Below are 71,689 nucleotides of genomic sequence, written 5' to 3'. Positions count from 1 at the left end.
ATGAATTTCAATTAAAGAAAAATTTAATGATTCAACATAGAATTAATTCTATAAAGAATTAATTTCCAAATGAAAAAATTCCCTACTTTTGAATTACTAAGGAGTGCCTAGGAACTAATTCGTAACGAAGCCAATTTTGTTAAAATTTTAAACATTTCTTTTTTTAGTCATAAAGAAATACAAAAATCGTGAGCAAGGTGAATATAGTTTCAAATTCGGTACTTTTTGTTTAACATAAAGTGCCCCTTATGGCACTTTTTTATTCTTTTTAATGGTACTTTTTGAAAATTTTATAATAATGGACTTGAATAAAAAATATGCACGTTAATTTAGTGATAACCAGGGAAACCAAAATATGCAAATGCATGTTTTTTCTGGTGAGTCTAATGGGCACATGGATAAGATATTTACACGTTTCAGAACTATTTAAGAATTTTGGCATCGATTTGTTAGTGCATATTTTTGCATATTTTACCCTTAAATGCATGTTTTTGCATATATTTGTTTTAAGAGCATATTTATGTCCTATTTTTGCGTTTTTAGAGCATATTTTACTGTTTAATAGCTTATTTTGACTTATCAAAAACAAATTTTGTTTTACTTATTTTTCGTTTTTGTGTTACAGGTTTTTACTTCTTTTGTTTAAAATTCAAAATTGAAAAATATATGGCTTTTTTTTAATATAAAATAAGCACTATTTGAATAATAGCGCCATCTAAATATCAAATTTTAGTTCTAATTCAAACTTAACCGTTATAAGTATTAAAGAAATATTATCTTTTAAATTTGCTCCTATAACATCAATTGATGTCGAAAGAACATTTTCTATGTATAAAAATGTTTTCAGATCCAATAGACAACGATTTTTATTTGAAAATTTAAGTCGACATTTTGTAATTGCAATAATAACCTTAAATGAAGAAGTGACTTTATATTTATATAAAATATCATCAAAAAATACCTATCGAGGACTTTTCATAACTTAACTTCCTATTGTTTTTATGTTGTATATATTTTTTGTTATACTTTTTAGTTCTTGTTATTTTTGTTTATTTTATGTTACTTTACCTTTTTAGAAATGAATTGTATTGATTTTTTTAAATAAAAGTATATTTTTTGGTTAAAAATTATGTAAAAATTTGTTTTTGAAGAGCATATTTTTTAAATTTTAGGAGCATATTTTAAAGTTTTTACTGCATATTTAAAGCGCTTAAAACGCTTTTTGTAGAGCATATTTCCGGTTTCGTGGTGATAACGCACAAAAAAGGACTAAGTGATAACTTTTTATTTTAAATAATGAACCCAGAAACATGAAATTAAAATCATACGATTCTGAGTGATGTGGGACTTATGTGGAAATGGGCAGGTTAAAAATGTATGTTTATGGTAGATTTAGTCTTTAGTGTTGTTGTATTGGAATACATTAAAAATATGTCCAAAAAATAGTTAAACAATTAAAACTAAATAAGTAAGAGTTAGGCATAAAGAATAACGAAGTTATCATAAGAATACAATTAAATGCTTTAAGGATTGACAGCCCAGCAAATGCATTTACTCTATGAAATAAATGTATATTTATAAATGTATCGTAAAAGACATTAACACTGGGTATGATGTGTTTGTGTGTAATTTTTGTTAGTAATTTTTTCTCCACTGTTTTCATTTCTTATCACAGAAGTCATAAAATTGGCAAACTCTGTTCATCAAACGTATGGTTGATATTAACTTTTCTTTAGTATTTACATTGAATTTATATTATTTTATGATGTTAAATAAAAACAAAAAATGTATAACAAATAAAAAAAAAACTAAATAAAACACAAGAAGAAAGAAATAAAATCACAATAACGAATTCAAAACCACAAAGAAAAATTAAACACAATTTCCTTTAAATTTATTTTACTTGTGGTTACATTTCCACCACCCAGCAGTACTGCATAGACTACAGATGTATCCCTTTTAGACAGTAATTTCTCAAATGTCTAATTACTAGGCTGACACCAATTTATATATTTTTAGGTAATATGACACGTATTTGCTCTTTGTAATGCAGAGAGAAGTCAATTGGATAATATATACATCCCAAGTAAACTAGCGCGCTGACAATCGTCACTTTAGTATCTTAAAGTAATCTAGGGTGTGGTCGCTTTATTTTATCCACCAGATGTAGTCCATTGGATAGTCAAAAGTTTCCTTTTGTGATGCGGTGTTTACTTTTCGTAGTTCATGTATGGACTATTGAATTTCGCCTAGGTCACATGCTAACTAGTCGCTTATATACTAATCTGTTGATTTACAAAATAACAATAATTTTTATATGACTAAAACTAATATAGAATGTGGAGTTGGCCAAGTAACTAGACATTACTGAAAAATACAGTATAAAAGGCATTCACTGTCGCTATCAAAACTGTAGGGTATTGAATTATACGAATACAAACGAGTACATTTGTCCATTTCTATTTGATTTTATTCGCAACAAAAATAATGGAATTGTTTTCTTTTTGTACAATATCAATTTCCATTAAATGCTAAAATGCTTCATCATGTGACAGTTGGACTCGTTTATAAATTTGAAATTGAACACTTTATTGATGGGTTAAATTTGTGACAAGACAAGTTGGTTTATTGTTTCAATTAAATACGAACATAAATACATTTACTCTCATACACATGTATGAATGGATTTTAATTAGTCAGTCCGTGGGTCACAAGGAAGTTGTCGAGAGTAAAATATTTTACATTAATAGTAAAAATGTCAGAAATTAAAGAAAAAGTTCTATATCATATGATAAATATAAAGTCACTTGATGAAATGTTTACTTAAAAAAAAGGTAAAATAGAACAAAAATAAAACTTTAAATTGTATCTATGAGTAATAATATACATATGTTCCAATATCAAGATGCGTTTCATGTAATTGGGATGTACACAGAATATTTATTATATTCGGTATAGTGTATTTTCCTATTATAATTTGTTTATCTTCGATACAATTTTGAAATTTCTTTGTACCAATAAGAAGACATTCAAGCACAGAGTCAATATTTTTCCAAACATCTGTAAGGATTCGGAAAAATATAAGTGCTATGGACCAAAATGTGATGCAACTTCCAAAGCAGTTGATATAAGTATTTGAAAAATGATTTCACCCAGTACTTATACAAATTTTTTCGTACCTAATTCTATGAAGATCGGTTCATAATTGGTTATTACTCCCATATATTGAACACTTTCGGAAAACATATTTATATAGATTTCGTAACTGGGTATTGTGAATATCGCTCCATATTTGATCAGAGTCCCCATATTAGGTCTACTTCCGAAAATCGTAATATCGTTATCATTTTCAAATTCGACATCAATAATTCTCGGCTACATCAAAATCGCAGAACCTAATTTTATGAAGATCGGGCCATAATTGGCTATAGGTCCTACATAAGGATCCCTTGCGAATAACATATTATAAATATCGATATCAAACCAAAATTTTACTCATTTCGGGTGGAAAAAAGTTGAACAGGTGACTGTGAGATCGCTACTTGACAAGGTCTATCGGCTCATCTGTTACTACGTTTATACGTAGCCTATTCGCAAATAAAAATTATTTGCAATTAACTAACTCACTGTTTATAAGTCGGAAAATTTATGTTTTTATGTGATGCCGGATGGTAAACTTTAATAAATAAAAGTAAAGTTTTTGAACAAAATATGATACATTTTTTATTTTTTAAATGCAAAAATGATAGAATCTAAAATTCATATTTGTCTCGTAATCCAATTAATGCAAAAACACAATGAAATATTTAAAAAAAGTCTTAATAAACTAAAAATGTTAAAACATATGGCAATGCTTAAAATCTTATTTGCAAATAGTGTCGTTAATCAGGAATTGTTTTCGTGAGTTAGCTATTCGCAAATAAAAAATTAATTCACTGTTTATGCGGCAAATTTTTCTAAATGCAATATTTTTATTTGCCAATAAGCGGTGCGTATAAACGTAGTATGTATTTCCTACACATCCCACCCTTACATTTATTGGTAATTGAGGAGGCCTATAGGAGTGCATCCAGATTACCGGAGATATCCCGCTTAATGCCGGGTGATCTGGTTGGGCACATGAGCATACTAGGTATCTTTGGGAATGATCCTAGTATTGCAGTATCAGATTATATGTCAACGACTCTGGTGTTAAATAGGAAGTTTAAGGTCCTTATACATGAAAGGGATGAGTGATTAAATCAGACATGGTGGCAGAATAATGCCGATAAAGTGTGGTTAACCGATGGTTCCAAACAGGCTAATGGTGACACATTCCCATCTATATTTCAGGCGGAAATTTACGACATCCTTATATGCTCTAACGAATGTCTGAGACGGAGAGTTAGGAATAATATGATATTTGTTATGTCGGATAGCCAAGCTACTCTTAGAGCCTTATCTTCATATGAAATAAGGTCTGGTGTTGTTATGGACTGCTGAACATCATTGAATGAACTCGGCACACACAATGAACTTACCTTGTGATGGGTACCTGGTCATGAAGGCCATGCTGGCAATGAACGTGCTGTTTGCTTGGCCAATAGAGGTGCCCGACGCCCATTCATACGCCCTGAACCGTTCTTTGGCATCCCACGTGGATGAATCGGGAATTTTCCCGATATAAATATCATGTAAATATCATTACTGAGACGAAATTTAACCAAAATATGCATCAAATACATTGATATCAAACCACAATATTTTTTGACCATCGCCTCTAAATAGGTCATAGCTAGAGTATTCAAATCCCGTAACTGGAAACCGTTTAACCATTTTTTTCTTTTTGAAACAACCGGTTTCGTATAATATATATTTTAGAATAATTCGAATTTTTATTGCCTCTATTACACTTTTTAACAATATTTTCTTATTTTCGCATCAAAATTAGCTCACACTGATTAAACAATGTTGTAGAATGTTGAAAATAACCGATCAGATTCTGTTTGTGAAAAAATAAAGTTTTTGGTTTCAGTATCGAACATTCAGATATCGTGGTGTCCTAAAATTCAGCTTTTTAATAATATTTTGTGTTTGAAAATACTTTTTGATTTTTTCTTGATACTTTAATTGCTCATTAAAAAGAGAATGTTGATTAACATAATTTTGTTAAATGTATTTTTAGTTGTAAAAATATATCACGATATATCTTTTTTATATTTCTAGCTATATCTGTCTATCTATCTGTTAAAGTCCTGATAGGTCCCAGACGGGCAGACTTAGAGAGTGAAATTTTTACGAAACTATGCTATCCAACTATTAGATTCCTTGGTTTTGAAAATCGGTTCAACCAAACATATTATAGAACAAAATCCGTCCGTCCCATGTTAAAAACAGTTAAAATACGAGGAGACCTAGGCACAAATACATAGTTATTGGTAATAGCTAACTTATGTATCCAAAAATAGGTTGAATCGTTAAATTTTGTTGGATCAAAATATATGAAAAACTTTGTTCGGAGCACTATACATTTGATCCCGATAACATTTGAATGCATAAATCTAGCAAAGTTAAATTTACCACGGATATTTTCTAGTAGTTGAGAAATAAAAAGCAGGGCAATCAATTCTAATTTGGATAATGGTAGAACATAAGACTTAGAGTTAGGCGAATGGAAGCATGACCGCATTATTAACGACACCATTCTACAAAAAGTATTCAGGTCAATCCTGGGGCAGCATACGGATTATGAAGTTAATTTTGTTGGTTGAAACTAGAAAAATTGGTTATTGGAGGAAGAATAGAGGAAGTAGTGTTTGTGGCCATTTGATTTGAATTTATCTACATTGGAAGCTACACAAAAAAACTCCTGCAGGAAGTTTATTTCATAAAGCCGAGAGATAAATCCGAGAATTAAAGATCGAGAACTCGAAATATCTCAACTCCAATGTATTCCCTGGCGCATAGATGATTTAGTATGAGTTCCGGGACATGAGGGCTCCAGGGAAATAGAATTTTCAACAATGAGTCATTGTTGGAGGGAAATTTGGCGCAAAGGGAAATTCATGTCCCCTTTGTTGATGAAGAATATCCAGAATTCTCTGGCGCATATGATCTGAACTGTCGTCGTTGGCACATCAAGTCAAATACCGATTGATTCTTAAAGAGACCACAAATACACAAAGTCGTTCTGATTAGGAGGGCGATATTTACTACTCATGTATAACTCACATGCAAATATTTAAGGATATACATACATGGAGCATAAGCTCCTACAATCATATTGCGTGCCTAACTCCAACTGCAGTTCCTTAACTAAATTCTATAGGCTACTTTTAACTAACCTATGATAATAAGAATCGATCAAAAATTCTTGATTTTATTTAGTGCTACAGATGAGAATCTGAAACATTTGAATTGTGCAACAGAAATTACGTAAATACAAAATTACAAAAGCAAAAAGAAGATAGTAAATTCAATCACCACAGCCACAGATTAAGGAACCTTTTAAGAGGATTAACATTAATTTCTGTTGTTGTTTTTAAAAATTCACTGTCGCATTCTACTTAAAACAAGCAGTTTATGGAAACACAATGGTTTGCAAAGTGACAGTAAAAAAGTACTCGTAAAACTCCACCGGTACACAAGAGACACACGCCAATATTTGCTTAAACGACCAGCAACATTGCCATTGATGCTGATGACAATTGTTTGTGTTTCGTGACATAAAAGGAAACAAAAATTAAAAAAAAACTGAATGAGTGAATGAATGAATTACTTAATTGAAGGAAATAACAACAGGATCAAAATGAAAACGACAACAAACATATTGTATGTACATTAGAGTGCTCCAAAAAAATAAAATTGCGAATTTTGACCGTCCCCCCCTCTAGAATTGTTCTATGTATTGTAGAAACACATTGTGTAAAATATTAGGATGATAGGATAACGTTAACTGCTGGCGCAACGACGTTGAAGTTTTGAGGTGCATTTACAAAGGGAAAATATGCCATTTTTTCAGTTTTTGTAAAAATTTTGCCATTAAATAATGACTTTTACAATTTAATTTAAAAGAATCGAAATGTGTACGTAATTGTCGTTATAATAAGATATAAAAGACAAAAATTGGTGAAAAAATGTTAAAGTTATTAAAAAATCGCCAGGCCATTAACGTGTCTCAGGCCACTAGAACAAGAAATTTATTAACAAAATTAACATATTTTGAGAAATATTAAAATAAAAGCTTATTTTTACTTAAAATATATCCATATTTACTTGTGTATGAGTTTTTGTCCTCGTAGGATACCGTTAACCTATTCGCAGGTATGACCAAAAAAATTTAATTTTTTTAACGGCAGTTTCAAAACTCCAATTTCAAATTTTTAAAAATTTTGTTAAACAAATTTCAGAATTTTTTGATCATCACATGGGGATTTATTGACAACATAATAGGGAATAAAAATATGAAAAAAGTATGACAATACCTCCTACAGTTTTTCCGTACCTGCGATTTAAATTTTGCGATTTTCGAGAAAAACAAATTTTTTGGCCATATTTTGGCGAATGAGCCGAATTTCCTTACTGTTATGATTTTTAAGTAAAAGCTATTCAGAATATTATAGTCCAGGTAGTTTTAAATATAGTATGAAAGTTGTACTAAAATCAGAAAACGTTAACTCTTAAATCGTGAAGGTCAAAGGTAAATTTTTTCAATATTTGGAATTTCTCATGGAAAGATAGCGAAATATTATATATTTTTGGGCCGATTTTGATGAAACTTAAGAAAAATATAAAATGAAGTCTAGTATTCACAATAACAGTACAAAAATGGAAATTAACCCTTAATAGCACTTGGGGTCCAAATGACCCTCAACTTTTAAAATCACGAAAAACACATTCATTTTGACCCCAAGTACTCTTAAGGGTTAATTTCCATTTTTGTACTGTTATTGCGAATACTAGACTTCATTTTATATTTTTCTTAAGTTTCATCAAAATCGGCCCAAAAATATATAATATTTCGCTATCTTTCCATGAGAAATTCCAAATATTGAAAAAATTTACCTTGACCTTCACGATTTAAGGGTTAAAGTTTTCCGATTTTAGTAAGACTTTCAGACTATATTTAAAATTACCTGGACTATATTATACTGAATAGCTTTTACTTAATAATCATTACAGTAAGGAAATTCTGGTCATTCCCCAAAATATGGCCAAAAAATTAGTTTTTCTCGAAAATCGCAAAATTTATATCGCAGGTACGGAAAAACTATAGGAGGTATTGACTACTTTTTTTTACATTTTTATTCCCTATTATGTTGTCAATAAATCCCCATGTGATGATAAAAAATTCTGAAATTTGTTTAACAACATTTTTAAAAATTTGAAATTGGAGTTTTGAAACTGCCGTTAAAAAAATTTAATTTTTTTGGTCATTCCTGCGAATAGGTTAACGGTATCCTACGAGGACAAAAACTCATATACAAGTAAATATGGATATATTTTAAGTAAAAATAAGCTTTTATTTTAATATTTCTCAAAATATGTTAATTTTGTTCATAAATTTCTTGTTCTAGTGGCCTGAGACACGTTAATGGCCTGGCGATTTTTTAATAACTTTAACATTTTTTCACCAATTTTTGTCTTTTATATCTTATTATAACGACAATTACGTACACATTTCGATTCTTTTAAATTAAATTGTAAAAGTCATTATTTAATGGCAAAATTTTTACAAAAACTGAAAAAATTGCATATTTTCCCCTTGTAAATGCACCTCAAAACTTCAGCGTCGTTGCGCCACCAGTTAACGTTATCCTATCATCCTAATATTTTACACAATGTGTTTCTACAATACATAGAACAATTCTAGAGGGGGGGACGGTCAAAATTCGCAATTTTATTTTCTTGGAGCACTCTAATGTACATACATACGTATTTATCATATTTACTTCACATGATTCCCAAATTCCCAACACTGCTAATTACACAACTTTGCCTTTATCACTCCATTCATGTATTCTTTGAAATGCACAGCATTTTTGAAACGTTCTAAATGAAGTTTGTTGATTTTGATTCATCCGCAGGGAAATTGCTTCCTCTATTTTTTATTCATTTCTAAATACACTTGTTACTAGTCCATAGCAGGCAAACAAACATCATGGAGAAGTGCGGAAGGAAGCAAACTCTACTCCATTCTATTTCAATTTTCCGTCTTATTAAACCAATACTGACATTTCACTGCCGATTACATGATTGAATCACTGAAACATCATCGCTGTGGTCACGTGGCCACTCTTTTTTTCATTCTCATTTGTTAGGCATGCAAGTACTTGATTTTTTGTGTGCAGTTTGTTCGTTTGAAAACTGAAATACTTCTTTACCAAAACTCATCACTCCTCCTCATTTGTGCCGAAAGACACGTGTTATCTGTCGCTTTTTTCTGTTGGTGTTGCTTCTTTGCTTTTTTGTTATCATCATTCTGTTCCTTTGGTTGTCTTCAAATCATTCGATTAAACAAATACAGACTCTGTGTCGAAATATATGAGTGTATTTTGTGCTTCGCAAGGATTCAGAAAAGGGGCGCGAGTGGTGTGTATTGATGTGCAAATATTTTCATTTCATGTTAGTTTCGCTGATGAATGAGAAAGAGAAATGTGTTGGTTTCGAAGGTTTTTCATTGCATGGCATCGTTTGAGAGTGTGCATATACAGTGGTTGTTGTTTGAGAAATCAATTTCGAATAGAATGTAGTAGTAGCAAATCATCTAAGTGTATGCCATCACAAAAACGTTAAATGGAAACGAATGTGACAGGAATCAACCCGCGTAGAACTGGTATATTTGAATGAATTTGAGCAAGTACTCACAGAAAAATGTTAGTAAATTAAAAAAGGAAGTGGCACAAAAAATTTATTTTATTCGCTATACCTTCGCCATTTTTACTTTTAGTGCCTCGTGGGACCATATTTAATTTTAAATCAAATTATAGTAATCGAAGACGAGCTGTAATCGATTCTCTCTTGGTTTGAGACCCATAAATTAGAATTTAAATAAAACCGACAAAATTATGTCTTCAAAAAACGTTAATTCTAAATCTAATTAAATACTAGAGTCAACTAAAGAATATTGTGGATGAATTTCCATATCTGAATTCACGTTATTGACTGTTAGGCCTGATTTTCACATACAGACTTTACCTCTCGATTTTGACCCCAAATACAGAAATAGTGTGGAGAATTTGCGTAGGTTTCTGCAAAGAAACCGTTTACACAACTTTAGTGCTATCGTAAAACATGACGGTAGGGGGCTATATATCAGCTGCAGCACCTGGCAATCTTGTATTTAGGGAAAGTACAATGAACAGCCAAGACTACTGTAACATTTTAAAGTAAGTGCTGAAAGTTTAGGTCTTGTAACTCCATGAGTCTTACAGCAAGACAATGACCCAAAGCACACTGACAGAATTGTTAAGGAGTGGCTATTGTACAACGTGCCTAAGCAATTAAATTCACCTTCGCAGTCTCCAGACCATAATCCAATAGAGCACCTGTGGATAATTTTAGACCGAAATATTAGAAAACGATGTATTTCATCTAAGAACGAACTCCGAACCCTCTTAAAAGGAAGAGGGGGAGTGGAATTACTAAAGATATAACGGAACATCTTGTCAACTCCATGAAAAGGCGACCAGATGCAGTAATTAAGCTGAATGGAGGACCAACAAAATATTAACTTTTTATTTTCGGATTTTGGTAATATAAAATAGACCGTTATCCATCAACTGTATACTAATTTTTGACTTTTGTTTTTAGCTAATTTTCGTTTTTCCCATAAATTTTCCACAAAATCAATTTTAATTTTCAAATTTTTTTAAAATTATAAAAGATTAAAATCTAAATTTAATTTTAAGTTTATTCAAACTTATATATTTCATTCTCTAAAGGCCTCTCTTGACTCTGAATGTATATCTCCTAGTACAGGACAATAGCATAGTCACTGTAAGATAATCCGAGATTGACAGCAGAAGTGCAAAATTTATATAGGCCGCCACCATTTTGCCCAAATGTGAGTGTTGCAGTTTCATGAAATAGACTGTCAGTATATATACGAATATCTCTATTTGATTGATTATAACTGATGCAGTTTTTGGTCTTTTTTGTCCGATATCTCATGCTGAGGGCCACTACATCCATTTCGGATCCTAAAATATACATTTACCTCCAATTCCTCATCGTAGAAACTTCCGATTTCTTACTAAAGGTTCTCAGCGTCGGAAAGCGAAGTTTCTTGACAAGTCTGATCCTAAAGATTGTGTTTAATCCCACTTAAATTGGAATGGCAGTACGATCAATGTTTGCATAGTCTAGTTTGCATGGTAATTAAACAAGGATAGCTCCATTAATAAGGATTTCCTTCTCCTTAATACACTTTTAGTTTTTTCCAGAATTAATTTATAGACAATTTTAACACATTTGCGTTACTCGAAACTGTGTTAAAATTCAGTAAACAACTGTTACAACAATAACATTTTCTCCTGCACTCACAAAAAATATCTCCTCTATTTCTCATATTTGAGAGCATAGAAAATACTATACTCTATCCAAAGCCGGATGGCATATTAACACTAGAAGCAGTGCACTTCAATGTCATCTCCTCCATCGTAAATATTCTAAGCGCTAAAGTTTGCAACAGTTCTATCAAAGGAATAGGCTTCGACCCTGAACAATTATTTAGGAACTGTGAACATTCGGAAATAACTTATATGGATCTCTAATAAAGGTAGAACTATACATGTTGTTGTTTATCCAGGTGAAACGAAAGTATCCGTCATATGGCCATTTTTATCTAAATCTCATTCTGTGTCGAACTTTCAACCGATCTATTTTTTGCAGATGCCATTGGTATTCTTTCAATTAATTAGTAAATCAGTCGGTGATTTTAGTTATAAGCTAAACATTAATGAAACGCTTAATCTGACCGCCTGTTCCACTGTTATATCGTTATTATGATGAAATTTGAGTATTTCATCCGCTGAAAGTAAAGTAAACTACTTAGTCCACCGATAACATCAGTAACATGAAAATCTATATTACACAGAGTTCCGACGGAACTGTAGAACTTTCAACCGATCTATTTTTTGCAGATGCCATTGGTATTCTTTCAATTAATTAGTAAATCAGTCGGTGATTTTAGTTATAAGCTAAACATTAATGAAACGCTTAATCGGACCGCCTATGTAGCAATTTGTGTTGAGTTTTACTGTTTTATCGTCATTATGATGAAATATGAGTATTTCATCCGCTGAGACCTAAGTAAACTATTTAGTCCACCGATAACATCAGTAACATGAAAATCTATATTACACAGAGTTCCGACGGATTTTGCGCGATTTATGTGATGAAGTAGTAATAGGTTTAGATTGGCCCGAGTTTTATCACATAGGATGTCGCGTAATTATCAATTTCAGCCAAAGCAAACATATTTAAGCGGATCACTAAAACACTTCGAAAATTAGTTGAATAAATATTTTATTTTATCATGTTGTGCTGATAACACATAAACAATTTTTCATTAATCTGGGGTTTCTGCATGTGCTACTTCGACAGCATGAGCCCATTATTTCGCTGGATAGTCGAATATGTGGAGGGTGTCATGAGGACCCAGACCACATACTGGGCATAAGTTGGGCACGGTCTATGCGGGACCAGAAAGCAATAAGCCTGTTGCTCCATCGTGATCTTAGTTGTTCCATAACGACTCTTTGTTTACGCTGCAGAATCTTCTCGGTGTCTGTTATAGGCGTTGGGTCTCTATGCTACGGTCTCTATGAATGTCGTTAGCTGTCATATACGAGCTGTGATCTAATGGATCCTTCACATGCCTCTATATACTCTCCTCGTAAATACGTAGGTCCTGTTTCGGGGGAGACTACTACTGAGTGATGTTGAATTTTGAATGACTTCTCCGGTGAAATTTCAGAAGCAACTGTTGCGTCAATATAATGTTATGTTCCTTGACCGGTAGAACCTTAGTCTCCTCCTAAAGTTGGTTATTTGAAGACAGCCTGTGACCTATTCCTACACTGTGTAACACTCAACGAATGTGAGCACTCTGGAGCAGCATAATTTACCACTCATATAGGTAGCTAGCAAGGTTTCTTTATCCATACACCAAGTGATGGCGGGGTAACTTGAGGATATTAATCCTATTTCGCAATTTGTGCGTTATTGCAGTGTCAAGTTGCTGAGAAGGTGGAAAGGCTATCAAAAATGACACCGAAGCTTTTCGTTTTTTAGTTTTAACTTCTTCATCAAAGAGTGTTGTTGATGACTTCGTTGGAGATAACTGAAGGTTACGCGCAGTGAAGATTTCATTAAAATAACCATTTACCATACCGCAAAGCTCATCAACGTTGTCGCCTGATGCCATGATGTCCACATAGGTGATAACCCCCACACCTTGTGCGAGCGGTGGGAGTTTGGAAAGGCATTTATCTCTAAACTTCACCTGCCATTTATAATTCACTATCCATCTCTTCGTATTGTTAGGCATTGTGGACTACTGAATGTCCTGGAATAGTGGGGTGTGACTGTCAGTGTCGAAGGCCTTCTACAAGTCAAATGGTGATGTGCATCTTTCGGAACCCATGCACATCCACAATACAATTCGGTCATATATTGTGGCTATAATTTCCACCAGCTATGAGCAATGATCTGATTATTTTCGCTGAGTTTAAAATCAAATGTTGATATGCCACGACTGATGCTCACTTTGTTTCTTTTGTGAATTTGTTTTAGGTCACGTGTCGTTAGAATATGTGTGTGCCTTTTTCGTTTACGTTACTAATCTATCAAAAGTGTTGCTTGCCACACTCAAACGCACACACACACATATACACCAGCTTCCACACGGCACATCAACAGCCACACAAAAGGAAACCACCAGTTTTTACTTATAGTTTAACACACATACATAAATACTTGCTTCCTTTAGCCACCACTCGCTCTTCTCCTACTTCCTTCCTTTCGATTTCCTTTATTTTTGTTATTTTGATTGTTTATGCAGCAAATTTTGTTTAATTTTGATTTGTTTTTCTTGTTCATTGTTTTGCTTTTTTTGTTTGTTTCAATTTCGGATTTTTGCCACTTTAGGTGGCATTATCCGCTTGTTTTTACAGACTTTTGTTTGTGTTTTTGTGTTGTCTTTTGTTCTGAATTGTTAAGTAAATATTGGAAGAGATTTCGTTTTTATTTGGTTTAAAGAAACACTTGTAATGGTGATTGGTAATTAAGTGACACGTTTTGCATACATTATTCACGCAAGGAAAAATACTTGCTAGTCCTGGGAATTTATTAAAAACTTTAAATTGAATTTCGTTCCATTTTTTAAATACTCACTTGAATATTTAATTAGTTATTGCAATATAATTAAGTAATTTAGTAAATAAATCATAAATATTAAACAAAAACCTACCGTTTAGGTTTTTGATTAATATTTGTGTTTTAATATTGAATTATAGACTGGGGCAATGAGGCAAAACATGAATGATTCGCTTAATCAGGATCTTGAGATAAACTCCTAATGGGGTCGCACAGTGCATCAGAATCGTTTTTCATATACCAAAATTATGTATCTTTTGAATCGATTAAGAATTTTTTTTTAAGAATTTTTTTATGGGGAGATATCTGTTTTTTCCAGTTTTAATTTCATTAAAATCGGTTCAGCAAATGAGATTTTAAATTTTTATTTTTTTATAGCATTTAGTATAAAAATGCGGATGAAATGAGTTTTATCAACAACAAAATACATTGACTAATTTTCTTGTTGCAAGAGTTAGGTTTTTGACAACAGACTTCAGTTTTTGACAATTACATCTCGTCTCTATGACTAAAAGTTTTTTTAATGTTTATTACATTTTTTTACTTAAATAACAACAAAAGAAAATTATAATTACACTGTGCTAGTTGAAAAAACTGTCAAGCGGGGCACCCGGCGGGTTTATCTATTCGAGTACGCTTAATCCAGTGGTGCTAGCCGTTTTTTTTAGGTTAGCTCTTTTTTCGAAATATACCGTTATTTCGAAAATGGAAGTGGTTTTTAAAACGAAATTTTATTTCGAGTTATGCGATTATATGCTGTGCAACCTCCTCTATTTTCGGAATAACGGTACATCTCGAAAACATGAGCTAACCTAAAAAAAGGTTAGCACCACTGGATTCAGGGTACTCGAATTTGTTTAACCCGCCAGGTGCCCCGCTGACAGAAAAAAAGTGTAAATTTTGTGCATAGTGTTATTATTCATTCGGTTGGAAAATAGTCTGCAAATATTTCATATTCAGTCTTATATAATTTCTGACCTATAGCTGTCTTTTTGTTTTTCATCTAAGTCCCGATGTTCTACATTCCATTGAATTCACCAAATGTTAATCGGACCTTCAGAATCAGAATAAAGGAATGGCTGGGACGCAAACTAATTCCTTCAGGTCGACCCGATCTCAATCTACACTGACAGATCGAAGACGGAAACGGGCGCTGATTCAGGAATTTTCTCTGGAGAACTTGGTCTCTCACCGAATGACCGATACCGAAACTGTCTTCCAGGTAGAGAAGATTTCGGAAATTAAAACTAGAACATTTAACCGCAAATATTTACGTGAACAGCCTCGTATCAATCAAGGCTCTCAACTGTTCCAGGCAAAGGTATAGACTTAATTCAATTTTCAGAATCAAATGGTTTCAAAAGGAAAGGTTAAATTTTATCTTTTAACCATTTCTTAATTCCTTAAACATATAGAATTAATTCCCTTGAAAATTCATTCTTTATAGAGTTTTCATCATTTCAAATCTATTAAAAACTGAATGAAGAAAAAAATATTTTCATTCAATTTGTATTCGTCTTGAATTGACAAAAAAAATAATATTTTTAATTTAAAATGTTTGCGAATTAATCTTAAACTGAATTAATTAGTTCGAAGCTTTTGTCCCAGGTGATTATGGAATCCGAGGAAATGAATTCGTTGATAAGTGTGAAACAAACGTTTCGTGCGGCGAAAAGTGACATTCAAATCACTGCGATAGAATGATAGATGAATTGTCGTTGGAAGATCCGGAACTCGGGCGGTCTATTATTACAACGTGTAGAATATAATTTTCGGAAATGAGTTTTATATAGGGTACTCATTCGATTAATGGTCGTTTGATTAATCGAATAATTTCTTACGAATAATTATTCGAACAATTTAAATATGACCATTTTCGAATAACGAATAATTCGAACAATTTTATGTAGAATAATCGAATAAAACGTATAAATGTACATATACATATATTTAAATTTATTAAATTGCTTAAAATTTTTCACAATTCCAAATTTAAATAATTAATAATGTCTTTCAGAAATTGTATTGTTTCTGAAATTCGATAATTAACTAAAAATAAAGGGAGTCTTTCTATAAATACATAAATATTACTGCAAGAAGTTACAATTCTAAAAACAAGTCTTTCAAAATGTTTAATTTAGGACTTGAACCAATTAAAATAAAAGGTACGTAATAAAATATTTGTTATTTAGTAAAAAAAAGGCTGAATGATTTTAGAATTAATTTTGAAACAGAAATTTTAGAGTCTAAACATGAATCGGAATTAATAATCAAAATATTAACTTAGATTAAAGTGGTGTTGAAAATGATGGTGAATGTGATTTTGAAACGGTCGTCGAATGTGATATTGAGGATGACATTTATAATGATTACGTTGAAATAGACAATGGTCATGATCTTAAAATATATATAAGTGATGTTATTAACCACGTACGTAAATGTTGCAAAATATTTAATAAATCTAATGATAAACATCGTTGGACATCTTTGTCTAATATGGTAATACACTTTTTGCGTATTTATAATTATTTGAATCATGCACTGTTTGACTTCAAATTAACCATGTTCACTAACAATGATATCATACTTTGGACAGATTTGTGCAATTCCCTAAGACCACTTGATTAAGCAAAGATACGATACATATTTTGGAAGGGGTAACTAAAGTTTCTTTGCCTCAACTGAAATTCTTCTTTATCAACTGACTTTTTGTTGTTAGAACTGAAAAATTCTATGTCTGCAACCGAATCATTCGATTGGAAACAAATTCGGTTGCTATCACGAATCTGTTTTCTCTGTGTGTACTTGAATTCAGGATCATGTCCAACTAGCGCAAATTTTTTAAAGCATAGCTCCAAAACGGAAACTGAAATGTGTGCTAGTCAATTGTTTTGATCAGAATATTTCTGATGGAAATTTTTTTCTTAACAATAAAATATTAAAAAACCGACATCAAAGCTTCATTCTTTACTTTTTTGAAAAAATTTAATTATTCGAATAATTCGATTAATTTTAAACGTGTGATCAAATTATTCGAACATGTTAAAATCTCTTATTCGAAAATTATGCAGCGATCGCTATGAAATTGGGTAGCGTAATTTCTTTCTATATGAAACTTATTTTTGTTAAATTTTATTTGGATTCCAACATTTTAATGAGATTTATGCTGGCTTTTCTTTTTGTTAACGTTTATTTATTTATTGAATCTGCCTATTTTCTTATGTCTAACAATAAGTATTGAAATCTTATAACTAAAATTAAAACTACGAAGTCTTGACCGCGTTTGGCTCTGTGCGAGAAGTCTCGCAAGCGTGTTCGAGTGGTTTTGTAATAATATAAAAAATTGAGACCCACTGTGAATATACTTAATACATTTTTAAAACTTCATTACTGTATGTATTTCTTTGTCACTAATGTTCCAATTATTATTGTATCATTGTTTTTGTTTTGTGCACGCAATATAAATCATACATGCAGTGCAAATTAAATGAAACTTATAAATTTATCAAAACCATTTATTAGTTTACATTAAAACTTTTACAATCAGTATTATTGGCAAAAATGCCATTTAACAATTGAGTAAATATGTTTTTGACAACGATTGATTGAGTTTAAATATCACCAATAAAACTGAACTAATCATGGGGTTGTAAAACTCAAAACAAACTGCAATAAATTTCAAATTTCTATTTATTTGTATTTGCACGTTGAAATTATTTGTTTATACCTACTAAATGAACTCAATTGCAGTTTTCCTCTTCAAAATGCAATTTACTGGTGCAGACAAATTCGAAAAACCAAGTGTGGAATTTGTTTACGATTCGTCTGCTCTAGTATCAAGTGTCACCAATTGTCAACTTTAACAAATTAGTGGAATTGTGGCAAATGTACATATATGGTAAGTAGGCACTCGATAAGTCGCCATCTCAAGGACAGTTGGAAAACTAGTAGCGATTTCAATTGGGTTTCACACGACTCAAAATGAGACTATTTATGGGGAAGTGAAGCAGGGTGGTTAGTGCTATATTTATAATCTAGAGACAATTGTGCAACTAATTTTAGATCTTAGATAAATTAAATTGATCTTATTATAAATCCAAAAATGTATCTTTAACTAAAATTTAAAATAAAAATCCTAAAGCTTTTTTTGAATCAAAAATATTTCCTATTTCCTTAAACAATTTGACATCCCTGACCGTTATTTAGAGACCATCATTCATGATCAAATATTCACATGTGTCCAAAGCCTTTAATTCTTGTGGTGGTATTAATTTTAAGTCATTTTGCCATTTTAGAGGGATTTAAAATGCATTTGATTCATTTGATTTGTTTTTTCTTTTTTTATTTTTTGCTTAATTGATTGTTTATATTTGTTGCATTTTGAGACAGCAACTACGAGTATGAAATACATTGTGATTTGCGGAAAATAAAAATGTTATAAATATTGTATTCATTTGGTTCGTCTATTGGCTGATATGCGCACTTAAAATTAATTTTTTTTTCTCGTTCATTTGATTCGTAATCACTTAAAGCACACTTAAGCTGTGGCGCCAAATTTTTACATACGCGCAATATTTCTTTTTTTTCAAATTTCGCTTAGATAAATCAATTGTTCTCATTTACGTGCGCCAATAATTGTATGCGTTTTGAAGTGCATTCTGATGTGTTTCTTTCTTGCATTATGGTTTGTGATATTAAACATAGACACCTGCATTTATATCACTCTTATAGCTAAAGTATTTGTCCTAGTTGTGTGGAGTATTTTATTGCCAAACATAAACTATTAATTTAAGTATTCATATCTGAATAAATATATTTTAATTAAGGACAAACTAATAAAATGAAGAATTTTGTAACATATCCAGATCTTAAATTTAATGATTTTCTAATTATTTATTCGTAATTCTCTAAAACTACTTCTTCATGAAAATGACAAAGCTTTCGCCAAAAGAAACTGCATGCCGCACTTTAATAAACTGGATTTGGCTGGAATTCAGGTCCATCTGAAAAAAATACCCCAAAAAACAGACTGATTCTACAAAATGCGATGCCAACGAAAGGGTTAGGGTCCTAGTAGAAACAATCCCAAGAAAACAACTGCAAGCCGAAAAACAATCTTGCTACTGCAGTAGGGTTCCTAATTTCCCGGACTTTTTTCATTCTCGGGAGGAAATTTAAAAATCGTTTCATTCCCGGGAAATTTTTAATACTAAATTAAAAATCAAAAACAAGAAATTTTTGTTTGCAATAAATTGACTAATTTTCCAGGGTTTTAAAAGAAGTATGAAATAACTATATGTATTTGATTGTACAGTGTTGGTCCAGCCTTTATAATGATTTCTAATTTAATAGTGGTATTTGATCGGTATTGTCACAGTCGTAGATTTAATCAGTATAAAATCAATAAATTCTTTGTTTAATTAAAAAACTTAAGAATTTCGAGTATGTTAAATCTGTAAAAGAAATCTAATTTTGAATAAACAAATTTAAACCACTATTATAGTTATTATTTTCTCTAAATATGAATAATATTTATTGAATATCCCTAAAAGTTGTAATGTTTACTTGATTCATTCTTAATAACCGAATTTTTCTGCTGTGGCTTGAGTTGAGTGAAAAAAATATGGGTTTTCAACCGTAATATTTCTTTGCCAACTGACTATCTGTTGCTAGAACCAAAAAAATCTATGGATATAATAGAATAATTCAATTAGCAACAAATTAGACCATCGCCAAGAATCTGAATGTTGTAATTTTTAGAAGAAAACTTATGAAGGTATTCCCGAAAATTCCCGGGAATTTTTCCTGCGTTGGAACCCTATTCTGCAGATCAACTTCACAGCAGAACGAAAACACAAGCTCTGATTGAACAGCAATGAAAATAATATGGTGAAAGGACTAAACGATGAAAATTACCAAATTTTAATGCAATGACTGGGTCCTGACCCAGATTTTGTATCATTCTTCACAAAAAATTGGTTTGTTTCTACCACAGATGCCACCGTAGTGCTAAATAGCAAATTTATCGCTGGCTCCAACACAATAAAATTCGAAGGTTTGTTCAAAATTGAGACAAATCTTAAGAACATACCGACGGTATGCAGCCCATATATAAGGAGGTAGAATTTCTCAGTCTCGACTTAATTAAAACTTTTGAAGAGTGTTGTCCGCTTCGAAATAGAAGATACCCGATAGAAAAACCCTGGTTGACAGGGAATTTAATGAATTAGAGGCGGGAAGTAATTATACGTTTTAATAGAACCTACATTAAAAAACAACAATGAAATTCGTGCAGCTAATGTACAATTGTGAAGTAAGTTATGAGTTTCGGAAATACCCTATATATAGTTGATTAGATCAACTGTTTAAAATTGCGCTCAAGCGCGATTCTGGAAGTCCAGTGATGAGTTTTAGAAGCATACTGTAGCATCCTACGATGCTCAAGCGAATCCATAAAGTTTGATTCCCTCTCCTGTACGCGGTCGAGAAACTCCAAAATATACTTTGCAGCACCAGCCCATATATAAGAGTTGTATTCTAGTTTTGGTCGGTAAATAGTGAGGTGAAGTAATTCATACACTTGAATGCTTCTTTCGACACTTGAAAAAGTCCAGCGGACATTACACTGTATTCTCATGTCCAGAATATCAAGATCGTATGATTCCACTTTATTTACACAGATGAACCGACATAATCTGTCGTGCATTTGTGTATCAATATGCAACACTGAGTCTTGCGAAAGTTGAAAATTACTCTATTTGCTCGATCCCATTCTGAAGTTGTCACAAGATCCTTATTAAGCGAATCATTCATGCTTTGATAGGTTTGGTCTATAATTGAATATAATTCAATTATAGACCAAATAGTAGATAGGGTTGAAAGTAAGACGTAGAAGGTCGTTGAGAAAAATAATGAATAATGTAAAGAACAGAACCTTGCAGAAACCCAGAATTGTTCTTGAAATGAGTTGATGAGATCCCATCTACAACAACTAATATAGTGCAAAGTTATGAACGACACCAAAAGCAATAAGTTTTGATAAAAGCGCACCATGTCTCGGAAAATCGGGTTTTCTTCGTTCTTTCAGTTTTTTGTGAACCGTGTAAATTTGGTTAACCTTTTTGACACTAAAATCAACAAATTTAATATTTTGGTGATTTTTTAATATTCACTGTTTTACACATTACATCAAACATTTCCGCAGTGAAATCATTGTCCAATATTGCCCATTTTCAATACCAAACAAACCTTATCAACAGTATTTGTGGAAAATTTCCGCCAGCTAACTCGTTTCGTTTGGGACCTATCGTGATTTAAACAGACAGACCGACGGACATAGCTTGATCCTCTTAGAATTTCATTAGGACTCAGAATATATGTATATGCTTTTGTGGATCTATGATGAATATTTCGATGTGTTACATACGGAATGGCGGAAGGAGTTTTGGTTATTGTACCAAGTTCTGAATGCTGGATCTGATTTTGTCTGAAACTAATAGAAGATTTCTTTAATGAAATTAAATTCTTCATACCCAACACGATTATTTATCAAAAACAACATTGACGTTATTGTCTACGAGCCTTTTCGTAGATAAAGTCGAACGTTTCGTAGCTGTTCGTGAAACTTGGCGACGTTCAAAGAGCGAAAAAGAGGTAGAAATAGTCCAGTGAGAAAAGGGTCCACAGTGTTATGTTCAACACATAAAATATGTGTTGATTTATGCATTAATTGCGCAAAGTGGTTTTGCGCGGAAAATAATTCAATATAAATAATGGCCTTCTACAATTGTATGGCTAGAGTGAAGATGCCAAAAGAGAACATCGAAGCTTGTTGTTGTTCGAATTTGAACTTCTATAAAGAAACACGAAGTGCAAATTGAACGTCTCGATTTCGAATTTAACCCAGAGAGTGTTATGTTCAGCATGGTACGTGCCAATGGATTTCTTTACGCCCTTAGGTCAATGGTCAAATTCTGGAATATTGGGGACTTTTCATAAATTAAAACTATATTTTGATAGATTTATTATAATTATACTTAGGAGCAAATAATGGATGAATGATGAGAAGGAATTTTTAAAATAATTTAGATTTTTATGTAGCTAATTTTAAGGTACATACAGTATTGGCCATAACTAAAGCATCCCCTCAATGGAATTTTTCAAATCATAATTTTTTTTGATAAAAAAGGCTTTTTTGGGATGTATTTTGTTATATTTTATTAACTTATATTGTTAATGTTCATATAATATTTATTTAGTAAAAGATAATTTTATGAGAAATTAATTTAAAATGATAAATCATATAAAAACACAAAACACAACGGACAAAACAAAAACACCCTCTTATAAGATGTTTAAAAATTTTACTACGCTCTGCATATTTGTAACGTGAGTTAACGGGAATCAAAACGAATGCATTTAAAAGTTCCAGAAGATAAAAATAAAAGAAGGCGTAATGTTTATAATTTCAGTTTTATACAGTTTATTGTAAAAAAAACAATTGCAAGGAACAAGTACTCCAGTGAATTTAAAGTTATTGATGATTGGAAGACGTGCTTATCACTATATGAATTGAGTAAAAAATATTCAATTAAAGGATCAGTTATTTCCTGGCTCATTTCAAAGTTTTTGCAGACTGGTCGCATATCACCGGTGCATTTTGGAGGATGTCCACGTAAAACCACACGATAAGATGATTCTTTGATCAAAACAGCAATACAAAAATACCCTACAGCATCAAATATTCAAGTGAGAACAAGTTTAAGATTATGCGTTAGCGAAAGAACAATCCGACGAACATGAAAAAAAGTTTATCTGCTAAGAACAAGAAAGCTAGACTGCAAAATTGCAAAGTAACAATTAAACATGGAGGAGGAAATGTAATGGTCTGGGGTTGCTTTTCTGGTCAAAAATTTGGGCCAATTCATAAAAGTGATGGGATTATGGATTGGCTCATGTACCGTGATATATTGAAAGATGTAATGTTGCTTTATGCCATTAGAGGGATGCCACTTATAAGGAGCTTCCAACAGGATAACGATCCTAAGCACACCTCCAAAGTTGTTAAGATTTGGCTACAGAGCAAGTTCTTCATTGGCCTGGTCAATCTCCAGATCTCAATCTTATTGAGAACTTGTGGCACATTGTTAATAGGAAAATAAATCGATTTATTACATGGCATTAAAATAGCCTGGGAAGGAATATCGGAAGACGCCATAAAAACATAATGTTACGAAATTGTACTTGAATTCAAATATAACGATTTTACCGGGTGATTTAAAGTTACATAATGCAATCAAATAGCAGTGCCCAAACTTTAACATATCTGTGGGCATTATTAACATTGAATAAAAGCTTTCAGTTGATCATTGATCGTAAGTATGGCAACGCTGTTTGCTGCGACCGTATATTCGAATTCGAATATTTAGTTAAAGAACATTGTAGAAAGTACACCACAGATGGCATATATATTAGAAAGCTCTAGACAGTTAAAGAGCAATCTAGAATGCAGATGGCAATGTTATAAATAGTGGCAGAGGTTGCAGTCATTAGTGAGTTTATCAGAGTCGCTATTCGAATAAACATCAACTGAGTGCCTTAAAGTGTGCTGTATTTTAAAGTGAATTCCTGTACATTATAAAGTGTGTCTGTATTTCTGCGAATTTATAAACATTTTAAATAAATAAAGAGTTGTTACAATTATCAAACTACTAAACGGCTTTTATTTGCAATCAAAAGTATCCGGTTTATTTGAAGGAAATAAACAAACGCTTTGAAAAGGTTAAAACGTATCAATAATATCTTCTATGTCTAAGAGATGTGCTTGTGTCATCCAAAACAAAGGATTTGCAACAAAATATTAAATAATATAAAAAATATAAAAAAATTTGTTTATATTATATCCATGAAGTGGTGCTTTAGTTTTGTCCGTTTCATTTTCAGACTTAATATATTATTTGATTTTAAGTTACTTCTTATGGAAAGGTTAACTTTGAAAGTATTTGTTTATAAATAATAAACATATTAACAAATGAAAATAATACATAATAGATATTTAAAACTTTGTTTTTATACACAAAAATATAGGTGATTTAGTTATGGCCAATACTGTAAATAGTTTTCTTTTAAATCTACAAAATCACTTGTGATGGAAATATTATCATTCAGTAACAAACTGTTCTTATACTAATTGATGTCAGTACTTCTTTAACTGTATAGTGAATTTATCAGAATCACTGCATACCTTTAGGAGTTTGAATATAAAACCATTCTAGGTAATTCATATAAGGAGAGTTGCCAGATTTTGAAAGAAAATGTTTAATGTCAATGGTAAGGATTGCAAATCGATTTTAATCATAATCGCAATTAATCGCACCAGTTAATCGTAATCATAAATTGAAATTACATTTGAAGAACCAAGTTTTAATTGTAAATTTAACTTAAAATATGTTCAAACTGTTTACAAATCGATAATAAATTAACTTGCATAATAAACGGGAAACTTTATTCATATGTTTTATTAAAGCAAACGCAGAATGTATGTGGAAAAGCAATTATTTGAAATATGAAATACAAAATATGTTTAATAAACCTGTAATAAATTTAAAAATTTAATTTGAATAAAGCCTTATTGTAGTTTTTGTTTTTGAAAAATATAACTGCGATTAATCGATAATCGCGATTAACGGAGCTATTTTTAATTATAATTATAAAAAGTTGCGATTAAATGCTATCCCTAGTCAAAGGTATTAATTAACTTACCCTCACTTAGGAGAATGCTATGTTAAAGTGAGAGGTCCCTTTCACATAAAATGTTATAACTTGAACCGCTCCTTAAGAACCAGTCCCATTACTACATATTTAGTTCTGTGTCAGATTTCTTTCTCCTAATTTTGAATTTCAGATTTATATAAAAATAGAGGCAAGTTCTAACGATGGTTGTTTGTTACGGGTTTGGAAAGTTATAATAAAACTCAAATTAAATTCTTTGAAATCTCTCTATATCGGGACAAATTGTTAAGAAACCCTATATTTATAATATCTGCTTTGAAATTCCGCTTTTTGTTCATTAATATTTCGTTATTTGGTAAAAATCATCTAGTCATGCTTGGAATATAGCACATACTAATTTCTATGCCGCTTTTCAAACAAATCTTTGATGTTAATTTGCAGTATAAATTACGTTTTCATATTTATCATAGTTTGACTTCACAGGATAAGACTAGCATGCTAATTTATTGCACAAAAAATAATTTTGCACAATAAAGTAACTTATTTATGTACTCTATAAAAAATTAAACTAATTTTAGATTTTTATATAAACAAAGATCGTCATTAATTTTTGTTAATCGTCAAATAGATGTAAAACCACCACATTAAACTAAGAAGTGGTGGGTATAGAAATCGTATCTAACTATTCTCAAAAATAACTCATCAACACTCCTCAAACTGTTCAATAAATAAATGCAGACAAATCCATTGCATACTCTTAGGAGGTAAAATTGAAAGTAATGCCCATTAATAAAAACACATGATTAAAATTGATTTTTCGTAATTTTTTATGTATTGTATATGTATTTTTCTTCGAAAACTTTTAATACTAAAAGTTTACAAAACTTGAAAATAAAACTTAAAAATTAATTCAATATATCACTAAAATTACATAAAAAGAAATATATAGAAACCTAAAAAACTAAGGCAAACATAATTGTCATTATTTTGACTTCTTTTATCGTTATTTTCTTACAAAATTATTCACTAATTAAACTCAATACAAACACTTAAGACAACTAATATCAAATTGTTATTTACAGAACATACAATAAATTGAGTGTGTGGGGTTGTTGGAAGGGTTGGGGAACTAAAATTACATAAATAAAAATATTTTATACAATTAACGGCAAGATAATCTCTGTTTGGCCTAGCAGTTCAAAAGTGCTCTTGCAACTTTTAGACACGTTTCGTAATCTTAACACGTAGACCATCTTTGGGACGTAAAATCAATTCACCCAGAAGTGTTAAATCCTCACGTCTATCGACCGCTTCAATTTTGTATTTACGTAATACTGTGGAGAGAACGGCCTTCTCTTCGAGTATGGCAAATTTCTGGCCAATGCAGTTACGGGGTCCAGCACTGAAAGGTATATAGGCAAATGGATGACGACCAGCGCAGTTCTCTGGTAAGAAATGATCGGGATTGAATTGTTCAGGTTTGGGGAAGATGCGTGGGTTGCGATGCAACATGTAGGTCATAATGATGGCAGTAGTACCGGCTGGAATTTTGTAGTCACCTGCGAGATAAAGAATTTGATTTAGTAAATCGTACATTTTTATATTCATTTCTTTTCGATCAAAAAGTTTTGATCTTCAGCTTTCGGCATTTGTGAAAATATTATCGAATGTTAACAAAGCTTTTTAAGTCTCTTACTTAAATTTAACTTAAGGTATATTTAGTAACTAAAAACTATTGCGAATTGTTTAAATTTTGTATTGAAACTACTCCAAAATTTTTTAATTTGTAATAATTCGTAACAGTTTTTTTGTTATTGAACAAATGTTCGCTCGAAAAATCTGATCAATAATTTTTTTTTAAATATTTCATTACATTTGAATTTTTTCAGAATTAAGCTGGATTAAATTAGTCTCATCTATTATTATAATAATATTCCACTCACCAATTTGCACATCTTCTCCAATTGAACGTCCCATCATGGGCACCGAGGGGAACAAACGCAAGGCATCCTTAATACAACATTCCAAATAGCGCATGTCCATAAGATTCTTCATAGTGGCCGGTGTATCACGATCATCACCAAATATCGATTCCAATTCTTCATAAACACGTTCCTGGTATTCTGGATGGGAACCCAACAAGAACAGAGTCCACGAAATGGCAGCCGAAGTAGTATCGTGACCTTCAAACATAAATGTATCCACCTCCTCGCGTATATCATCGTTAGACAATTGTGTGCCATTCTTGGAGTATTCAATCAAAAGATCCAAGAAAGCCAAACGTTTCTTTTTACCCAAATCATCATAAGCATCGACAGCATTGTTATTGTTGTTATTATTATCGGCCAACTCAGCTTTACGTTCACGAATCACACGGTTAGAGAAGCCGTGCAGGGTGTTAATGTAACTGGTGTGACGTTTGTAGTCGTCGGTCAAACGGAAAATGGCATCCAAATGTAACCACAATTTGGATTGACGGGATTGAATAATTTCACCAATTCTAATGGGGGGGACATAAGAAATTAAATAAATTAAATTTAGAAAAGACAAGAGTGAAAAATTGTTAAAAATTGTTTCCGTGTTTTATTAGAGTGTAAAAGGTGGATGGTTTGGTGTGGCAGCTGAGATGTTTTTGTTGGTTGATGGAAGGGTTAGTGTTGAATGTTTTTCTTATCAGTAAATTGCCTGAAATGTCAATCAGTTGATTTTCCTTGAAACAATCACAAATTGTTCTCTTTAATTATAATCTTTAACGCCAGCTCTTAATCTCATTTATATTTTTCACGTCAGTACTCCATTTTTAGTTTTAAAATGTTAATCCATATATTATATTAAAATGTTTACAATATTTCAAAAAGTTTTATTCTTTCTATATTTAAAAACTTGGATCTATAATGCATCTGAAAGCTAAACCAATAATAATCAGAGGCCGAATTACCGCACTCGTGACCGAATGAACTATCGTATCGGAAAATGATTTCGATATCGTAATTATAACAAAATGTACAAAATTTCATGCTCGAATTTCCTCGATATCGAATGCGGTAATTCGGCCCCAGGTTTAAGTCATGGTAACTGAAAGCATCAAGAAAGTCGACTTTTTAGAGAACTAATTTTGACTTGCCGTAGGAATGGCATTACTTCTTCAGTTCATGTTTTTTGTATTATTAGAGTTTTTTCTAGAATTTAATTTACGAACTGGAAATAAAACATAGCAAAATGTAGAACGTTTTTAGAGAAAATTTAAGTGTACCCAAACAATTCAATAGTTACAGTCCATACCGTCCATACTAATGCCAAATTTAAAACTGATTCTGTAATTTTCAAGGGATTTTTAAATTTTAAATTTACAATAATATCCTTTATGGAAGAGTCTTGTCTAGATATTTTTCCGAAAACCCACTGAAACATCATATTGATTCATCTGTATTTGTGAGCGGTACTAAGTTTACGCGATTAGAAGCTCTTGATGGTCATGAGAACTTATAGAACATAGGTCCGATTTAAAGCCTGGTCCTTTTGTGGTGAAATTAAAGACAGCTACACCAGTATCCCAAATAGTTCATAGAATATCCCTAATAACATGATTATATAAGAAAATGTATTTACAAATCGTTATCTTAATATAGAAAGGCCCTAACTCGGATTTTCTTGTAAGCCCAGATTATCTCGACTTAAAAAAAACACGAGTTATAACCTTACTATATTAAGGTAACGAAATGTAAATATTGCTAGGCTTCGTAAAAAATATTGGTGCCAGAGATAGGGTTAAGTAAGTTATTGAAAAATGTCTGAATCAAACAATTCTCTCAAATTAGCTGTATTTCGTTAAAGATGAAAATACAAGATGAAATTGAACAAAAGTGCGCCAAGTAAAGGCAATGGATGATGTAGGGCATCTGAAAATTGTTGTGAAACATGCTCTTAAATTCAGAGTATTAAAATTTAAAAAAATGTTTATATTAAAAGAGTTAATTAAGTTAATATCGGATTGGAAGAAATATTAGGTTCGCCCTTAATAAATCGGTTTCGGTTAGTTTTTTAGTGATTTTCGCATAATTATAATATAACAGCGAATTGGAATGCAGCTTCGTAAAAATACTACCATTTCCGAATTAAGCCGCTAAATATCAAAAAGATATTCTAAATAAAAACTGGTTCCCTTGCAAATTTTCAATTAACTTTGTTGCTATGTAGTCATGTCTGAGTTTGTCACATTTTGGTCATAATTTATAAAATTATTTAAATGAATAGTGATCAACAAAATCTAAAATTGATCATGGAATTAAAGACATACTAAATTTAATATTCATTCTTTCTTGCTAATTGAAATGCAATTTAAATGAATACAGTTGAAACACAAAACAAGTTTCTAAATGTTTCTTATAATTTTTTTGAAATTAATTATGAATTTTTATTAAGTTTTATTTTGTAGAATTATACGAAATATAGACAGAAATCTTTTGGTTGCCTGAGATAATTCTTTAAATTTGACCGACAAAATAGAACTATAATAATATGCGGAAGTTTTGTCAAATGACATCTTAAGGATTGTATTCATTGAATCGGATATGGTGCTTTTAATGTAAAGAGAATAAAATAATATTTTTGTAGATATTCCTGTTAAATACTGCTTTGGTTTTGCAAGTAGTTCTAAAATGCATGCATATAGTCCAGCACTTGTTCTAGGGATGAAACGATACGAGTAACTACAAGTAAATATCGATTCTTTTGTTTCGATACCAAGTAATTTTAGCATCGATACTTTAGCACCGAGTACCAAGTAGGTATCGGTTAAAAGTACTCGTATCGGTAAAAATACTCGTTTCATATTATTAAACAAAACAAAACAAAGCTAAGTTGACGCTATTTCCAATATAATTTTTAATTTGTGTTGTAAAACTTTAATTTGGTCAACAATTCCTGGAAATGGGACCCACAAAATCGTCTGTGTGGTTATATTTTACAAAAGAAAAATTAAAAAATGCTTCAAAAGCGTGCGGTATTTTGGCAATTCTTTAAATCTGCACAAGCTGGGTCAAATTGACCCCTAAAGAGAGGAGATAGAGGGTTAAGATATTCCACAAAAATGATCCCCATAAAATTCCACAGTATAACATGCTCTTTCAGAATTATAGGGTTGCTACCCAATCAAAAAGTCTCAATTTGTTGGACAGTGATATTATATATACATGTATGTATTTGTATATATTTCATAGAATAAACCTGTGTTAGGTTTTCTTTTTTAATTAAATTTTTTAAATGTTGTTTGCAATTGAAAATGAGAACTTTTCAATTCAGAAAAGATCAATTGGAATTGAGATTTTTATTTCAAATTCGGAAAAGAATGTTTGATAATGAGAATTTTCATATATAATTCGAAAAAGAAAAATTGAGAATGAGAATTTTCATTTGAAATTCCAAAAACGCCAATTGGAAATAATATTTTTATTTTCAAATTCGGAAAAGAACAATTGATAATGGGAATTTTCATTTATAATTCGGAATAGAAAAATTAAATTTTCTGAATTTGAAACGAAAAATCTCATTTTTAATTGAGCATCTCTGAACTTAAAGTAAAAATTCTCAATTTCAATGTTTCTTTTCGAAATTATAAATGAAAATTCTAATTATCAATCGTTCTTTGTGACGACTGTTTCAGGGGCCTTGTCAGATACAAGAACGAGTTTGGATAACTGGGGAATCTTCATATTTATCAATCGTTTTCACTTTCGGCAGTGAACGAACCTCTGCGACTATACAATTAAATATAACCTGCGGTACCAATTGCAGCTATCATTTGTATGATGGGGCCACGGGAAATAGCCCCAACACGATACTAATCATATTTTCTAAGACAAAATAAATTAATGTTGGGCTTATCCATCCAGATTATCTAACAAAATGTTTGCTAAACTTCCACATTTTAATGAAAATATGATTCTCTAAGAAGTACTGTAAACTTTTGTTTGTCCTAATTATATTATGCAATCCTACATAATATAGCAGAAGTTAAAAATAAATCTCGAATCACTATTATTTAAATAAAACTTACCCATAAACTGCTTTGACGTAATCAGACTCACTATTACTTTGAGCATAAATGCTGCGACCCATAGCGGTTTCTGTAATAAACAAACAAATAGTTTTAAAATAATGTACCAATACAAGAATTAGGAAACTTCCTGTAAAGTGTTTAATGAGCCATCACAACTATTTACGCATACTTACCACACACAATATCTAGGGTACACAGAGTAACATATGGGAAGATGTTGAATGCCTCAGCCGACAATTCACGATCAAGTTTACCCGTTAAAATTGCACTTTGTTCGTTGAAGACATCAATGAAATCATCCAAAATCTTGAAATGAAAGGCAGGTGTTAAAATCTAAAAAAAAAAAACAAAACAAAAAAATACATTAAATCATAAAAATACAAAGTACACATAGACTATATAAATTATAATAATAAAAAAACACACACGAAAATTAATTACTATTAAGAAATTAACAACTGTAAACCTCATTAAAATGATGAGCAGCCAAAGCAGTATTTAGTAAATCCGTATATTAAATTGACAAACAAATATTTTGTGGCCCTACTTACCTTTCTTCTGGAATGCCATTTCCGGCCGAAACTAGTCAATAGACCAGTGCCCAACCAGGGTTGCAAATAATCGTAATCATGACTTTTATCAATGAATTTTTGACTGTTTAGTATGGGCTAAATAAATAACATATTTTATTAATTAGTCACTTCATATTTATTCAAATATATAGTTTTTACTTACCTCCACTGTTTCAGGATCGAATAACATGATATAGGGATTAGTGCCTTGCCATACTTTATTTATGCCCAAACGATTACCCCATAAACTTTTCGAACCAGTAATACGGGCAAATAATTCTGAAAATATTAAAAAGAACAATATTTTTATTAATACTTATAATGTTTAGCTAAACAAAAGATATTTAAATAAGATTATAACTCAATAAACATTCAAATGTTTATAAAGAATTTTTATTTTTGTGTTTCCTTAAGTTTCAATCAAAACTCTGATAAAACACTGTAGTTGTAGTTAATAAAGTAATCAGCATTTTATGACTTAATGTTAAATTTAAAGTTTTTAATTAAATTTTGCTACCTTTTAATGGGGGGTTTACTTACAGTAAATTGTCTACACTGCACCAAATCTAGTAGTTTTTAACAACAAATACATGTTTAAGATTTTTAAAGAATTCAAATTCCAATAAACTCAAGGTTTTTCTTCGACTGGGGTGATACAATCTCTACAAGGTAAACCATTTTAGATCTTTGCTGATGGCTCGAAGTTGTAGAGAGGACCAGTATATTGTTCTTCAGGCTGAGATCACATGTGAAAAAGGCTTCGATCTGGCTGATGTTGGAGAGAATATTCGGATTTACACTGTGATAGTATAGTATACGACATACAATATTCATGTCTGTACAACATAGCGAGATATTTTACAGTTAATCAAGTGTATTTTTTTATTGAGATCTCCCCCATGACAAGAGCTATGGTTTTAAAGTACTTTCTTTAAAAAATACTTTTTCATAAAGTATTCTCTTTAAAAAGAGCTTTTTGAAAAGGTACTTTTTAAAAGGTACTATTTTTAAAAAAGTACTTCGAAAGGTACTATTTTTAAAAAAAATACTTTTTCAAAAGGTACTTTCTTTAAAAAGTACTTTTTTACAAGGTACTTTCTTTAAAAAGTACTTTTTCAAAAGGTACTTTCTTTAAAAAGTACTTTTGTAAAAGATACTTTCTTTAAAAAGTACTTTTTCAAAAGGTACTTTCCTCGAAAAGTACTTATTCAAAAGGTACTTCCTTTAAAAGGTACTTTTTCAAAAGGTACTTTCTTCGAAAAGTACTTTTTCAAAAGGTACTTTCTTTAAAAAGTACTTTTTTCAAAAGGTACTTTCTTTAAAAAGTACTTTTTCAAAAGGTACTTTCTTTAAAAAGTACTTTTTGAAAGGTACTTTCTTTAAAAAGTACTTTTTCGAAAGATACTTTCTTTAAAAAGTACTTTTTCGAAAGGTACTTTCTTTTAAAAGTACTTTTTCAAAATGTACTTTCTTTAAAAAGTACTTTTGTAAAAGATACTTTCTTTAAAAAGTATTTTTTCAAAATGTGTTTTCTTCTAAAGGTACTTTTTCAAAAGGTACTTTCTTTAAAAAGTACTTTTTCAAATGCTACTTTCTTCGAAAAGTACTTTTTCAAAAGGTACTTTCTTTAAAAAGTACTTTTTCAAAAGGTACTTTCTTTAAAAAGTACTTTTTCGAAAGGTTGCAACTCTATATCAAAGAATACCCTCTTAGAACTCATTTTAGATTCAGACAGAACGCTCAACTCAATATTAGAAGATCCGGAAACTAACCTTTCATATATGAATATATGTTATATATGAATATATAACGGCTCAAGTCCATTAGTATAAGGATATCACCACAAGTATTCCGCTAACAGATTCTTACGAGTCCTAGAATAAAAATATTGAAGTAACTATTTACCGATCAATTAAATAAAATATCACGGGAAGTGTAGTTTTCTGCAAGATTCGATATAACACTTGGCAGAAAACCTCATGCATTTTCCAAGCTGAAATTACGGTATCTGAAACAGCTAGGCTGGTATATATGAGTCCACTATATTCCAGCGATTTCACCATAGTCAGACTGCCATAAAGGCAGTTTGTAATAAAAAAATTAGATCGAGGGTAGTCAGCCGTTGTCGCAGAGAGTTACAAGTTCTCAATATATTAAAACCAGGGTTGTCTATTATTCGAGTTTTATTTTTAATCAAATAAATGTATTATACGGGCAATCGATTAATGTTTAAAATTTCCTCGATTATTCGAAATATTTTGATATTCGACTTTCATTAAATTTTTTAGGCGTTTGACTAAAATAAATTATTGACTATATATTTAATATATTAATTGGAAAATCATTCTAAAATCACACCTAGGTCTTTTGTTGTCACAAGGTTTACGTTTTTAAGTTAGGTTTCAAAATCGTTTGATCTTAGCTTGTTAATCCAAAGTCGATTAAAAAATTCATATAGAAAGTATTTTCTAATAAAATTTTCAATATAACCAAAATTGTAAACTATTGGTTTTGTTTCTTTGAGATAGTTTTCTCCTAATTCTATTCGATTAATCGACATTTAAATTTATCGAAATTTAAAATATTCATTCGAATAAAAAATATATGTTTTCCTCGAGTATTCGAATAATTTTTATTCGAATTACAACCCTTGAAACTGTGATTGATAACAGGTTACAATAATATTGGGCAGGATCGGTTCATTCAGACTATGAAAAGTAGAAGACTTAGAATCGTTGTAGCCACATTGTGGAATAACTCTCCAAAATGTATGCAGACACATTTGTGGGAATTGGGATGTAAAGATGCCTTTTTTAGATGGAAGCGGAGAACACCCTTCATTTCATCTGTAAAAACCTCGTCTCGTAAACGTTTCGACATAGCAAAATACACGAATCTATCACTGTAACAGTGAATGCCGTTAACCATAAGTTATCTAGTAATCAACGATTCCTGTTTGATCCTCTTTTATAATAACCTAAGTAATGCAGTCGTTATGGACATGTGATTACAGAATATATTAACAAGTAATGAAATGCCATTACCAAGTGTTCAAGGTTTCAAATGATGTGGGTGACTTACATTCAAAAAACTTGAAAATTGGAAAACAGCCACTCAGAAACTGGCCCTTGAATTTATTCACAGTTTATGATTATTTTTCAAAGTGCCATTGAAAAATTAAAGTTTTATTACAATTTAATTGCACAAACACCATAAACACAAAATAAATAAAACAAAGAATCATTGTTGCATAAATCTAAACAAAGATTGTGAATGAATTTTCACAATTTCAAACAAATATCTTAATTCTCTCTCAGTCTAATAATGTCACAAAGTGGCAAGTGTGTTTTAACCAATTTTATTTCAACATTAAACAAATCCAAATTTCATTTATTATTTTTATGTATGTATTTCTATACCACCAGAATGAAGTTTATGAATCAAGTTGAGGAGCGGAGACAGACCGCAGCAAAAAACAGCAAGACAAAGAGCATTAAAATCAAGAATTTTATGATTTGAAAAAAATGCGTTCTTTATAGACAATTTGTTTGTGAACATTTTCGAATAATTCTTAAACCAAACTGGATGGCCTTCAGTTTTATTAGAAACTAAGCCAAAAACTTACTTTATTAAGTTAGTTTTTTTTTTTTTTGCCACAATAATATTTAATTTTATATTTTTGTTATATCATCATCGTCATTATTAAGTAACATAATTAACGTTTAATATTAAATAAATTACTACCAGACAATCGAATTTTAAAACCAACACAACAAAAAATTCCCCGAAAATTAAAGGGGAGTGTACGTTCGTTAGTTCGTTCAATTCAAGATGGCAAGATTTAAAATAATCACATTCAAAAATCATGTTTTTATTTAAATTCTAAATCATAAATTTTATAAATGACAAGTTCTTTTATTCAGCTTGTCTTTATAAAAGAACTGCTACAGTTTTATCTAATTATGACGAATCAGTAGTAGATAACAATTTTTAAACAAAAGTAAAACGTTAGATAAATCGTGATTTCCTGTAATTCAACATTTTAGTAGATTTCAATAGAAAGCTTTAAATCAAAACTTGTAATATTATTTAAACTTCATTGTTACTGTTTGGACTCTACTGTCTTGACTATAATCATACGAGTATTTAATGATTCTTATTCTTTTGCTACAACTTCAACTTCTTAATATTCATCTCTAATCATTTGTGTGGTTCACCTTGGTCCCTTTTGTTGTGTTTTTTTTACGTATATTTTTGTATACAACCGCAGAAATTTTTATTAATAGTGATGTTTTTTTTATTATTATTTACAATAATTTATCTTTGAATATTTCTTTTAAAAAATTCTTAATATTATATTTTTTATGTTCTTTGGCTAACTTTGAATTTTAATTATGTATATTCACAAAATTTAAATGATAGAAAATTAATGATTTGATGTGTTTACATTTAGTAAAATTCCCGAATACCAAATTAGAATTATTTTAAAAGGTCATTGTTTTTAGGAAATGAAAAATTGCTTAAAATAGCAACTTAACTGCCTGTGGTGCTATATATTTGTTCAGTTTCCTATTAATATTAAGCAATATTGAAAATACTTTGAAATCTAATGACCAGTTATTTCATAAAATATTTAATGTAATTAAAATGCTTTAATTTTGTATTATTGGCATCAATATATTATTAATTGTTAACAAATTTTTTTTTGGGTTTCAAAAAATATTTTATTAAATTATTCGAATAATATTTTTCGTTATTCGTTCGAATAATCGAGAAAATTTTAATTGAACACACGAGTTATAAAAAAAAGTTTTGAATATTTATTCGATTAAAACAATACTCGAATAATTGACAACCCTAGTAATTAAGCTTTAAGCTATTTAATATTTTTTAAAAACTATTGTAATTTTTACATTTTATTTATAAAGATTGAGTAAATCTCATTAAAAAAAGTTGAATTTTCAAGAAATAAATCCACAACATGAGCTTTAGAGTATCCATAGGCCATCCATATCTTGAAAACCAAACAAAGATCGAGTAGAATTAAAAAAAATAAATAAATAAACCTAAAAATCTCTTGATCTAAAAGAGATAACTTACTAACTTATAAGTTTATATTTTAAATTTCAGCTCAGTCGGATCATACATGGATTTTTGGCTGGCTTGTAATTTTACTAATTATTTATTTAAGCTGAGAGCCGATAAAACCCTTTTTACAGCACGAGCTCGAAAGAATATATTTGGCATAGTCACTAATACTCTTTCGAGTTCGGGCAGTGGTTGATCACTTTCCGGCAATTGAGAATTACTTGCGAATAATTCAGCGAAAGGTTAGCTTTATCAACTGGGTCAATGAATGTTAGGTCATCCCTTAAAAGAGTTGGAATTGAGGAACTAGCATTATCCTTTACTCTTTTAACGAATCACCAAAAGCTTTTACTATCCTGGGGAGCAGTAAGGACTTTAGTACGAAGGAGTTGCTCCTAAAGAGCTTTTTCGGACATGTGGCCGAAAGAAATCGTTGAGCTCAGCCCAACGAGCCTTTTCATAGATAAAAATTTAACGTTTCGTAGCTGTTCGTGAAACATTGTGAAGTTCCGAGAGCGTAAAGGAGGCGGAAATGGTGCAATGATTCGAATTATCGAGAGGTGCAAGAATATCCACAGCATAATGATCTTTATTTACAAGTTTGGTATCTTTGGCGACCCCCACTGAAATTTTCCGACAAAAATTTTCGTAGAATATTTTAATCCTCAAATATCCTTCGAAAAAAGGGTCAAACCTACGAGAGGAGCTAGAGTGTTAAGATCTTCCACAAAAATGGTCCCCATAAAATTCCACAATATAAATCTGACAATAAGAATTCTCTCCGACATTAACTTATATCTATCAAAAAATTAAAAGTTTGACCCACTGTAAAAAAAAATCAGACTACTCTTACTTTTAATCAACCAAAATTCAATAAAATCTATTACTTCATTAAATAATTTAAGAGATTTTTAATCTGAAACTGAAGGCATTATTTTCTGTAAATATAAATATCCTGTTTCATGTACATGAAGTTTTTGTTGAGTATGTCATCCACATTTATTCGTTCTGTACAGAAATGTCAAAAACTGAAAAGCAAAAACTTCACTGTGTGGACACGAAAAGGAAAATACAAAAAGGAAAATACAAATATTAATCCATCTGGAACATTGGTAATTCTTCGCCAAAATACATGTCCAACTTTAGATATCAGTAAGAGTAGAATTACAAACTGGGTCGAAACGACCCGATCCTTAAACGATTTCTCAATATTGTTTTGCTTTTAAACCAGTACGATCACTTTATTTCCTTCTCCTTAGTATACTTTAAAATAACACTGCACGAAATTGACATTTTTTTCTGTCAAGAGGGGCACCCACCGTTTTTGAGTTACTCGAATATATGTTGAGCAACCTCCTCCATTTTCAAAATAACGGTATATCTCAAAAATACGAGCTAACCTAAAAAAATCGGTTAGCACCACTGAATTCAGCGTACCCGAATTAGTTTAACTCACTCCGCTTGACAGTTTTATCAACTAGCACAGTGTAATCATTACAAATTAATTTTTGTTTTAGTGCATAATTTTTTATGTGAAATGATAAATTGTTGGTGAATTAAAACCAAAGAAGCCATGGAGACACTACGGACATAAGTTTTTATCAGAAATGATCGAAATTATTAAAAGTATTTTAAATCTAAAAAATCCAAAAAGGACTTTAATGGTATAATAGAGATTTTATATGCTTAGAAAAAAACTAAAAAAATAACTGAGATATTGGATGCCTTACTTTCGATTTCACTAACATCTACAAAAAGCGAGACAGTTGTTTCAAGTCGAGTTTTATTGTTCTTTTTATTAATAAAATACTTAAATAAGCACAGAAAATTCGTGGATTTATTTTCAGTTTAAAATTTAAACAGAAATTATTCGGTTAATCGATTAATTTAAAATGAACCGATTAAATCTTAACACTCGATTAACCGATTAAACCAGAAACACGATTAATTGAATACCCTAGTAGACATACAAATGTTAGTATAATTTAAAAATCTGTAACTCAAATTAAGTGAATTTTGGAGTTACTTGTAAAGCAGACAAGATACGTGACCTTGAAATTTGGTTTAAACTTCCGTATAAATCTGTTGCCTCTAATTTTACGGATACAAATAACTGATCAGCTGATTTAGTGACAGTATTTAAATATAACTCAATATTTCATTTGCATATTTAATTTTAACCAGTTTCAAACTTTGAATATTAATAATACTCATCTGAAGTGGTGTATTTAATAGTGGTAATAAATACGTTTTTAGCATAAATTTAAATATTTAAGTTGATATTTAAGAAAAGATTTATAGGTATGCAACATTATAACATAATTACAAATTGTAGGATATTTTGAGAGTATTTATCTCTGTAACTAAGAGCATTAACAACCAGACATGTTAATTTATTAAACAGAAAGATGAGGGCTATATTGTTTTGTAACATATAGAAATATTTATTGCCGTCCATCTGTCTGTTGTTTTGTTCTTTTAAAGTTATGGACCAAAATGTGATATTTTTCATAAGGAATATAACACTTTTACTTGTTACTATTGTTTCTAGAAAAACATTTGTTAGTTTATTTAAAATTATTCGACGCCTCTTAAAAGGTTAATGATCATCTTAATAACATTTAATTTGAATAAATACATATTCATACATATACATAAATATGTATTCGAATGACTAATTGAATTTAAGCGAACAATAATTTGGTTTTTTGCTATTAAATATTTTTGTGTTTTTGTTTTCTTTCCTTTTACGTGCGTTTCTTTCGTGCGAAATGTTCACACGAAATCAATATTTTGCCACCTTTTTTTACATAATAGTTCCACCCTAAAGTCATGTGCAGTGTTACAAAGAATGTATTGCTTTTGGAAACTAATTTCATAAATTAGCATAATTACAAGTTATTAAGAAGATAAAGAAGATTTAGATCATAGAGATCATAAAGAATATTAAAAGAGCGGAAGGAGAGAGAAATATCAATGGAAAAAATTACAAAAAACTAGACACTATATTCTCATGAATTAGGTTTTTGACAACACACTTAGGTTTTTCGCTCTCAGTTACCTATCTAGTTGTCATCTATGATTTAGATTATTAAAATTATTAGGAAAATTTGATCTACTCAAAAAATAGAATATAAATATCCAGTTGGAATAATCAGGTACAGGTTGATTTTTTATTTAAGATAATACAAAATGTATGATCATAGTACTACAAACAAATCTTTTTGTGGCTCAATATCTTTATACTATTAGCAACTTATGGTTGTCGTCCAGCTAATATTAGGTTCAATAAATATTAAAAATTCTGAGGGTGTCAGAACACTAAACTTTTTTGTCCATTCTAATTTTTAATTAATATTGAAAAGATAAAACACAAAAATTTATCTAAATCTAACAAGACTTTAATAACAACAAACAAAAACTTTAATTATATGTTTTACAGGTTTTTTCAAAATCTTACTTTCAATATTAATCCATTGAGATCGTGCACTATTCGTACATGTTCGATGACATTGAACACTCCATATTTTTGGCTAAATTCTGTTGTGCATTTTCAAACAAAGAACCCGCTGAATCTTGTTTTCTTGCTAAACTTCAGTGAATTCTTATTTTATTATTATTTGTTTTAAATAGTAAGAACAATACCACATGTTTGATTTTATGGCTGTTGTTATGTTAGATAAGCAAAAATGGAATAAATTTAATTAAATTTAATTTGTTTGAAAGAAATTTAATATTCCAACACTTGATCACTAATTCAAGTACCCATAATGTTTGAGCTTAAACCTGAATGGAGTTCTTTTCTGCCATATTCTTTTTTTAAAATAACATCATCTAGACATTTTTAACGAAACATTGGTTTCTTATATTTAACTATAATTGATGATTTCATTATTGTAATTATGTGTTTTAATGAGAATTGTTAAAATTTAAAACTTGATTTGCAGATTATAGCTCGTGTGAAACAAAGAGAATTTCTAAATTAGTATAAAGCTTAATATATTCAAAATAAATCAAGTACATTCAAGGTCGTTCTATTTGGATATGTATCTATAGGTATATAAGTTAACTACATTTGATCTTAATTGATACACATAATTTACCAAAAAAAAAAATAATAGTTTAATTTACATGGTAACCGCTAAATTATTTAGTTCAAATATCTATTACAAATAAATCGAAATCTACCACACAGATTTACAACTACTTACGTTCATCTACGAACTAATTGCCCTGCAGTTCTCAAAACTTGTTCCCCCAAGTCAAATTCATTAACCAATAAAAATTACCCTTTAGTTACCTCGCAACCTACTCTCAAGATTTTATTTTTAAAAGACCTAAGTGGTGAGAATGTATGAATAAAAAAAATATTTGATACTGGGTATCGAGTACTCAAAAAATAAACCTTATTCAATACTCAATACCCAAATACATAATTTAATATTATTTATTTTGGAATATCATAATTATTTTGGAACAATAATATGGTTATGATCGGTAACTGAACTGGTGTATTGTCAGATTTTAAAATACTCGTAGATCTACCAGAATTGTTTTAGTATTTCAAAACAGGCAAGAAATTTATTTAATTTAAACAGCTGATAGGTATTTATTATAAACAAGGTTGGCTACAGATTCTAAATGATTAAAAGGTAACGATAATCGGATAACTTTTTTTTTAAATTCCGATGATTTCATAAACTCTAATATTGATATCAATAAATTGTAATTTCATAATTTTAATTTAATTATAGAATATCTATTAAGGCTTTTAGACCGACCGTAAATCAAAAAAATTTGTTATTTGAAAATCGAATACAATTTTTCTTTAGACTATGAAACATACATTCAAAAAAATCATTCATCATAGTTTTTGAAAATCTAATACAAATTTTGTTTAGACAATGAAATTGTATTATGATACTTGAGTTTTTGGCAAATATTAATTCTCAGTATTGCCGTCTATAAAAGCCTTAAAGGTATTTATAGACGGCAATACTGAGTATTAATTTATATGTATTTATAAATACAAATAAGGCAAACAAAAATGTCAAGAAAATATAAAATAAAAATAAAGTTTGCAGAAAAATATCAATCAAACGTACAAATTTGTCAAAGGGTGCAAGGTTTGAGGAACTTCTGAGGAGTAAATAAAGGCTTTTTATATAAGTATTTGATATTGTTTAAAACCTTTTTAGAATTTTTTACTCAAACCAAATATTTTTTTTTAAATTTGCCAAGTTTGGATAGGTCTGGGGGGGTGATGTGTCCGCTTAAGTGAGCGAAATTTTTCCTTTCACGCTTTTGCATTAAGTTATCTTTCCGGATCATATAAAAATTCTATATAGTCCCGAAGAAATTTTTTTCTACAAAAGAAAAAAATATGGGCTTTTTTGGGACAAAACGTAAATAATACGGCCCTTTTTACAAGTTACGACTTTGGATGCGTACAACTTTTTATAGGCAAGAGATAACTGTTAGCAATTAGCTTTTATTATATTTAAAATTTGATCGCCAATATAGCTGATATTTTAAAAAAAAATTCAACCATCCGTAGGCGCGCCATATCTAAAACCATAAAAAGATCGAGCAAAATTAAAAAAAATAAATCAATAAACCTGAATATCTCTTCAACTAATAGTGATAACCTACACTTGTAAGCGTATTTTTTGTAGATCTTTTCAAGAACTATTTATATTTGAAATTTCAGCTCATTCGGATCATAAATGGATTTTTGGCGATTTTTAAAAAAAAAATTTGATACTCGAGGTGACCAACTTTGAGGGGCATTAGCGGTAGGAAGCTGAACAAACATAAATCAACTCGAAAACACCTCAGCTCAAACCATATGGAATTTCGTAACAATATCTCCAATAGGTCCTAACATACCGAATTATTTCCAAAAAAAAAGTTTCTAAACCACTGTGGAATGTTTGTTAAAACCAGTGTTTAAAAAGCTACGATAACTAACAAATTTTTAACTGTTGCTACAACTACTGCTTCAAAAAAGTGTATGTAGCGGTAGCAGTAGCATTTGTCTTTTTTCGTTTTCTTGTTTTTTTAAAACTACTGCTACCTTCAAAATATAAAACTCTTAAGTCCCGGTCCACACTGTGAAACATTTGCTGCAAAACATTTTTAAATTCTCCTTTGAAACTACATTCGTGTCCACACAGTGAAGTTTTTGCTTTTCAGTTTTTGACATTTCTGTACAGAACGAATATGAACGAATAAATGTGGATGACATACTCAACAAAAACTTCATGTACATGAAACAGAAACTCAAATGTTTTGCAACAAATGTTTCACAGTATGGATGGGGACTAACAGAGCAGTAGTAATAAAACATGAATTGTAAATGGAGTAGTAGCATAAAAATACAAATCATTGCTACTGCTCTATATCGAGTTTTAATTTTTAAGGTAGCAGTAAAGTAGTACTTGATGCAGCAGTTAAGGTAGCAATAAAAGTAGTCAAAAAAGAAAATCTTCAGTCATAACACCAAAATTGACAGAATTAAACACTGTGTGTTGTTTTTGTTTTGAGAGAGTTTGAAAGAATTATTCGTTATTCGTCTCAGATGTTCGTGTTGCTAACAGAAAAATCGTGTTTTCTGTGTGTATAACAAAAATGGCGAACTTTTGTTTACAACACGACCAACTTACACAAATATACATTCACAACAACAACACATAATATACTTTTTTGGCTGAAGATTTTTATTTTTGACTTATTTTATTGCTACATCAACTGCTACTTAGCTGCTACTTCAACTGCTACTTAACTGCTACTTCTTCTTCTGCTACTTCTACTTCTTCTACTACCTCAACTGCTACTTCTATTACTACTAAATTTTAAAAGTAGCAGAATTATTAAAAACTAATGACTGCTACATCAAAACTTTTTCTTTTTTAAGGTAGCAATAGAAAATAAAATACTCTGCTACTTTTAAATTTTGCTTTTATTAGTACTACTACAACTACTGCTACCAAAATGTGAAGGTAGCAGCAGTAGTAGTAATTATTGACTCCGAGTTTTTATTAATTTTTTAACTAGACTACTTGTGTTTTTTCGTTGCTACTGCTACTTGTAGTCTAGTTTTTTAAACACTGGTTAAAACCTTCATATTTAAAACGTTTGACATTGTTATCTGGAAATTTATTAAAATTTTATTAGAACGATGTATAAGTATTTGCTTTATATCGAGTATTATTATTAATACTACAGGGTATTTGCATATACATACATCTTGTTTTTATAAAATTTGTAGATGAAAATTTTATTTGAAATTGCTCAAAGTTACAGTCAATAACAAAAGTATTGCTGCAATTGTAATTGCTTTCTAATGTTTGTCACTTGATTTGAATTTTAATTTTCATTTCAATATTGAATTTATTATATATGATACAATTTTTACATTCAAATAGGAAAATGTAGTAATAAATATAGAAAATGTTTTCAAATTAGCTTTTTATGCAAAATTTACAGATATTAACCGGGCAAGCGTTTCAATATTTTTTGGAGCTTGCATAAATTTGCATATTTTCACAATTTGACTATAATTTCTTTAAAGAAAATATTACTTTTGAGTTGTTTATCCACCACCACATATCGAATATATTTTGTAAGCCCCACAACTTTTATATATTTTCGGTCCTTATGAGACTTAAAAATCTCAACATAAAGAGCCTCAAAAGTGAGTAAACACCAGTGATTTTTTTGATTTTTTTTAAGATTATGAAAATCATTAATTAATTTTTTTCAAACCGAATCTATTATTCAGCCCAATCTCCAACAAACCGAAACTTTTAAATTGTAATCGATGGATAGATTTTAGGATTTTCATTATCGTGTTTACTCACTTTTGAGGCCTCTGTATGTCCAGCAATTTGTATTTCTGTTGAGTGAGAATAACAATGATTCTCACTCACTTTATAATGCATTATCTTTGATTATTCAAAAGTAAATATTTATTCATAAAGATTTCTTAACAAATTGAAAATGCTCAAACAACGCTTGCATTATATTAATAATTATGTTTACTTTGTCATCAATCAATCTCTATCAACATTATACTATATAATTGTCTAAATTTAAAAATACATTAAAGTATGACAACTTTAGCCCTTGACTGTATGTATGTTTAACGTTGAATAACAGTGCATGCTCAAATACTCTCGTTTATCACCAAAATATCTTCTCTTGACTCAAATCAACGTATGTATCAATCAAAACGTAAATAATACGGCCCTTTTTAAAAGTTGCGACTTTGGATGCGTACAACTTTTTATAGGCAAGAGATAACTGTTAGCAATTTGTTTTATTATATTTAGAATTTGATTGCCAATATAGCTGAAGTTTAAAAAAAAAATTCAGCCATCCGTAGGCGCGCCATATCTAAAACCATAGAAAGATCGAGCAAAATTAAAAAAAAATAAATCAATAAACCTGAATATCTCTTCAACTAATAGTGATAACCTACACTTGTAAGTGTATTTTTTGTAGATCTTTTCAAGAACTATTTATATTTGAAATTTCAGCTCATTCGGATCATAAATGGATTTTTGGCGATTTTAAAAAAAAAAAAATTTGATACTCGAGGTGACCAACTTTGAGGGGCATTAGCGATAGGAAGCTGAACAAACATAAATCAACTCGAAAACACCTCAGCTCAAATATAAATCTATCTACTCCATTGTCGTTTTGTGGTTCAGTTGAAAAGCTGATAAAGAAAAAAAAATTGATTTTATGACTTTGATCTCATCAGTTTGATGACGCGATTTTCTGGTGCGAGTTTGTGTGTGCAATTGATCGAGCGAGGTCTGTCTAATGGCGTCTAATGCTTCGTCATCATCATCATTATCTTTGGCTTCGTAATTAAAATGGTAACAGACCTCAAGATTCAATCAAAACAAATCGTACATAGAAACAAACTCATATTCAACTCTTTATTTTTTCCAAAAATTCATTTATGTAATGAACATTCAAAACGGTTTGTTTTTGTTGTTGTTTTTTGAATAATGTTTATTTTTCATTTTATTGTTTTGTTTGCTTCTCCAAGCTGCTGTTATGAATCTTCAAAACAAAATCTAATTTACAGGTGTGGAGTAGTACGAGTAAACTGTTTACTAATTAGTGTGGTCTTTATTGTTTTGGAATAAAATATGCAGTCCATAGATTTCGGAAATACTTATAGATTATTTTAATTTTTTTTTTAAATTTTTAAAAAAAAATGTTGGTTTTTTAATTTTTTTTTTTTTTTGGTGAAAAAAAAATCGGGTTAAAAAATATTTTTTCCGATTTCCGAATATCTATCAGTAGATATCCATATTGTCTATATTAATGACTTATTAATCTCAGCCATTTGTGGACCCATTTTGCTGATTTTAAATAGCAAACTTCTCGAAAGCATGTCTGACAGAAGTATTGAAGATTTGGATCCCGAAGATATCTGGGGTCTTCAGAAAATTGATTTCAACAGACAGAAGGATATAGCTTAATCGACTCCGCTATCTATAAGGATCCAGAATATATGTACATATGTATATACTTAATACGGTCGGAAAATTATATTTTGGAAATTACAAACGGAATGACAAACTTATATATACCCTTCTCACGAAGGTGAAGGATATAATAAAGGCAACTTGACGAAATGACTACTTACTGTTCTACTAGAAAAAGTGCTTATTTTTGATCGCGATGTCCCAAATTTAATCCATTAGAATATGTCTTACAATAAAGTATTTTGTAAGCGATTTATGTACGTAGAAGAAAAATGTTTTTGGCTGGGTGGAGAGCATTTACAATTGCTCACCAATAAGTACCCACCTAATTCCATAAACAAGCAAACATTTATACGAAAAACTTGATAAATAAATATAAAACATAATAATGTTTTTTTTTTTGCACCCGGTCTTTTTAAAACGAGTCTTGATCTATTCGTATTTGTTAAATGCTGTTTTAGATTTGTTTTGCTCTCTGGACCGACTGTTTTTTGTAACCAGCAGCTTCAAAAGTCACAGTACTTTTGTATATGACAAATGTTTAGATTTATGTTTGTTTTTGTTGTACTTACAGTTTCTTTATTTAACTTTTTGTGTCAACATTTGTATTATTTAGTGTATTTTATTGTATAAATGTTAAGGTCTACATAACGGTTTTTTGTGTAAAAAATTATGTCTTTATTACTAAAATTGTTTAATTCAAATAATTTACGGTAATTTTGCCAAAACAAATTTATTTACTTTGCAGAATTGTACAACCTTTGACCTTTAAGGTGGAATTTGATAATTAAAGAAAGTGAAAACGGTTTGTTATTGTTTTTGGAAGGCTCTTAAGCGAAGCTTTCATAGTTTTTACTGCATCAGAAATATATAAGTAGTGTGTAGCAAAAATGTTCATTACAAAGTAATGGGTCAAAAATTATTTTAACCAAGACAGCGCTGGATTTTTTTTTTTTGGAAAGTTTAATTTTTATTTCGGAACTTAAATTCCTAATATAAAATTAAACCACGAGAAACTTCTTTTATCAGCTGACGCTTTAAGATTCAGAAGCTTCATAACATGTAATAAACAATGAAAATTTAAAAAAAAATGTGCATTTAAATGCACGTACAAACCCGGTTTTCCCTTGCTTTTAAAAGGACGGTTGCGCTAAGTGGATTAATTTATTATTACTGTGGTCGTATGGAAAAACTAGGTAACTCCACTTTCTGCAAAAATTGAGTTAATACCAAAAATAGAAAGTACGTTTCATTCATTCTGTCAAATCGAAATTATGATATAGTTTCTCATTTAAAAGTTATTTTTATGTAAAATCTTGCCTTTCATTTTTTGCAAAAACAAGGTAACTCCATAGTTTCTTAAATAACAGAAAAATTTAAAGTTTAAAACGACGTTGTTTCAAAAACTAAGAGAGAACGAGCGAAATAGAACAAATTCGGTTAACATGCTTCAAATTTTGAACCTAAAAATTGCAAATCCCGAGAATTCAAAGAATGCCTACATATATTTTCTGAAGTTATTGATTCATAAAACTGCTCTATGAATTTCATAGAATCAAGAAATTTAGTTTCAAGTTTATAAATGAAGGGTAAACCTTTTAATAAAGTTTATGCATAAAAACAGAAAAAACTCGGCTTATTTTTGGAAAAACTGGGTAACTCCATTTTTCGGAAAAAAACGGGTAAATTAACGTGCTGAGTCAACAAATACATATTCACTAAAGTTGCCTTAATTATGAAAAATATAAAAATAGATTGAAAAAAAGTTTTTTTTTGGAAAAACTAATGGAACCAGAAATATTTAACATTATTTAGAATTATGTTTTGCTAATGCACATGCATAATAACATAAATTAATATTAAATAACACAACAGCAAAAAAAGTCAACAGCAAAAAAGGCTTCACTAACCACTATATATATTTGATGCATCATGATTAGATGTTTAGATTTTTTAGATGTTTCTCCACATAATTTATGATAATTCAAAAAGGGTTCCGATATTATTGAAGTAAACTTAGAAAAGTTCACTTACATAACCTTTGCGTTTTAATCGGCTCAGGAGTTTCGGAGTTATAATAACAAATTGAAGCAAAAAATATATTTTTTACGTGAAAATAGCAAATTTTTGTGTTTTAAAAAAACTCATGAAAAATTGAAAACGGCAGAACTTGTTCAGGTTTATTATTTTGTCTCAAAGCCACATGTAATGGGATCAAAATAAGATATTGATCATAAATATCGATGGATTATTTTCACAAAATTGTATGTGCTTACACAGGCTTGTATTTTGCGTGTCAATTTTACATGTGTTTTGTTTTTGTTACAATTTTCGTTACAATAACAAAACATATGTCGACTTTATTTTAAAATAGAACTTATCAGCCTAACTACAAAAGCCTTAAAGTCGATTTTAAGTCCATAAAATTGGCTATTATTTAAATCACTTGAATGCATATGTTGGAAAAAGTTTTGAAGCTTTTTCAAATAAATTCTATTTTTAAAAAAAAGTCGACTTTAACAAAAATTAACTTTAAAATTTCTTTCATGTTTGTTTTTTTCGTACCATAAGAAATATTTTAAAAAAGCATATTCCAACTCATACACTCAAATTAATGAAAATATTTATCAATGCATGTAAATAAAAATAAATAAATTCCAAAAAATTAAAAAAAAACAAAATCTACATAAAAGTTCAAAACAAAAAGCAACATTCTAAATTATATGTACTTAAAATCGAAAGAGTCGATTCCATTTTTTGTCAAAAATTCTTCTTTAGTTATACGAAAAAAATTTTAAAAAACTAATACATATTTATAAAATAAAATTAAAAATAATAGAAGAATTCACCCTAACTATGAAAGAAATTTTAAAGTTAATTTTTGTTAAAGCCGACTTTATTTTAAAATAGAACATATACATTCAAATAATTGAAAATATGTATATTTCAATAAATGTAAATAATAAAAAGAAATTTTAAAAAATTAAAAAAACAAAATGTACATAAAAGCATGATACAATAATTGTAGAAGGTAGAATGACTAGGGAGAGTTTTCAATATTTACCCCTATAACGTCAAACTTTGATTTTTATTTGTTCATATTTTCTTTTTTTTGACAACAATTGTATAATTGAGAATTTATTTTCTACTGAGTGTACCTTATATTGTTGTGTCATGAATAAAAGTTCAAAACAAAAAGCTTTTTTTAAATAAGAAAACAACATTTTAAATTATATTTGAAATTTGTTTCATGGTACGAAATTTAAAATAATAGTCAACCGACTTTAAGGCTTTTGTAGTTAGGCTGATTGATTTTACTTGAGGACCAGAGTCCTATTTTGAATATGTACCTTCAAGAAACGGTTATGGGCTATTATTACGGTAACATTATTTTAATAATGACGATAATTTCATTCTGACTTAAATTTATAACAAAATTTACAAAAATTAAAAATAAGCTAACTTGGGTAGTATTAAATTACATTTTAAATTCTGAAGATTCAATAAACTCTATTATTGAAATAAAAAATTTGTATTTTTAAAATTTAAAATAAATTATATAATAGTGGTAACGGTATTTACGATTTTATTAGTAAATTAATTCGGTAACGATTGCTAGTCGAGCTGAAAGTAAATTTTTTCTACAAGTATTTCACTGATATTTTCCAAAGCTTTAACCTTGAGTGCATTAATACATAATTCTCATCTCATATTTCAAAATAAGTAAATAACCTTGACTTTTCTTATTCACTTTAAGAACACCCCAGTTATATTACCCCCTATAAACAAATTTTATTAGCACTTCAATTAACACAATAAATAATAGTAGAGTTATTAAATAAAATAATAAAATATTCTTAAATAAAGCCAAAATTTTTTTTTTACTTTATGTATTGAGATGTTTTACGCTACAGAATATATTTTTATTTCGCCAATATTATTGATTTAATTTAATTTTATTCATTAAATTGTTTGCTCCATTAACCATTGATTTCCTTAAAACCCCTAATATTCGGCTTCATTTAATGTTAATAATGGTTGATGTTTAAAATAAATATTAACAACTACTCTCGGCAAATCCTATTTAGAATCTTAACAAGAAATATTCAGAAAAAATTAGCAACAATCAATAAATATTCCCACATTAATTATTCTCAACCACACGCCAACTGTCAAAAAAAATCATTTAACGTTTTTTTTTCTTTATCTTTTGGATAGTGTTTGTTGTATATTAGTTTATTTTTTTTGTAAATCGCACAATATTATTTGTTTTAAATACAACAAATATAAATTTACCTTAAAAGTCTTTATTGAAAAAAAAACATATCAAATTCATAAAATTTTCAAAATTTATTAACCATCAACAACAACAAAAACTACAACTATTTAAGTGGCAAATTTAAAATATAATAAAAAATTAAATCGAAATTTATTGCTTTTGTTGTTGCTGTTGTTATTGGGTTACGGCTTAGTTTTTTCTCACGCATAACAAACAAAAAAATACAAAACAAAATTATAATGATAAATAAATAAAATAACCAAAAACAGTAGACATTAAAACAATTAAAAAACCTACACAATTATTTTTGAATAATTATTTACATACAACAACACCAATAATGATGATGATAATAATAAAAATGGTTAAATTTAAATTAACAAAGTAGATATGTACATTGTACAAGTACTAAGTAGTAATAAAATAAATGTGAATTAAAAATAAATTATTTGGAGACCTCATTAAGTTATGTATTTTGATACAGTGGTTAACAGCAGTGGATATATTTTGAAAACTACACTATTACTCTAAACAACTAACACTAAAATTCCTTAGGAATGTTTGCACTTTACTTTCTAAGGTGCAGTACACAATTAACGTTTAAAGTGACTACACTTTAGATTACTTAGAGACACTTAAGTGCCAATTGTCATCACGCTAGATTACAAGGGATGTATAAAGTAACCAAGTGAATTCACACTACATTACTAAGAGTATATACATGTAAAATGACCCAGAATATATAAATTGGAGTCAGCCAAGTATTCAGACATTAGTGACAATTACTGTCTATATGGGATCACAAAAGATAATGTAATATAAAACCATCTTATTCTAAATTTTTGTAAATAATTTAAGTCAGATCGATATTGCCGATACGGTTGACATGTTTCGGTAACGGGTTTTTAACGGTTGGCAAGGGTTTTGCTTATACATATTTATTTTTGTATGCCTTAAAATTCCTTAGAATCCTGTGAATTATTTTGTTGTTGGATTGCAAAAAAATAAGTAAGAGTGTTATATTCGGCTGCGCCAAATCGTATATATCCAACTTCAACATAATAAGGGCACCGATTTTTAACTTTTTGTTTTTGTTGTTTTTTATTCTTTATTACTACAAAATAAATTTCGCTTTGCTAGATTAATGCATTCAAAAGTTAGCGAAAACCTAGTGTGTATAGTAAGTAAGTCTGAACAAAGTTTTTCATACATTTTGAGTCAAACCTGTCTAGCGATTCAACATAATTTGGTAAATTTTATTATGTCAAATTTCGTTTTCTAGAATATTTAAAAAATTTCATTCCCTACCTCCTTTTCTCAAGGCCCTATCGTGTCATTTACAGACAAATGGAAGCACATAGCTAGATCGACATAGGATTGTAAATATACACAGAAATAACTATTTCTTAAACCGTTTCAATTCAAATATTTGTCACATATTGAACTGGTTTCAATTATTTCATAATTAAATCAAGTATTTGCTCAAAAACAAAATTTCTTGATATTTTCTATTGAATTTTGAGTTTTGAATTTGATTATTTTGACAATTGAATATACAATTTTCGTTATTGGTTTAATTTCAAATACAAAAATTATTGAATAGATAATTTTCGTAATTGAAAACACATTTTTGTTATTTTTTGTGTTTCGATTACGAACATTATCTATTCAATAATTTTTGTATTTAAAATTCAACCAATAACGAAAATTGTATATTCAATTGTCAAAATAATCAAATTCAATAGAAAATATCAAGAAATTTTGTTTTTGAGCAAATGAATACTTGATTTAATTATGAAATAATTGAAACCAGTTCAATATGGGATAAATGTTTGAATTGAAATATAATTTTTTCTGTGTAAGTACTAGAGTATTCAAAAACCGAAACAGTTTTATCTTCCGTTTGTAATTTCTACATTTTTCATTTGCGACCCCACAAAGTATATATATTCCGGATCGTTATAGATAGAGAAGTCGATATAGCCATGTCCGTCTGTATGTTGAAATCAACTTTCCGTAGCCCCAAATAACTTACATACATGATTTTCGCATAAATATATCGGGAATTCTTTCGGCTCGGTTGCTATTTAAAATCGGCCCACAACTGGCTGAGATATGTGGAAAAAAAACCGGGACAACCTCGATTTTTGGCCTATGTTTGATTACTAAGTCATGAATATAGACAATATGGATATCTAATGATAGATATTTCAAAGTCCATTGCAACGATGTATATAAGGCTATAGAATGTTGGACCTAAAATGGGTCAAAATCGGGAAAAATATTTTTTAACCCGATTTTTTTTTTCATCCAAAAATTTTTTTGTCATAAATTCCTTTTCAAAAAAAATTTGGAAAAAACTTTTTTTTAAAAAATTAAAAAATAATTTCGAAAAAAAAAAAAATGAAAAACAATTTTTTGAAAAGAAACAATTTTAATTTTGTTTACTTAAAAATATTTAAACACATTTATTTTGAATTATAATTTGGTGAAGGGTATATAAGATTCGGCACAGCCGAACCAATGAAAAACTCATTGGTTTTTGTAATTAAGAATTTTTCTTGAATATATAATTTTTTCAAACTTTGCCTGCTTTTTAAACTTTTTGATAATATTTTTATATTTTCGCATCGGAAATTTCTCGCTGATTAAAATGTGTTTTTAAAGATAATTTATTAAGAATACTTAGATATCGTTTCATCGACATGTCAGTGATCAGGAGTAGATCTAACTCTCTTATATATATAGTAAGATTAGAATGAAAAGAGAATTCCGCTAATGTTAAACAAATTTAAAAATTCCAGTTATGTCTCAATAGTGTATTTAAAATTGAACTAATATATTTAAAAAGTCTTTTGAAATTACATTAAAATTTTAAAAAAAATCTATATTGCTATCAGTACCAACAAATTTTGCAGCCCACAGTACCTATATAATTGAACATAATTTATTGGGAGAAAAATGTAAAGTGAAATTATTTTTCAATTATGTTGGCCAGTTTTTTTTCATCTCGTTTTTGCTTTACTAAAATACATTATTTATTTAATGACGCTAATTGTGTGTGCGTTTTTTTATATTTTCATAAAATAGATTTATTAACTTCCCCTCCACAAATGAAACCTTAACAATAATTTTTAAGTGCAATTTTAACATCGTGGACAAGATCAGGGTAATTTTAAGAATTTCATAAGACAATAAATTAAAGAGAGAAAGAAATATCTGAAAAAAGAAACTAAATTAATAAATATTTAATGTAAAGAAATCTTTATAAAGATGGATGCCAAGGTTGGTATTGTTGCTTTTAATGAGTTTATTATGGGGATGTGGCCATTTAGAAATATTTATTTATAAACAGAGTTTCATTTAATTTATAGATATAATGATACTTAATAAATATTTAAAATTGTTTTTAAGACCAAAATATATGTATTTAACTAAACAAAATCAAGGCAAACATAATTAATTTTTTTAAAACGTAAAAGATAATATTGCCTTTATCTTACTTAGTAGAACTTAAAGCTTATAAAATGTTTGTCGCACCCGCTAACTTTATTTATTTTCTTTCGTCCCCACTGTGCATTGCTAAATACTACTATTGAAAAACATATTGAGGCGTAAGATTTGCAAAATTAAACTTACTATCTACCTTGTATTATAACAATTTAAAATTAGTTTTAACTAATTAATATGAGATTAATATTTAAATGATAAAAATGTCAGTTTAATACTAATTCATTTCTTTAATTGTACTGCCAATTTATTCAATTTTGTTATACTATGAAAGTAAACCAAATGCCTCATTATTCAGTATTTGATCTAAAGTTGTAAATATGTTCAGTTAAAAGATGTACTTGATATTTTGCATGACTTTTTAAAATATTTTAGTACTCTACACCACCGTTTGGTTTGGAAGATATAAATGTTGGGTAAAGCGACCGTAATGTACGGTTCCTGTAAGTGTCTGGTTTAATTTTACAGAAAATTGTTTATTATTGTTATAAATAAATAATACACATTTTCAGACTTATTTCTAATTTTCCGTTCCAAAAATAAAACTCTGAGATGACGTCTGGTTACTACTAATTACTAATTGATAGTAATATAAAATTTAGTTTAATGTTTAATAGGGATTTCAGCTTGATCCATAATCGAAAACGGTTTTGAAGAAAATGCAATATCTTGAATAACCCGAAATATGGTTTTATAAAAAATTCTGTTTTTAATACGCCTTATTTCATAGTCAAAAGAGTGATATAACTTCCGCGACTTATTTGAAAAGACAAATTTCGACATTCTAATGATTTGATGTTCCATGTAAACATGTCTGTTCATGTTTTTTATACCCTTCTCCATGAGTAATTTCTACATTTTTCATTTGCCACCGTACAAAGTATATATGTATGTATGTATATTCCGGATCGTTATAGATAGCAAAGTTGATATAGCCACGTCCGTCTGTATGTTGAAATCAACTTTCCGTAGCCTCCAAACAACTTACATACATGATTCATACATCAATATATCGGGAATTTTTCCGGCTCAGTTGCTATTTAAAAACGGTCCATAAATGGCTGAGATATAAGGAAACCGGGATAACCTTGATTTTTGGCCTATTTTTTATTTATATCTGGATTACTAAGTCATTAATATAGACAATATGGATATTCAATGATAGATATTTCAAAGTCCATTGCAACGATGTATATATTAAAAATTAATAAAAAAAAATTTAAAAAATTAAAAAAAAAACTTTTTTAAAATAAATATAAAAAAAAATTGAAAAAAAATTTAAATTTTGTTTACTTAAAAATATTTTAAAGTATAATTTGTTTTTATTTCGAATTGCTTGTTTAACGGCTGTTCTACAGAAAATTGTCTGCATAACATTTTGTTCCATTTTAAATTTCAAGTTTAACTGATTTTTTCTTTATAAAATATTTGCCCAATTCACAATTGATGTCGTAGTGTTGTAATGCTGTATGTCATAAATATTTTTCAAACTATTTTTTCGAAACAAAAACAAAACATAAATAAAAAGAATTACGACATACAACGATACAACGCTACGACATCAATTGTGAATTGGGCTATTATGTATAACAATTTTTCTATAGATAATGCTTGGTATAAAAATATTTTAATAAACAAGTAAGAGTGCTTTATTCGGCTGTGCCGTATCTTATATACCCTTCACCAAATTATACTTCAAAATAAAAATTTTAAATATTTTTAGGTAAACAAAATTAATTTTTTTTCCAAAGTTGTTTTTTTTTCATTTTTTGTAAAAAAAAATTTCTAATAGTTATTTCAATTTTTTTTTTTAAATTTAAAATTTTTTTTTTAAATTTTAAAATTTTTTTTTTGTTTTTTCAATTTTTTTTTTTGGTGAAAAAAAAATTCGGGTTAAAATTTTTTTCCGATTTTGACCCATTGTAGGTCCAACTTACTTATATACGTCGTTGCAAATGTCTTCGAAATATCTATCATTAGATATCCATATTGTCTATGTTAATGTCTTAGTAATCCAGATATAGGTAAAAAATAGGTCAAAAATCTAGGTTGTCCTGGTTTTTTCCTCATATCTCAATGTGGTCCGATTTTGCTGATTTTATTTAAAAAAGCATGTCTGACAGAATTATTGAAGATTTGGATCCCGAAGATATCTGGGGTCTTCAAAATTGATTTCAACAGACAGACAGACGGACATGGCTTAATCGACTCCGCTTTCTATAAGGATCCAGAATATATATACTTTATAGGGTCGGAAATGAAAAATGTAGAAATTACAAACGGAATGACAAACTTATATATACCCTTCTCACGAAGGTGAAGGGTATAAAAACTGCCAGAAAATTGGCCATGTAACAGTCATTTTCTATAGAAAATGTTCTGTATAACAAAAATGTCTAAAAAACTGTGTTTTCTATAGATACTTTTTAGAAAACTGCTTATCTTGTATTTTATAGAAAATTCCTGTATGCAACAGCTTTTTAAAGATTGTTTCCATAGAACATTTCTTGAATAACATTATTTTCTATAGAAAATTTCCTGTAGTATAACAGTTTTTTATGAAATATTACATTTATAACAGTTTTCCTATAAAACATATTTCTGTATAACAATTTTCTTTATAGGAAATTTGTTGTATAACAGTTTTTTATCCAACACTTTCTGTAACAGTTTTGTCTACATCAAATTTTCTATAAAACAATTTTTCTATAGGATAATTTTTATATTATAGGTTTTTCTATATATAATTTATTTGTATCAAAATTTTGTATGACTTTTTTAATAAAATTTGTTTTTATAACAGTTTTTTTCTATAGTCTGTATAACAATATAGCTATAGAAAATTGGCTTATACAATAGTTTTTTCTATGGAAAACCCTTTTTTTAATATAAACGTTTTTCTGTAATAGTTTTTTTAATAGAAAATTTCCCTTATATAAAATTTGTTGTTTAACAGTATTTTGTATAGAAGATTTTGTGTATTTGAGTACTTTTGTTCCAGCAAACAATGCTAATATGAAAATAATTTAAAACAAATAATTTTCTATACTCTGAGGTTGAAAAAAGTACTATTTGAATAGTATTTAGTAAAAGGAAAAGTTTAATTTCCCATTTTTGTCGGTTAACTAATAATGTTAAGAAAATATTCGAATCAAAATTCTTGAATTTTGAACAGTTTGCCTATGGACCTGAACAGGGGGAAAATGGTAAAAAAATCTAATTTTTTAAAGTTTTTTTTTGTGGTTTTGATCTTGAAGATGAAGTTTTTTTGATTTTATATGTTCAAAATTATTTATATGTTTGCAAGATATGAGTCTGAGAAAATTATCACTTTTTTGCAAAAATGACTGCGAGGCCCCAATTCTTTGAGGGCCCATAAAAAAACTTCTGCTCTTTTATTACGTAGTGGTGTCCGTAAATGGTTATTTTTGTTCGTGTTTCACTGTGTATATTTGTAATCTATGTAGGGTCGAGGTATATGTTAACAAATTGAAAACGAACTTGTTCGATCCTTGTTAATTTCCATTTTAGTTGTATTATTAGTAACAGTAAAAGCTAGTGGTACCGCTAATTTGCATTATTTCTGCAACGGTATTTTGACTTATTTCAGTAACGATATTTTAGAGATAACGATCATTTTGATCTGGCTTAAATTATTAATAGATAAAAAATATTACTTTAGTTTTTCCAGATTTCAATAAACTTAATTAATGAATAAAAATATTTAATATTAATGTTTATAATGACAATAGAATAGCGGTAACAGTATTTTAAAAGTAATGGTAATACAACTATTTACTTAACGTTATTTTAGAAGAAATGGTAACATATCTAAAAGGGTATTTTAAAAATGTTAAGTAAAAATGTTAAGTTCCAAAGGCCATTCGAATTTTTTGTTTTTTTTTAGCAAAATATTAAAAATTCTATTTTATAGGTTCTAGGGAACGTTTTAATATTCAATATTAATGTCTTTAATTCACTGGGCTAGGTTGTTTGCCACTAGAGTGTCCAAAAAACCGAAAAATTTTGAAAAAACCGGTTAACCGTTTTCGATTTTTGTCTTCAAAAAAAACCGGTTAACCGGTTTATATTAACTTTTTATTCAATATGAAAAATTTTTGAATCTTTATGCAATTACTTTATACGTTTTACGAAATATTGTCAAATGCTATAATTTTCTATAAAATAAAACAATATTTTTAAAAATGTTATCAAAGTTTTTCAAAAATATGTTTAAATAGCTTTAAAAAATATTTTTCATTAAAACCTATTAACCGTCTTATAAAAACAGGTTTCTCAAAAAACCGTAAAGTTAAAGAAATCCGAAACCGGTCGAGTTTACAAATATGAAAAAACCGGTTGACCGGTTTTCGGTTTCGGTTTTGGATACTCTATTTGCCAGCTTATGAATCTTTGGTTTACGTGAAAAATCTAACGTAATTAAGCTAAACTAATAATAGTTTAGATTAAGATAAATTCAAACGGAAGTAGAATAATTGATCAAAAACGCTCACTACATGTGAGTTTGAATACTCAGATGCCGAAATTACCAGACAAACAATTCACACACATTTAATAACTATTATTAAGAAGAAAAAAAAACTTCCTTAATGACTTAAAGTTTCTCTAAACAAAATAAAAACAAAATATAATTAAAAGATGTACAGAAATACCAAAGAAAAACCCAAAATATTTATGTATTTTGCATTCAATACTTCAAATACAGTTTAACAATAATAAAACATATTTCCGCATTTTGAAACCAAAACAAAACCGAGAGTGAGAGATATAAAAAATAATGCTAAATACAACAAATATAAAATATAATCAATGAATAATTTTTAGCTGGGGGGCCAGTTTCAAACAATTTAAGATAAAAAAACATAAAATATTTAATAATATTCATGGATTTATAAATAAACTACGAACACACACACATTATTCAGACATACAATATTAACAATTTGAATTTGTTTATTTAGGAGATCGATCCATTCATTAGTTAAGTTAAGCCATCATTATTCGCAACTAATAAAAACTAAAATATTTTTTTATAACATTTCATTTGTTTATTTATAAATAAGAAAGAAAAAAACTATTTCCATATGCAAGAAAAAAAATGTTAATGAAAAATCATATAAATTCTTTGGAAATAAAAAAGAATTGCATAATTTATAGAAATTTTTAATAAATTGAATTTATAGAATCAAGTTTAAGGTTAATTGATGTTCAGCAACACATAATATATTCTATAACTAAAGGTTAATTTGTGTTTTAATCGTCATAACTATTTTAACAAATGTATTTTATTTATATATTCATTTATTTTTTGTGAATTGCCAATATTAGAGGTCAATTGAAACAAAATCAAGTTCAATGATAGCTATTGAACATTAATAATCTTATAATATTATTTAGTATATTTTATTCTATTGTTTCTTTAGGCTCAAATTTAATCAAATATTAGTAGTTTAGATATCCTTGAGTATATTGTAGCATTATTAAAATTAATATATTGAATAGTTTTAGATCAGGGTTGCATATTGATTAGTGGTATTATTTATAGTTCTAGATTTTTTAATGCGAAACATTGGTTTTGTTGACATAGGTATATCAAGACCCAAAAATATCATGTAAAATTAACAGATAGCCCATTCTGTAAGAATGCTGTCTAATATATTTTTGAATATACCTGCATTGTTAAAATTTATAATCGCTAATTCATGGTATAAAATCAAAATTGTTTAAAAATGAATTAAATAACATAAACGATTACTAGAAAATATCAAGGGTAAATTTCACCTTGTTAGAATCATGTATTTAAATGATTCCATAAAATTCTTTAGACCTAATTTTTTCTTTTTGGCCCAACCATGCCTTCAACAGGCGGACATATAATTTTATAAGGACCCAGAATATATACTTTTGTATACGATCAAATTTTCGATGTGTTATAAATGGAATGACAAAATCAAAATATGTACCCCAGAATAATGCTAGTTTCAAGACTGGCTACTAGAGATTTTAACGGGAAATCCCGGGAATTCCGCAAAATTTTCAATCCCGAGATCCCGGAAAATTGTGAGAGAATTCCCGGAAATTATTTCCCGTAGTTTTATGTGGTGATTTTTTGAACTTTACTTTCTCTAAAAGATGCTTAAGCTCCAAAACAAATACAGAAGATTCATACAACATAAAAGATTTAACTCAAATAGACCAATAACAAGTTCTTTATTCAAATTATTACGAAAACTCGTGAATCTTCAGGGCTTTCACAGAATTCTATTCCGATCGAAAGTGAAATTATTTTAGTATTTTGCTTTTTCACAAAGAGTAAAACGAAAATTTTTGGAATAAAACCACCATCCATGGAATTGTATTTTGTTTAATATTATTGGATTTTCTTCAAGTTTTAATTGACATTTTTACTTAGTTTTTGATTTAATAAGCAAAACATTGCCAGTTCAAAATTAAAAAAAAATAAAATATATTTTTTTGCAAATTAATTGAAATATAACGATGGTTGAAAAAAAATCTAATGAAAATTTAAGCCATTCCGATATAAATGACAAATGGTGCAGGTTTGTATGTAACCAAAATTAGTTTATCTCTTTATATTTAATTTTTATTGGATTCTTTATTTGTAACCAATTAAATTTTAAAACCAAAGAAATTATTTTGGATTTTTAACGAAGTCTACATTCTTAAATTTGAATAATTTGCTCTTGGCGAGAATTCCCGGGATCCCAGGAAATTTCAAAATTAATCCCAATTTCCCGGGAAATTAAAAACTCTACTAGCTCTACTTGGCGAGAATTCCCGGGATCCCAGGAAATTTCAAAATTAATCCCAATTTCCCGGGAAATTAAAAACTCTACTAGCTATACTGACTCAAAACTGTTTAAAGGTAACTGTAACGCTAATTTGAATTATTTCGGTTGTGGTATTTTCTTCCTTTAAAGGTATTTAAGCGGTAACGGTACTGTTATTTCGGTAACGATAATTTCGGTCTGACTTTAATTTCATAATAAAATATAAAATAATCTAAATAATTTATTAAATGTGGTATTTTTTTAATTGCGGACGATAAAAATTTTTATTCTCATTTTCTATAATTATTTATAAATAACAGTAACTGTATTTTCGAATATTTCAGTAAAAGTAACGGTATTATTTTAAAGATAACGATAGTCGAGCTAAAAGGGCATTTAAGATGGCTAACTATTGTAGTCTCAATTTGTTTTTCCATTTCAATTAGAATCTCCAATGGAATTTTAGAAAATACCAAATGATAAATTCTATTATAAATTCAGAAAAAAACAATTGGAAATTAAAGTTTTCATTTAAAATTAAAATTAATATTTTCTAATTTAAATTCAGATTATAATAGAAGTAGAGATTTTTCTATTTGAAAATTAGGATATTGTTAGCTTAGAGAGCAAACGTAATAAGTCCACTTTTTATAAAAATTGAGAATTTAATACAAAACTTTAGAATAAGTAACAATAAAATATTTGCTTAAAAAAACGCAAACAATTCTTTCGTTTTTCCAAGTTTTTATAATGTGGTATGCAAAAGTCTAAGTCTATTTTGTGGTAAATAATTATCTCAATCAACTATGTTATTAAATTTATAATATTGACAAACTTGTTTTAATTATTATTAATTTTAACCAAAAAAAAACGTATATTGTAAATTTTTTTAACCTTCATAGGATCTTCGGGTCAAATTTGACCCATTTTGTAATTAAAATTTAATTGGTTCTAAAAGTGAGTGGTTAATATTTTTGATATTTTATGAATTTTATTTAATTTCAAATCTTGAATTTTTGTTACGCACAATTAAGTTAAATGTTTTCAAATCTTTGTTAGCTCTACAATACATCTTTGGCAGCACTAATATATATCTGTCTCTTTTCATTATACTTGGATGAAAACTGTAATTCCCCGAGCAAATACCAAAGCTATTTTTTCTTATCCTTCAAATGGTCTTCGGGTCAAATTTAATCCATTTTGAAATTAAAATTTATTTTTTTATAAAACTGAGTTTTTTAAAAAAAAAATGGCAACAAAAATATCGGTTTTCTAACGTCAGTAAATGAGTAAATTTTTTAAATTGTATTACAATAATTGCTTCAAATGATGTGGAATGACACAAACTCATTTAAAAATATTGACCATACGAGTATTTCCTGACAATTAATATTTCAATTCAAATGACTGTTTATTTATTTAATTTTTAAAAAAATAATGCAAAATTTTTTCAAGAAAAACTTAGTTATTTTCAAATATCCGTTAAAAGTATGAGGTACTAGTTGGCCCCAATTGGAAGAATGAAATAGTACTATTAAGTCTCCCTTTGTGAATTAATAATAATTCACGATAACATGTCTCTAGTTTAATTTTAATTGTTTCATTGTAATGTGGATTCCAGCTCATTCGAAACGTATTATTAGAATAAAGCATTATGAATGCCTAATTTCATATTTCTGGGTCCATTACTATAGAAAATGCAAAAGAAAGGTACCACCAAAAGTCAACATTTGAGAATTCTAACGCATGACTAATTTTTAGGTTTATTATTTTATAAAATATTCAAAGAGTACTATTAAAATAAACAAATAGTACCATTGATTATTTATTCAGAAGCATATCAGTAAAATAATTTATTATAATAAAAAGTACCATTAAAAGAAAAAGTACCATTTTTCCACACTTGATCGCCCGTCAAGTTTGAAATCAAAGTAATTTCCCGATTCTAGGTTCAATATTATAGAAAATTCAAAAAGTACCATTTTGAAGAACGAAAAATTATTCCATGTTTTGGTTCAATTATACATTTTTGGTATGGTAATTACCATTCATTATTATTTCTTTACTGAGAAGCATACTAGCCAACTTTAATGTATATTAGCTAACTAATTTAATATATTTAAAAAGTAACATTAAAAGAAAATGTACCAATTTTCCTTTATCCTCTTGGACACCCGTCAAGTTGGAATTTTAAATTTGTATAGCATTTCCTATATTATCAACTGATTTATTTTGTTTCTATAAAACTTGATATTTTATAAATTGTCACAAAACCGATCGGTTTTCAATTTTTTAAAACCGAAAATAAAAATCAGTAACCGATTTCAAAAATATTTTAAACAAAGGATTTTATAACATTTTTGGGACATATTCTTAAGAAAATAGTTTTTTGACCAAAAATTTTTGATATCTAATTAAATTACTTTTTTATTCTATTGTAATAGCTTGATTTTATATGATTGTTTTTTTCCTAAATAATTTTATTAAAGGTATTTATAGACGGCAATACTCATTATTAATATTTGTCTAAAATTCAAGTATCATAATACAATTTCATCGTCTAAAAAAAATTTGTATTAGATTTTCAAAAAATAGGAATGATTTTTTTGATTTACGGTCGGTATTCAAAATTTGTTTAAAACAATTCAAAAACATTTTATTTTCATATGTATCGGGTATGTATTTATAAAAATAAAAATTTCAGAAAAATATCACCCAACAAAGAAATAAAATATTTGTAATAAACAATAAATGTTTTTTCGAAACGATTTTTTGAAATACCGACTGATTTCAATAATATTTTAAATTTGAAAAGTGTTAATACTCAGTATTGCCGTCTATAAATACCTTAAACATTTATAAGTTTTCAAGTGATTTGTTTACATTTTATTAACCCATATTACACATGTTTAATCAAAACTAAACATTATTCTCCCCTAAGTTCGAGTAGTTTAACACCAAACCTAAAAAATCAAACATGCCCCATCATTACAAATCATTTTAAAATTTCAAACATGACTTTCAATGGCAATAAAATCTCAACCGGAAGACTAGCAACAGTTTACTTACACAACGAAGTTAGAAATTAAAATCTGCCAATAAAATTGGGCCTAAAAATGGAAGTATATGACACGTTAAGTACCAAACACTTCAACCAGAACATGTAGATCAAACACATTTGTTTTATTGTTATTACGCTTCAAATTCAGCTATAAAATTTAGATACATAATTAATTAACACATTTCGGTCATAAATAAAAAAAAAACATGCTCCAAATGTAAGCAGAGAAAAAGTGTTCGCATTTATCGATCACTGAAATCATATAACAAATCGTTAAGGGAGAGAGAGAGTAATAAATTAAACTGAAAATTATGAGTATTCAGGGTCAAAATGGTTGACACCTTAAAATCCAAAATTATTTAACCGTCAAATAATAATAAACCAATAATATGCACAACCGATTAAATAAATAAACATACATTTATATTGAAACCAGAAATGCCAATAAAGTTATTACAATTTTAAAAGGAAAAGGTCAAGAACCTGCACTTCACTGGTTTCCTCAAACAAAATACACAGGAGAATTAAACAATATTTACCATCATGATCCACATTCATTTCGATGGCATTTCCCAGGAAGGGCATTGAAGCTGGACCAGGTATTTTCTCAATTAATTTTACCAAACGAGCGCGTCTTTTATTGTAGATCACTAGGAAAATAATAACGGCCGCAGTTAAAAATACCGTTATGGGAGAATAACCGGAAATGAATTTAACTGTTTTTGAAAGTAAAACACTCTCAGCCATAAGGGTGGTTATAACACGAGACGACATTGTGATTTTGTTATTTTTTTATCTTTTTTTTTTAATTGAACACTTTTAATTTATATATTTTTCGTTTTATTTAAAATAAACTGTTACAATTTAAATTTATCACTTTTTATTTCTTTTTTTGAAAACCTTAAATCATTATATTAATTTTAATTGTTATTTTTTTTATTAATCACTTAATTTTTGTTGTAATTAAATTGAATTTATTATTATTTATTTCAAACACCCGCTTTTAACACCTTTAATGCGAATTTAATTTGTAACCACCATCCGTATGGCGAAGATCTTAGTAGATGAAGCTGTAATTCATGCAAGAGCCGAAAATATCGAAAAATCTCTTTACGAGAAGCTACGGTTGTGCTGGTCGAATGTCAACTAACAAAAACTCATTGATTGCATAAAAATTTAAAAGAAGTGTTAACAATTTTTGACTGTTTTGAGTATTTCGACTATGTTTTGCTTTGGTTTTGTTTGGCTTTTTTCTTTGTATTTTCGTTGGTTGGTTGGTGGTGTGCGTGTTCGTTGTTTGGCGGCTCTAACAGACGCGATCATAACATTTGTTAACATTCGCACATTTGCGCTGTCGTGTTACGCTAACGTTACACTGTTAAACTCACAGATACATTTGTATTTACAGCTAAAAATAATGTGTTCACACACAGATACATTCCAAAGACCGGCTCCGGATGTAGCACTAATACATGTATTAAAATTTTTAGCTAAAATTCAAATCTATGAGAGTGTGTCGTCAAACAGCAAATGAGTCGGTACAAATAAATTTAAGAGTAGCTGAGATAAAAGATGTTGGAAAATATGTACTGTATTTAGATTGTTTTGTTTTTATTTTTCAATTGCTATGAATACGTTTTCATTTCAGAGGTCGTTTCTAATTTTTGTTTAACGGTCACAATGATTAATTAAATAATTTAGTTTTTGTTTCTTAGTTTTGGTATGTATTTATTGTATGTACAATTTAATCAATGTCATAATAATATGAATATTTTTAAAACTAATTTGAAGGGTAATTTTTGCACAGAATTTTTTTTTTAAATTGCAAAATAATTATACCGTTACAATAAATAATAACATTTGTTCATTTTAACTTGGTTGCACAAATTAAGAATTTTAGTTATTCCACTTAAATTTGTAAGATCCAAAAAAAAATGCTGAAACATAAGTCAAATTTTCTCAAAACCAAAACAATGGTTATAATCAAGGCGAATATTCATACATATGGTTAGAATTAATTAATTAGTTCAATTTGAGCTTCATTCACTAAAATCTTAACTCGGAATTATAAAATGCTAGCCATAAATTCCATAAATCCGTTTCCAATATCTAATTCATTAGCTTCATTCAAAGGCTTTTATTGAAATAGAATTCATTCATCGTGAATTGAAAAAAATTTACTCAAACCTTTTTAGATTTGAATTCAAGACAAATTTAATCATTCAATATATTCTTAAAGCTATATTATAATTGATTTGAATAATTCAATAAGGAATTAATTCTAAATTCTTAAAGGAAAGAATTCATTACATTTGCAGTGCAAAGGAATTAAGCCTGTGAATTAATTCATAATGAATTCATTAACGGAATGCTTAATTTGATTTCGAAAATGGAATTAATAACACTAGGCTAGTTGAAAAAACTGTCAAGCGGGGCATTAGTTTAACCCTCTAACCATCAAGAGTGCATTACAAAACACCAATTATCTCAAAAAGTAAATATAATTTTTTTTTAAATTTAACTGTGACTTTAGTTACAGATTTTTTAACATTTCCCTCGAAGTTCGAAATTAGGGTGATCGGTTCTTCGACGTGTTTTAGAAACCGGTTTTCGGTTTCATCGAAAAATTTAATATAAACCGGTTTCGGTTTTTTAATAATAACCGGTTAATTGGTTTTTTGGTAAAATATTAAAACGCCTAGAAATAAGAAGAAAATAAGTTTTATTTTATATTAAAGATCTCATACTTATGATAAAGAATCTAATTACAAAAAGTAAGCCTTTTTAAAACGCTTAAATACTTTTTAATTCTAATTTTGATTACATCTTTTAACGTACACAAGGTCTTCGGGTCAAATTCGACCCATTTTGATATTAAAATTTAATTTTTTCTAAAAGTGAGTGGTTGATATTTTCGATATTTTATAAATTTTATTTAATTTCAAATGTCAACAACTACGTTTTAGAAACACAAATCTATAAAAATTTTTGCACTTAAGGTCATTGGGTCAAAACATATAGAATATAATATAGATCGCTTGTGACATTTTTCTAAATATAAAAAGTCTTCTAAAATAGTTATAGTATTTTTTTTAAGTTTTTTGGATTTTGAATATTTTTTAAAGATTTTAATAGACTAAAACCGGTTATTCGAGGAGAAAAACCCAGTTTCTTCGATATTCGAAATGTTAGCTTTTCAAAAAAACCGAAACCGACTTAACCAAAAAAACCGGTTATAACCGGTTATTAAAAACCGGACCGATCACCCAAGTCGAAATGCATTCTGACTTTTAGTTTTTGTTCTGTCAGCTGTTTTTCTAACTTTTAGTCGTTCTTCCAAATTTTTTTATTATTTATTTTTCATTAGTTTTTGAATTAAATCGTATCATAATTATTGTTTTTTACACCTAAACCGGCAACAATGCACTTAGGCACTCTTAACCTTTTTGCACCTGGTTCCTAAACTTAATTTGCAAATTAGTTTCTGATGGCTGTTCTGAGTCATAATTGTCCTAAAAAAATTATTCGGCAACATTTTTAAGCTTTTTAAAGTTTTCTGGTTAACAGATGTTTAAACTAATTCAAGTACCCTGAATCCAGTGGTGCTAACCGATTTTTCAGGTTAGCTCTTGTTTTCGAGATATACCGTTATTTCGAAAATGGAGGAGGTTGCACAACATATATTCGCGTAACTCAAAAATGGTTTAGCTTATTGAATAAACTCAAAAAACCTAAAAAAAAATTACCTTTAAGTAAGACTCAAACCTTTTTTAATCTGCGCAGTCGTTTTAGAAATATATATTTTTTTTGCAAATAAAAAATCATTTTTTTTGCAAAATTTCGAAATTTCTGTTTTATAAAACGACGAAATTTTAAAAAAGTTTCAGTCTCACTTAAACTCTAAGGAATTCGGGAAAAACACAATTATTGGCCATATTTTGATCAATATTAGTTTATACTGTTGCTCAGTTTTAACAAACCAAATTCAGAATATTATTACTCAACCCTTACATTTTATTCGTGTATGTTGGTTGATGGATTGGAAATTTTACTAATAAAACAATTTTTCTTAATATTTGTTTTTTTTTAATAATAAGATACATTTTTATTTAAAACAAGTAAGAGAGTATATTTGGTCAAGCCCATACTGAACCCTACACTGAGTATATGTAAAAAAATTTTTTCATGAGTAATTTTAAGTAATAGGCATACCAACATTTTTAAGAGATTCACGCTTGTTAAAATCAGAGTCCCTCCGACAATGATCATTCAAAAATTACAATACCAGTATAAGTACACTGGTGCATATTCCTATAAACGTACACTACTTTTTTTTTAAATATTGTAAAAATTAAACATGAACATATTTAGGGGGCTACAAATTTGTTTATTAAATTAGTTAAGACTTCACTTTGTTTACAAAAAAAATTCATTTGTACTTTATTTTTTTTACTTAAATTTCGAGATTAACAGCCATTTTTAAGGGTATTTTCCTATAAACGCACTTTAATTTATGGGCCACTGTAGCATTATTAATAATGTGTGGATGATCCTTTGTTATGGATTGTTTCAAAAATACGGCCTGGCATTGATTCCACTAATCTTTTAAGCAGATTGGAATCAATTTTCTCCCAGACTTGTTTAATTCTTAGTTTCAGCTCTGTCACAGTCATTATGCTTTCATTCTGGGCATTATTTGCATAAACTTTACGGGCAATGTATCCCCACAAGTTCTCCATTGGGTTTAAGTCCGGATTACAAGCCAGGCAGTCCAACAGAGGAAGGCTATGTTCATTAAACCAAGATTTCGATTGCTTAGAAACATGGATTGCTGCATTATCTTGTTGGAATATGCAATCTTCATCCATTTTTTCATCCATAAATGAGAGAAGAGCATCTTCCAAAAGTTCGTTATAAATCGCACTATTCATTTTTGTCGGAACAAAACATATTTTCGACTTGCCAACTGCAGAAAACGCTGACCAAACTATAACACTGCCACCACCGAAATTACGTTTTGACATCCGAACATCGTTTGATCTCAAATCGTGCCAATAGCATGAGTATGAGTCAGGACCGTCTAAATTTAATTTTTTTTCTTCAGAGAAAATTACTTTTTTCCACTCAACTGTCCATTTCATGTTTTCATCGTTTCGTAAAATGTGTGAAACGTGTTTGGAAGTCACTGGAAGATTCAATTTATTCTTTATTTGTGTGGAATTCAATTTGTGGCGGGTTGCTTCTTGTTTTATTAGATTAAGTTGTCTTCTTGTTAGTTTTGTATTTCCCTTTGTAGCTTTGCGAATTCCATAATTTTGACCTTTCTTCAAGAAATTTCGCACCACACTTTCCAAACGATCGATTTTACGTTCAATTTCTCTATTGGAACATCCTTGGTCGTGAAAAAATTTAATTTGAATCTTTTCTTGATCGGACAAAAAAGTTCCCTTGGGCATCTTTAAAAGTGATGAAATTTATTGATTCAAATAGAAAAAGTTGCAGTAAATTGAGATGTTACTATTAGAAACGTACCTTCGGTTGGAAAAAAACTAAAATTGATAATATTTTATTTTTGGTAACTTTTTTAAAAACAAATTTCACGTCTGCGTTTATACGAATCTTCCACTTAAAATAGCACCAAGAACATTTGATCGCATAATTAAGGCAAACAACGAGAATAAGAAAAAAAAACTTAATTACTTTCAAAAAGTACCGTTAAGTTGTCTCTCATTAAAAAAGTTTTAAATTTTGCATTTGGATGAGAACAACAAAAATACAGAAACAAATTAAGTGCGTTTTATAGGAATATGCACCAGTGTACCAGAAGAACAATACGCGTGGATGCTGGTTTATACTCATGTCGTACAATTAAATATTAAAATCGGAGAGAAAATCTGAATGGTGTTGCTTTTTGGGTTTTTGGCTCTCAGTTACCTATCTAGTTATTGTCTATGCATTTTGTGATTAAATACGAAATTTTTTTTGTAGTAAAACAACGATTAGAAAAATTAGACATTTAGTTATTAAAATATACACAAAAACTTAAACTCATTTTTTAAAATATATCCCTAAATTTCAATGATCCCGAGAACCGCCCATAGTTCCATTCTGAATTTTATATATGTTTTTAATCGTTCAATGGCTTATATTTAAGTAAAGTCTTTGGAAAATTTAAGATTTCTACAAGAAAAAATCTTTCAAATCCATGATTCGCTTTTGGTTAGGTTAGGTTCCATGGGCAGCCACTATTCAAGCAGCTCACTTGGGTCCATTCAAAACTGATCCCATTGTGATACCCAAGGGGTGAACAACAGGATATTTATTATACGTCCGTTGTCTCCAAATTAAACCAACCAGATTCCCTGATGAAGGAGTAGATTCGTCTAAGACTCATCCTTGATAGCTCATTTAAGCATGATAGGAATAGAATTTCAAGGATCAGAGCCGGGCATTGGCAGAATAGGTGGGACACCGTCTCCTAATCTTCTTCATTATAACATTTATTATGATTCTTATAGATTTCTATAAATTAAAGAGTATAAAAAGAAACTTGATTTAGTATTGCGTTCTGTTTATGTACCATGGACAACGCCTTATCGCACTTGTATTTGATGATTCGGCAATAATTAAATTTTAATACAAAACTAGCAAATCAACTTGGAGCAATAATTATTTGAATATACATATATTAACTTAAACAAGACGTAAACAAAACAAACTCGTGTCCGTTTATATTAAAATTATGTATTCAAATAATAAATAAGCTAAAGTTCTGTTTCATTTCTATCTTATTTTTTTGGATTTCAGGTCGTATAAAACGAATTAAGATTTTAGAATTATTAAATAAATTTAGAACTATAAAGATTCTGCTATTAAAGCAGCGCAAAAAGATACAAACTTTGTTTTTAAATTAAAATATTTTGCTCGAGTGTGTAAAGAACAAGTTTAAGGCGATATTTTTGTGTGTACCAAACGTTTGATCGTAGTGTTGCATTGAAGTTTGTATCTTTTTGGGGTGTATTTACGTTCATATAGCAGGTTACGTTATTTAAGCAGGTTTTAAAGATTCTTTAACGTTCTTCATTACTCTTGTTCAAGACACTAATACTCACGAGTGGCTGTTATGTAATAAAATGATTGTGATTTAATTTGACCAACAATAAAATTCTAGTTTCGTTTTCATTGCACTAATAATACCCTACACCACAATTATGAATTGGTGTATATTATGACTGAATTATGACTCAGAATCAATTTCTGAGTGGATTTAACGATGTTCGTCCATCCTTCTGGCTGTCCAAGTTTGAAGATATTTCGATAAAATTTGGCACAAAAATCGGTCCATTATTTTCTAGAGCCCCCATTCAAATGTCCTCCGAAATAGGACCTTATCGACCAGAAATGCTTGATTTATATAGATATATTCACAAACATTTTTAAACAAATAAGTTTTATATACAAATAAATCACAACTAAATATTTTGTGCGGAGCGATTCATAATTGACCATAGCTCCCATATAAGGCCCTTTTCTGAAAATTATTTTAACGAGCATAAAATACTTAAACATTTTGGTATCCAGAAAAACTTCAACACAAATAAGTTTCATGTAGAAATAAATCACGCGACTAAGTCCATGGTGATCGATCATAATTGTTCATAGCTCCCATATAAATCCCATTTCCGAAAATCACTCTGGAATATAAATTATTGAA

At 29.0% G+C, this 71,689-nt stretch overlaps 1 protein-coding gene across 1 annotated transcript; it reads right to left on the bottom strand.

Moving 5' to 3' along the window:
- Nucleotides 1-26,084: 26,084 nt before the first annotated feature.
- LOC135963299 (cytochrome P450 4c3) lies at nt 26,085-64,749 on the bottom strand. The gene is made up of 7 exons (XM_065515090.1): nt 64,515-64,749; nt 31,883-31,998; nt 31,699-31,815; nt 31,321-31,480; nt 31,145-31,214; nt 27,033-27,589; nt 26,085-26,648 (listed from the first exon to the last, which is right to left on the bottom strand). The coding sequence occupies exons 1-7, from the start codon at nt 64,747-64,749 to the stop codon at nt 26,308-26,310; spliced, it is 1,596 nt and encodes a 531-aa protein (XP_065371162.1). The 3' UTR covers nt 26,085-26,307.
- Between the last annotated feature and the right edge of the window lie 6,940 nt (nt 64,750-71,689).

Source organism: Calliphora vicina, chromosome 1, assembly GCF_958450345.1.
Source record: "Calliphora vicina chromosome 1, idCalVici1.1, whole genome shotgun sequence".
Classification (NCBI taxonomy): domain Eukaryota; kingdom Metazoa; phylum Arthropoda; class Insecta; order Diptera; family Calliphoridae; genus Calliphora; species Calliphora vicina.
This window is presented reverse-complemented; position numbering and strand designations above follow the sequence as displayed.

Bases quoted from the DNA above. Each gene is read 5' to 3' on its own strand.
- LOC135963299 (XM_065515090.1), bottom strand. From the start codon at position 64,749: ATGTCGTCTCGTGTTATAACCACCCTTATGGCTGAGAGTGTTTTACTT. The intron at 31,816-31,882 runs GTAAGTAAAAAC...TTATTTATTTAG, and splicing joins TCGATCCTGAAACAGTGGAG to CCCATACTAAACAGTCAAAA. The intron at 31,481-31,698 runs GTAAGTAGGGCC...TTTTTTTTTTAG, and splicing joins AATGGCATTCCAGAAGAAAG to ATTTTAACACCTGCCTTTCA.